At 38.6% G+C, this 72,089-nt stretch overlaps 1 protein-coding gene across 1 annotated transcript; it reads left to right on the top strand.

The window, feature by feature from the left end:
- The first annotated feature begins 16,850 nt into the window (after positions 1-16,850).
- Positions 16,851-57,393, top strand: LOC139742614 (cell cycle checkpoint protein RAD17-like). Its single transcript, XM_071653173.1, has 15 exons — positions 16,851-16,934; positions 19,040-19,267; positions 20,475-20,561; positions 21,435-21,594; positions 24,804-24,928; positions 25,684-25,862; positions 27,486-27,555; positions 30,999-31,110; positions 32,600-32,806; positions 33,840-33,922; positions 34,673-34,819; positions 51,011-51,169; positions 51,914-52,034; positions 52,672-52,726; positions 55,666-57,393. Exons 2-15 carry the CDS (start codon positions 19,043-19,045, stop codon positions 55,871-55,873), a joined length of 1,938 nt encoding a protein of 645 aa, XP_071509274.1. The 5' UTR covers positions 16,851-16,934; positions 19,040-19,042; the 3' UTR covers positions 55,874-57,393.
- The last annotated feature ends 14,696 nt before the right edge of the window (positions 57,394-72,089 follow it).

The raw sequence follows: 72,089 nt of genomic DNA, 5'->3' as shown, positions 1-72,089 counted from the left end.
CCATATCACTACACTCCTCTACCTGACTAGTACTTGAGGAAGAGTTTCTGCCACAGTTCCTAGATGATCTAGCAGTTTTCCTCTTGTTAGCATTCTTCATGTTCCTTATCTTTCCAAGCCTGTCCAGTTTACGTGACTTCAGCGCTCGCTTTGACCGTCGTTTGCTGGTCTTATCCTTCTTCCCATGAACCTCAAGTTCTCGGTACTTTGACACTGTCTCTGCAAGAGTTAACTCATGCTCCTCTTGTAGATGTCTGATGATAAGTTTCTGGCCTTTGTGAGTAAAGTCACAGCGATCACAAGCATAGGTCTTCATCTGCTCTCTTCGGCCCGACTTCCTGACTGTATAGGTCTGGCTCTTCTTATAGGGTATATCGCTCAGAGGAATCTTGAGATCCTGGAGTTTTGCTAGTATCTCTCCAAAGGGAAAATTATGCGCCTTTTGGAGATGTGTGATCATACTTTCCCTTTTTTTGCGAATATGGCCACATTGGTTGCAAGCATAGACTGATGGCACATGCTGTGCTGGACATTGCAATCGATGAATATCCCAGTCCCAGGTGTGCCTAAACCAGGCATGGCAGCTTTGGCACTCCAGCCCTTTGTCAGTTCTATCCTCAGCATTCTCTTGTGGGGTTGCCTCCTCCTCACTTAGAAGGTCTTGATCCCAGAGAGCATAGCCATTGTCATCACTGGCGTCATCATCCATAGCACCACTACCATCTCTTTTGGAAGTCCCAGGAGGGTTGATGGGATAGTCAACACTTGACTGTACAGTTACTTCTGGATTGTCATCTTTGTTCTCAATCTTAACATCAACTCCAGTAGATATCCTTTGCCTGCTGTCCTTACTGGCAGGAGCAAAACCTGGGGAGATTAACAAACAATAAACAACATACCATTCAAATATTCACAGAACACTGCCATTAAACTTCAAGACACTAAGACTGAGAACATTTATCATCACAGTGTACCTGGGGTAATGATAATCGTTTGCCCCATGAAGAAATCATAGGTGTGAAGTAGGAGGCTTAGCTCGCTGCTACTGATCTTTGTCAGGTACAATGAAATGGATGGTGCATGTAAGTTTTTTGCAGACCTAGTTGGGAGCCCACTGCCAACTGGGGCAGGTAGGTTAGCACACCATCCTGTGTCCACTGGTTGACAGTCTAGCTAATCAGTTTCTTTGCGAACGTTGGAGGTGGAATCTCATCAGATCTGCCTTAATGTTGATTGAATTTTGTTGTGTTGGTGAAGGTAAATACAGTACATCTATGATTCAGGGGAACCCAATGGGCATATCCCTGTTGATATTGCCTTTTCTCAGTCAAATCTGGATGGCTTCCCTCACTCTTTTGGTATACCAGTGTCATGCTGCATGTATGCAATTTAAGCCGGCTCAGTTTGGGTGCTGCTGACAGTGTAATCCCTTCATGCTGTGAGCAGCCCAAGAATTTGGGCGAGGAAGTGGGACAGATCACATGCAAATGATCCTAAGCATGACACTATGGGGTGGAGTGGAATGAACTGCTTGTGAATCCTGAGCAGACTATAGATTCTCTGTGGCTGATTCTGTTTTGAGATGCAATCTGCAGTACAGGTGCTGTTGTCTAAGCTTCCTTTCTTCTGTAGCCAAATCAAGGGGGCTGTGAGTTTTTTCGGGAGAGGGCATCTGGAATAATGTCATTCTGAATCTCCTGGTGTCCATTGAGAGGAATCTGTCATCTTCCCTATGTAGTTGCTGGCATTCAATACCACAGTTCTTTGGTCTTCGTCAGCAGGTGGCACTATGGTATCTCAGACATTCTTGAGGCATTCCCAGGCACTTTGAATATCCCTGGCGATGTTGGGTTTCAGAGGTTTGGCTACGTGTCAGGTCACAACTGATGACCTTCCTGATTGAGCCCTTGATTTCTGTGCCCAAGGTCCTAGTGCTGGATTCTTCTCTGGTAACAATCTCTGTCACAAGGATCCACTTCGAGGCAATCTTGAAACTCGTGCCCTTCTTGAGAAGTTTACGCAGTGGATAGGTCACATGAAAGCAGGCTGACCATTCAGTTCCTGGTGTCGACAGTTCATCTGAGCATAGTTACCCATTAAGCTCAAAAAGATCAAGAAACTTGCCCTGCTGTTTCTCCTTCGACTCCTGGAACATGTCTGGGTATATGACGTCATGTAGTCATAACTAGTATCTCTTTGCTGTCATGAGGTCACAGCATGTAGCAGCTTATCCTGACTGTCAACCAGCAAACACAGGTTAAAAGTTTGAAAACTAACTTCATTGAATAGAGAAAAACGTAGGACTTAGTCACTTTGAATTAATGAAATTAATTGACTTAGGCAAATAAATTGAGTAATTTCGACATGGACAACTAACAGTTCAAACTGATGGAAATGATGATGGGAGACAAGAGATGGATGATAGTGAATACAAAGGAGAAAAACAATAAATATTGTGGAGATGACATTACAGTACTGACCTGTGATTTTAGACTTGTTCTCTTCCACTGCTGGCTGTACTTGAATGCTTACAGCTCCCGTGTGGTACAGGAAATGAGAAACAGCCTTTTGGTCTATAATACGTAAAGATATCAAGAGAGAGTGACAGAAGCATGAATTAATTCATTTCTGTCAGATTAATAATGTTAAGGCTGAAACTTTGCAGCAGAAATCACTGTATTAATTCATCACTGATTTTACGACTCCGTGCAAAACCTTACATTACATGGCAATCATAAGCACTTTGCTTTTATACATGCTTTGCTGCAAAAAGTTCAGTGGGCACAAAGTTTGTACATATACTGCAACATAAGTCAACCTTGTAGACACTTGAAAAGCACACTACTTACACTGGCTAAAATATCAGTAAGACAAGCGTCACATTTGAGATGGTTCTAGAATGGAAATTTAATAAGACAGATGTTTTTAACTTCATGAAAGAAACTTCTCAAATATAGAAGCATGAAGGTAAGTAGGTTTTTGTTTGTGTGGGTGTATTTTTTTTTAGTGCTGCAGTTTCCTTTTTCAAGGATAACTTGTGTCTGTGAATATATGAATATGACTTCACGTTTTCTTTGTACAAAGTATGTAAAATTTTCCCTTGACTTTGCTAATTTTTGAACTTACATGAAATCAACTGAGGCAAGGTTGACAATATATTACACATACGTTGAACTTGCATTAATGCTTTTTACGAGTACTAAGCCATAAGACACAAAACACATTTAAGCAACATAATGCATTACCAATGATACCGTTATGTAAACCAATTTCAGCGTATCAGGGCAATTACCCCCAAGGGCAATACCCCCTAGGCTAAATACTGGTTAGTGTAAGGTTAGAGTAAGACTAGGGTTAGGGTTAGGTTTAGGATTAGGATTAGGGTTAGGGTCAGGTGAATAATTTGCTAGTATTACATTCAAGAAATGAAAAGGAAAGGGGGTGTTTCGATGGGGAAAGTACAAATCCAACATTCAGTAATATTGTTGATTTGAGGCAGCACTTGCACAAGAACCAGACTGAGACCAGATTTTTACCCAGGTAACTCCTCAATTGGTCAAATGATCACCAAATTGCAATTTTGTCTCCCCATAAAGTGCATTATGTTTTTGTTTTTTGTTTTGTTTTGTTTTGTGTTTTCCATCCAGGGATCCCTGGAATAACAGAAGGCAACAAGGTCACTCACCTTTGTCAGATGCATTGTGGGCCAACAAGCGTTCACCCACTGCCTTGCTCTCTGACATGAATAGTTCTGCAATGGAGTTGTGATCTGCAATCCTGAGAAGGAGCTCCCAGATATTGAGGGCTTCTGCATATGAAACAAAGTCATTTAAAAATAGTTAGTTCAGTTTTAATAAGCATGATTGTTGTTGTTGTTTTTTTTTATAACCACATACTGTTCATTGAAAGATCTTCTCCCGGTTGGTACTAGACCGATGGTATCTGCCTCTTCTTGTTGGGCTTCCTATGTAACATCGGTAGGTCCTGCATCATGTAATATGGTCAGTCCCCGAGTAAATGTCTACTTGGGGGGTTGACCATGTTACATGTCCCAACATTGAATATTCAAGAAGCCCAAAAAGAAGAGACAGGTATCACTGGTATAAGTTAGTATCGAATGTACAGTTAACAAGAAGCCTTGCTAAATCCAGAAAAGACCCACTATTAAAATTTAGAAATACATCAAACACCAATGTAGAGAATCACCTATAACAAACTAGAAATTAGACATAGCCCACAAAATGTAGTAACCCCCAATAATGTAGAAAAAATTCTAAAATATTATCCACAAATGTACAAACAGTACAACTGTTTTTAGCTTGTTAATGTAGGTATACCTACCTACCTGAAGTAGGCCTATCCCAAGTGTGTGGCAGCGTGCAGTGTGTGCACAGATTGGTGGCATGCATTGAACATGGTGTGCTGTATGCCTGTGTAATTGTGCATGCATGCATGTGTGTGTTTGTGATGGGGGGGGGGGGGGATTGTCATACATTTAAAAAGTGATGGTATTTTATGCAATTGGTATGAAGCAGATTGTATGCATGACAAACACAATAACATACTATAAAACGAGGAATTTTTGCGTGCACTTTAATTTCACGAGCGCCAAGATTCGCGAAATTAAAATGCCCGCGAAAGTCCATGTTTACACTATGTGCATTGAACGCCAGTGGCATTTCGCGAAAATTTCATGCCACGAAAAAGGCTGCCGGCTCCAATTCGCGAAAAATTCATGCCGCGAAGAACTTTTACAGTACCGGTACCCGGTATATGTTTCCAACTCTGTGGGCAAATTATTACTTTAACTCAAAAACATGTAATGAAAGTTATCTAAAACCAAAAATGTCTACATATTTGCAACACTCGCTAACGTTGACAACATAACATTAACAAGTATAGAAATAAAGACTTCGTGTATTGCTGCTTGCTTGCTTTTTTTTTGAGGGGGGGGGGGTGTTTCAATGCCCTCCCTTTTAAGTTAACTTTCATTGCATGTCTAACCCACTTTTCTTGCGATTAGAATCAAAATAGGGCCTACAATGTAGATGGTTCTACTTGAAAGATTTCAGACTAATGTTGAGGTGATCAATAGATCAGGATTTGCGACCGACCAATGCATCAAGGTTAGAGATTGACATTTTCATTTACACACTTTGAGTTTTAGGTAGGATTTAAGAGTTTCAGACTCCTTTTGTTAGACGACAGAGAAACTAGAGTTTCCACCAGGCAGCAATATTAAAACCCCATTGAACTTGGACCCTACATATTTTGTGGTTGAAAATTCCTTCATTATTTTTTTTAGCATGGTGACTAACATAATAACAAGACAAGAGATGGTTTTTCCTATCTATGGTTTCTTAGCCTGACCAGACATGTATTAGTGTTCAAACGTTGTAAACGACCATCACTATTGACGGCAAAATCACATAAAATGCCTTTTATTTTGTTTGATTTTAAGAGTAAGATAATTTTTACCTCTCACCTACGGCGTATTTTCCTGATGGTTGAGTTGAATTCGGCGTTTTGTTGGTATCCAGACCTTACTGTTGAATTTTTCGGAGTAGATTGTGCGGTGGCATCTTTTCCTTCGAGAGCTTCACAAAATCAACAATCTACCACACATGCGCAACCGGAAGTGGTTGCGTTTTACGTACGCCCGTGTGTTTTATGTGTTACGTACGTAAAGCTACAGCACTCGTATCCGCGTGTGCTGCGCCGGCAATGATTTGCCCTTTTTATGGGTCACCCCGACTAGCTCATCACTTCCGCCCCGACTGAAGCAATACGGACGTTTACAGACCCGACTTTAGCCACAGATTTCGGTGAGCTTTAGACGTAATTAAACAAAAAATTGCATACCGATTATTGAATGATTATCATAGATTCTAGATTACGGTGATTCCTCATATTTTAGTTTTCCACGATTAATAGAGATATTCATGAAGGAAACGTACACCCACCGCTGAAAAAATAACGTCTGTGAAGGAATAGACAGTGGCTGCGTGTTCTAGTAGTTAATGGTTTCTAAGAACATTAAGATTGTTGTTACTACAATGTAACTATGTTAGAATCTTAACTACGATCTAGAAACAACATCACACGATTTGTGCATTGTGGGCGATTCCTAATCCTACTTTAAAACAGAATATGGTTGATCGACTTTCTTTTACATTATCAGGGCGTATATTTGTGGGTTTAACGGGCCACTTACCAAGGGACAGAGTTATCGGTCTAACACTAACAGTTAGCTCGGCACCTTCTTGCCAGCAATTGGTGCTTGGTATGGTGCAGCTGCTGGTGATGGTGGAACGCAAGTAAATTTATGCACTCTACATCTCACTACACGCCGCTGCTCCAGCGGACACGACAGCATACGGTCCCGGACGAGCGCCCCGGGCGGCCGGGGCGGCGCGATGCATGAGCCGGTACCATCTACGGTACGTCGTCCGCCTGTTTAACATTTCATTTTTAGAGGTAGGGGTATCGTCAGGCATTTTACGTGAATACTCACCATCTCCCTGTTCCATTGGATTCGACATTACTTTTTCTTCTGTACAGCACCGAACTCCAGTAGAATCTACATTATTTCAGTAGCGTTGTGGTCTCCCATTTCCTGCCGTAGCTGTAATTGATGAGCAGCGAGTGTTTATATAGAAACTTGTGTACGTACAGTGCGCATCTCAGAGCGGCAGTGCCGTATATTAAGAGAGTCTGGCCAACTCGGTTTTCGGCTTATGTGTTTTAGAGCCTGCGATTGGTCAAAAGCTGGTCCCGTGACCTACAGGCGCCATGTCGTTACCAAAGTCAACCACGCGGGCGCGAGCAAAGCTCAAACGCAAAGCCCATTGTTCATTACGCGCAGCTACGCGCTAATTTTGTTTGCCTTTGGGAAATCCCCAATATCAGTCATGGTGCAGTGGGGGTAACGAATTGTCTATTTTATTGAAGTAGAAGGTATAAAATATATTTTTAAAGTTATTTTGATATCTTTGTGCGAAAAACTGAAGATTTGTCATGCCTAAATTCCTGCCCAGCGTGGCGTTGCTTGAACCGACCTGACTCAAGTGTAAGGATGCACCGCTTTCCGACAGATCCAAAACGAAGTAGAAAAAAAAGTGGGCAATCGGAGTGCGACGGTAAAAGTATATGATTTGTTTTCTTTGGATTCCTTGCGGTGTCTTTCAGACTACTAGTATCCAAGTTTTGATTTACATTTGTATGTCACCTCCATAACGTAGGTTCCTACGAAGTGTCGGCTGACGCATTTGTTTTGGTCGTCCGTCCGTCCTTCTGTCTGTCCTTCATTCCGTAATCAATTTTGTGGACACCGTTTGTAATGCCAACTTGACAGAAGATGCATGTGTGAATGCACGAAGTTTTGTCTTTTGAATAGCTTATAAACTTTTGTGTAAACACGCTCAAAGTGAAAGGTCAAAATCATGTACATAATGGTTAAATTCTTAAAACAATATTACTATTTCCCACATATATATGCAATTTTTGAAGGTGAGTACAAGTATTTCCAGACGAAACTTACTGCGGCGACTGTGATTCTCTTGTGATTTATTTATTCATTTATTTATTTATTTATTTATTCGGGGTCGGGGGTTATGGGAGGGGGGCAAAGGTCAAGAATCAATGTCAGGTAAAATGTTAAAATTCTAGTATCTATTGTTAAAATATTATTACCCAGTTCCTCCATACCCTGGAGATTACCCAATACAAAAACGTAAAACCAAACACGGTAGTTCCATGCCATCATTACTAAACAAGTAAGTGCCGGGAAAGATTTTGGCCATGATGGTCAAAGGTCAAGTGAAAATAGTAAAATGACAAGATTTTTCACATATTGTTAAAATAACCACTCCAAGTATCGCCATGAAAATATATAGATAGGTCAACTTACGAGTAAAAAATGATCAAATTCCTTAATACTTGCTCTCTTAAACAATAAAAGTCATCCATTCACACCTAGTTTAAGGAAAGCAAACACTCGACGCATTATATCTTTAGACAAACATGCCATTTTTTCTGTCAATATTATTATATGACACTGTCGTGTAACATTGTCAAAACGTACTCTAGATACCGTACGTCCCCCCAAAAAAATTACAACGGGACCCTCCACAATGATATCTTTAAAAATGGTAAATCACTCTAAATACAAATTCAGGGTATGAACTATAACACATCGCCCACATTTTACAGAAACCCCATTCGATTTGCTTCAGAGGTCAAAGAGAAATGAGGAATTTTGTAGAGCATGTCAGAAATCTCTTCCCTCCAAGTTCTGTCTATTGTATTCACACACAAGAGCATCGAAGTGCTAAACTTGGAAGAATCAGACTCATGGCACACTTTACAACAATCCACATTTCTCTGTGACCGCATAACCAAATTGAATGAGGTTTTCTGCAAAATAGAGCTAAGATATTGTATTTTAAGACTCTGAAGTAGCATTTAGACAGTTTAATCATATTGGGTGTTATCAATGCGAAAATCTGATTGTATTTTTTTTTTTTTTTTTGGGGGGGGGGGGGGGACATACTGCTCACCTGCTGTTATAGAGAACAATGTAATATGGCTGAGGTATACCGGGAGCCATTTCGTGGACAATTTCATTTGTTTTTTAATTTCTTTCATATCTATTAAATGGTCCTGATCGTAGTTTATATTTGGTACGGATGGATGTTACGGATATCCCTCATTATCATATGTCATCCAGGTATTTGTGCTTTTGTTCAATTACAGGTCTTTAAAAAAATATATTTCTAAACATATTTCTAAATTTGAGATCATTTTACATACCTTAATACGCACTTGCCGATGACGTTTCATGTTGTGCATTGTACATAGGCGTATTCCTTTTGAATTACATACTAGTAGGCCTTCATGTCAGTTTCATACATAACTATATGGTACTAAATAATATGGTAATTGATGGTTATTTGTGTGCAAAACAGTAATAACTGTGGAATTCGTCTATCGCCTGTGCACTGCTAGAATTGTAAATTTATTTATCATTTTGTTATACAATATTCTTGTTCCCTGGACAGCTTGCTATAGCATACAGTCTAGTGAAAGTTTACGACACGGCATACTGTGAATTCTTCTTTTATTTCTACAGCAAAAAAAAAAGAAATATCATATTATAGGCCTATATTTAAGAATTATATCCTTTAGACAGCTTCCCTATACCTTGGTGCCTGTGTCTACAATGGTCTATTTGAATGTGTAAAATGATAGACGATTGTTGGCTTTGTTCAACATGGATGGAATGAATTACTAGTAGAATATCCCTCCCCAAACCTACACCTTTTCTCTCTATATATATCTCCCTCTCTCTCTCTCTCTCTATGAAAAAAACAAAAGTCAGGCAACACAGTGCCTTGCGCCTTTGGGACGCCTGCACGCAAACCCCCAAGCGCACACGCTGAAGCCTTAGCGCACTGTACGCTGGGTAACGACATGGCGTCCAATTTATGAGTTGGCCAGACTCTCTTAATATACGGCACTGGACCGACAGGATGAACAGCGCCACCTATAGAGCAATAAATTGTATAGGGTGTCCTGATAATAGCATAGGAAGATATGAGAGATGGAAGAGAAGAGTTGCCATCTCCGGCAGGGTGTTACCCCATCAGTTGCCCCCCCCCCCCCCACCCCCCCCCCCCCCCGAAATGATCAGGATCTTTAATTGTGTTTGCATGGGTGTATTTTTGTGGGGAAAAAAATGAACGAAGTACAGTAAAAGTGTGTAACAGATCTTTCTACAATAAACCTGCGAGGATGTTGATTTAGTATCAATTAAAAAAAAATAACGTAATCGTCTATTAAGGTAGCGTAAGGGATTCGGAAAAAAACCAGATGCATCCATGAAAACAGCTATTGTATTTCACGATAAAATGTACTGTTCGGAGGAGAATAACACAAGCCACAAAACTGAGGTGAATCCCCGCGACATAAAACGTTTCAATCAGTAGAATTACATCATAGTTACAGAGAAAATTACAAATAGATCTTACTGCAAAACGTCAAAGCAGGAGGGTAGAATATCTAAAATAGAATAAGTAACTAGTGAATCGGGAAAGAGAAGAGGTAAAATTTATATCTTGTCCATTTTCTAGCTAAAAACTGGGAAAGCCTAATAAAAAAAGCACGAGGGCATTATCACTGCTCTAAAATTAATTCATTTATACATCGTTATTGTCCTCTGTTAAATTCATTTGTGTTTATGTCTCTCTTTTTTTTTGGGGGGGGGGATGAAGAATACTAATTCTTTTTTTTGGGGGGGGGGGAGGGGGAGCGGGGGCATGAAGAATAAAATTCAATTTTCTACTTGATAACAATGTCGCTCCCTGACACACTAGCCCCCCCCCCCCAGAATTATGTAGAAATACATATTTGATGACGTTCATAATTATGTAGATGGTCACCATCTTTCAATTGATAGATTACGAAATTACAATCGCCAGTATGTTATTTTTCCGTTCATGGAACACCCTGTACAGGTGATTGACATGTTGTATATGGCGCTGTTTATCCTGTCGGTCTCGTGGGCCTTCTTTGCCTACTGTCGGTCTCGTGGGCTTTCTTTGCTTAGTGTCGGTCTCGTGAGCCTTTTTAGCTTATTGCCGGTCTCGTGGGCCTTTTTTGCCTATTGTCGGTCTCGTGGGCTTTCTTTACTTAGTGTCGGTCTCATGAGCCTTTATTGCTTAGTGTCGGTCTCGTGGGCTATGTTTGCTTAGTGTCGGTCTCATGAGCCTTTTGTGCGTAGTGTCGAACTCATGGGCTGTATGACTCATGGACCTATTATTGATGTCGGTCTCGTGGACCGTATGACTCGTGGGTGTCGGTCTCGTGGGATGCCCCCCTTTTTTATGCCCCGCTTTTTATTACTCACGATCTGCCTTTATTACACATGGCCGGCGGAACCGGAGGGGGGGGGGCAGGGTGGCTCGCCCCCCCCTCCCTCCCCCCCCCCCCCCAAAAAAAAAAAAAAAAAAAAATCATTGATATTTATTTTTTGGTGGCCCGAAAGTAAAGTCTGGTGGCCCGAAAAAAATCAAGAAAAACATAAGAAAAACTAAATCGGTCCTACTAAACATAGAAAATTAAATATTAAGTATTACTGAAGTGATACAGTTACCCATGTCTAAACTAAATGAATAGAAAATTCATTCATCTTACCGTTATTCTGAGTTCTAAGATCTAGCAAATAGGCTTATAGATTATTATAAAACTTGATGCCTATTTAGGTGGTCAAAACTTACGTTTGAAATGAGAAAGTGGGAGCATTTGCAGACATTTGTAAACATCCAACATTTTGTTTTAGCATTGTAAAGAGCCGAAAGTTACCGTTATTCATTCTGATTGTAAAAGCTATCATCCAACATTTACTAGTATCTTAACACCTTACGGAGCCGAATGTTACCGTTAATAATTTTCAAATGTAAAAGCAAACAACCGACATTCATTTTAACATCTTACGGAGCTGAATGTTAGCCATATTCATTCCCGAACGTGAAAGCAAACATCCGCTATTTGTTTTACCATCTAACTGAGCCGATTGATACCGTTAATCATTTCCAAATGTAAAAGCAACAATCTGTTATTTATTTTAGCATCGTAAGCGACGGAGCAGAATATTACCGTTATTCATTTCCAAATTTAAAAGCAAACATCCGACATTTATTTTATTATCGTACGGAGCCGAATGTTACTGCTGGCCACTTCCGAAAGTGAAATGAATCATCTGACAATTATTTTAGCATCGTACGGAGCCGAATGTTACTGCTTTTTTCATTTTTGAACGTCAAAGCAGACATCAGACATTTACTTTACCATCAAACGCCGCTGAATGTTACTGTTCTTCATTTCGAAATGTATCAATCTGACATTTATTTTATCATCATATGGAGCAGAATGTTACTGCTATTCACTTCCAAATGTAAAAGCAATCATCTGGCATTTATTTTGGCATCTTCCGGAGCCGAATGTTACTGCTATTTACTTTCGACAGTAAAAGCAAACATCCGACATTTATTTAATCATCGTACGGAGTTGCATATTATTGATATTCATTTCCGAACGTCAAAGGGATCATTCGACATTTACTTTAGCATCTTCCGGAACTGAATGTTATTGCTATTTATTTTCGAACGTAAAAGCAAACATCCGGCATGTATTTTATCATCGTACGGAGTTGAATATTATTAACATTCATTTCCGAACGTCAAAGCAAACATTCGACATTTATTTCAGCATCTTCCGGAGCCGAATGTTATCCTTATTCATTTCCGAACGCAAAATCAAATATCTGACATTAATTTTAACACCGTACGGAGCTGAATTTTACCGTTATTCATTTCCAAAAGTATAAGCAAACATCCGACATTTATTCTAGTATCATACGGAGTCGAATATTACCGTTATTCATTTCCAAAATTAAAAGCAAAAATCTGACATTTATTGTAGCATCTTCGTTCCACGAAGCCGATTGTTACCGCTGTTCATTTCCAAAAGTGGTAAAGGCAAACATCCGACTTGTTTGGGTAAAATCTTAATTTCTGAAATTTTGGTGGCCCGACGTGCGTTTTTGGTGGCCCCGGGCCACCGGGCCACCCTTACTGTCGAGCCCTATGCGTAAGGTGTCATCACTTTGGGTCCCCCCACTTTTTTTAACCCGGAAGTACGTAAGTGGCACTGAAAATAAATACTTACTTAGAGATCTTGAAGTGTGAGCGCGGTATAAGGTTATGTTTTTCCACTGAAGATCGTTTTGTTGTTGTTGTTGTTGTTGTTGTTGTTGTTGTTGTTGTCGTTGTTGTTGCTGTTGCTTGTCAGCTGAAGAAACCCGGAAGTGGAAGGAAAGAGATGAGCTGAGGACCATTTTTTTTTTTTTTTTTTTTTTTGCTTGTTAGCTCATGAAACCCGGAAGTGGGCCCCCCACTTTTGAAATGCTCCGCCGGCCCTGTTACAGGCTACATTGATGTGGTGTACATGGTAATCAACGTTCACGGTAATCAACGTTCACGGTATGTAGTTAGATAAGCAAAGATAATAGAGCGTTACGCGGCGCTCTATATCTTTGACTCAACTCTGAAAGAGCCCAGCTAACTTTAGCTCTTGCTCTTAAAGGGATGATTAATAGTATTGGTAAAGATGAGGATTGGGCTTTTAACCTTTTGCGAAATAGGCCCTACCATGAAACCACTCATGAATAGAGCATACCATTCTACGAGGAATTCAAAGTAGAATTCAATGTAGAATTGATGGAAACTGAAATTGTAGATGACAAAGAACATTTTTCTCTGAAATATACATTCAAGTGACTATACGTGAAACTTTTCAATGAAGATTAGTCTATAGACAATGGAAGCAGTTACAACTAACAATTATTACTAAAGTAGGTCTAGGTAAAATCTAGTTTAGACTTGATTAGTCCTAGGCAAGCCTCAGCTGTGTCCTTGTGACAGTCCTTTCCACATTTATACCTGCCCCTCTGTTACGGTATACATTGTTTATTCCACACAGCACTTTAGAAGGGTGATTAGATAAATATTAGAAGGCCAGACAGCATAATCATGTTGGGCTATTGCTGTCTGAGAATCTAACTAATATAGTTGAGATAATAAGAACAAATTCATAACATGGCCTAACGTTAGATCAGTAGGCCTATACCAAGATGTTATCCGAAATTGACAGGTCCTTTCTGTCTGCAAGAACCTTCAGCTTATCAATTGGAAGTGTAAAGGCAGACTTAACCAGAGGAAGAAGAAGAAAGGGAATTCCGAGTGCGCAACTTTGTTACTTAAAATTCACGATTTACATTAAAATTTTCTCACTCTCTTTTCACACATTTTCAAGTGTATTTACATTACGCTTCTGAAGACAAACTTTGATAATTTTAGTGGAATTCATGATAGGCCCCGAAGTTGAGTAGAATCAGACGGCAAACACGGTAAAGTCTAAAATATTAAAATGATCGGAAATACAACCCCCTTTCTAGCTGACATATTGCCCAATTGTTGGGTGTCCAGACAGGTTTAAACATAAGAGGTAGATTAGACAATGTTAAACAACCATTTGAAAAAAAAATGTTAACATGCAAAATCTCTTCATTTTTTTTTTGCACATGGTTATATGTTAGACAATATCACAGAGAACAATAAAAATTGATGACGATTAGCACTAATGAATGCATAGTTTTGTTACTTAAATCTAAAGGCAAACAAAAAATGCGGCTTCATTTTTGTCCCTAGGTTTGGTGTAGCTATTGGTGCAGCCTAATGCACCGCACCTGCCAATTCTCAGATTTACTCATGATTCTTTTCAGAAAATTCCTTCTTTCTTGTCCTATAATTTCTAGTGGTCTCACACTTTCATATATCGGGGTAAGTACAGCTCACCTGGAAACTTTACCCGCTCAACGCTAGTTGGCGTACTCCTCGGCAGCGTTTTTGAGTGAGACGATGATAGGAATTGGTATGTACAATGTACACATATGTAACGTTTTACAGTGGTAACCATATCGGGGGGGTGTTTCACAAAGATTTAAGTTTGACTTAACTCATGCGTAAATCCCCAAACCCTGCGTAAATCCCTAAGTCCTGCGTAAATTTACGCAGGACTTTGAATCCTGTTTCACAAAGCTTAAGTCATGCGTAAGTCCCACCAAGTCCTGCGTAACTCTACGCATGGCCTGAAGCCATGCGTAAAGTCAGACTTAAATTCCAAAATGGGAAGTTCAAAAGCATAATCAACTCCTAATATTCATTAATTTCTTCCACTTTATCTTATCCGGAGTGAGATGGCAGTATTTTTAACAAACTAGAGAATCACTAGTTTCGTAGAGGGTCTACTCCTACACTATTCACTGAACAATGGTCCAAATGAAAAATAGTCATAAAAATAGATCCCTACCTACAAATGTACTGATAGTTTGAACTGTTTTTAAGTTAAACCAAAATTTTAGCTCATAAAGAGCTATATAATCTACATGTATCTGGACTTTGGAAATCAATTATATTTCTACCAATCCTTTCTTGCCTGTGTTATCTTCTTAGCTGCTTACCCATGAATATTAATGCATGCCTATCCATTATAAATATCATGCATTCACAACAAATTAGAAAAACCTAACAAATTAGTTAGACCTATACTTGTTAGAAATATTATACCTCTTGTAAACAGGACTGGGCTGTGTCTATCTACACTAACTGGTTAGACCGATAAACTTGTCTCTTGTTCGGTAGCCTAATTGTATCTGTACAGTCTGTAATACGGTCGACTGCATTAGCGACCATATAAATACAGTTAACAAGAGGCTACCCGAGAAGAGGCAGATTTATTGGTCTACCTCTACACATGACTGCCAATGAAATTAGCCAAGTTTCCATTTCTATGGTACCAGTTACATCTTAATGAATGCTTCTTTTTTTTTTCCTGGAAGCAAAAAACAAAACAAAATAAGACATGACAACCCCCCCCCCCCCCCAGCATTTTGTGTCAGTTAGAGGAAATGGTTAGCCAATAGACAGTCACCTCTGCCTCGCATCAAAGGCTACAGTAACGTATACACGGAAAACGTTAGAGGTCTAGTAGTTTCTATGCCTAATCTTGATTGATGCAGTTCTCAAACACATTCCAAAATCCGAAAACGCATAAATTCATCAATTACTTCCTAATTCAACTCAGGGCCCAGCAATTGGACTTTAAAATTCGACCAATTGATAGCCATTAGCCATGATTTATTATGGTTCTAACTAACCTTATACATGCAGTCTAGGGCAATCATGCACATTTGTTTTCTTCAAAATCATGAAGCCGATGTGGCACTGTGCCCTATCTTGATTAATAACACAGTGCACAGACTCTACACTAACTTAACTGTTAGGCATAGCCAGCCTCATAGTCATACTAATACTAGAACTGTTAAGAGTTTATATGTAGACATAACTATATACACAGCCCAGTTATTCGCACAGCGTATCAACAGCGTCTGGTCGGGCTAATGTAGACATTGTCTAATGACATGATATTACTAGTAATGAGCAGACTCTACAAATTACAATACAAGTACCGGTACAACACACACAGAGTTCATAATATTCAGTCCCTTCCTAACCATGCTAACCTTCGATGAATCATCTCTTGCTCAAATTAAATTTACATAATTTCAAGGACCTACCTAATGACTAACAGATTAAGCTACACTCACTTCTGTAGTTACGACCAACCCTACAAATGTAGCTAGTTGGAAAAGAAACCTTCTCTTCGTGTGCAACAAGAGGCTAGCCAGAGTCCTCTTCTACCAAGGTCCACAGTTACCAATTGTGCAATGTGAATGGCTTACGCTGTACAGAATGCAGAGATCATATCAGTGCCAGCTAGCTGCTGCGAGCTGCGCGAGCAACCCCATTCATCCTAACTTTCACACAGTCCAATATAAACATGTGGGACTGGATTTTAGAGGCCTCATGCACAAAACATCTCTTATATCAAAATAATCATCAAACGAGCGGCTATCTATGTACAAAAGAGAAATAATATGAGTCAGTAAATGAGCACTGTGAATAACGAATGATACAGTAATGTCATATGAATCGTAGTTGCAGAAAATCAAAGCAATTTCCCTTCCAGAAATTACTCAAAAATCATCAGCAGACAACAAATGGCTAATTTGCATATTTTTGGCTCGTACATTATTATTCAAATCGAATAAGTCAGTCTTAGCCTAAGATTGACTTTGTGAAACAGACTTAAAAAGTCGCACTTAGACTAAGATTGACTAGCGCTAAGTCTGACTTACTAAGTGCGACCTTTGTGAAACAGGCCCCTGTAGTCTATTTCCAAGGTGCCTACTGTGTCTAGTAAAGACCACAACGGCAACGCTGGAACATTTAGGTTAGAAACTTGCGTAACTCCTCGTAAGTGTATAAAGTACTCTATTTTTCACAACAAAAAATGTCAATTACCGCAATTACCCTCTCGCACACCAGTTATTTATTTTTCGTAAATGAAAGGGCGATTGCTAGACATGTTTTGAACTTGCCCTGCATGTTCAAATGCAATTGCAATGTGCTGTGTGTGACCGGAAACCACTGCCGCGCTACTTGTAATTTACTAGTAGTGTAGATAACGTTAAAGATAATAAAAAGTTTTGGTACAATAGTGTACCTCAAAAGTTTCCTTGAATTTCCTTGTTTCAGGTTTCAAGTCTGCACGTCAGGTCTAACGTTAGAAAGTCTAGATCTAACGTAATTTAAAGATGGCAGCCTTTAAAGATAGGACTTCTAATCCAGATCTACATGACCTAAGTAGCCTAACGTTAGTGTAAATTAGGCCATATTGTAAAGTGGGCGCTAAATTAGTGAAAGTGTAAATTTTAATGCCAATAAATCTAATGTTACAACAATATCTTCTAGAACTGTGTGTTAACGTTAAGTGTTAGTAAATTACAGTGGCCAACGTTTGTGTTGCGTTATGTTAATATTAACAGTTAACGTTAGGCCTATTATTACTATTATTATTATTATTATTAGGCCTAGAATCTATTATTATTTATTCGGCAATTCAACAAACAAAACAAGCAGTCATAGAAATATAATACAAACAGAAAATGGTATAGAAATTTCGAACGTTAGATCTAACGTTACATGATACAGAGACTCCAACCCAAAGCACCTTCTGATCTGGAGTGGAGATTCTCCCGCCTGAAACCCCTAGCAAACGGGAGACTCCAAGTTTATGTGTGCGAAGCGCGAAGTTCCTAGGGTTATAGATGCTCTCTGGTGCTATCTAAGGCTTATTTTTGCAACATACGATAGCAATAAGTAAGAAATCCTTTCCAACGGGAGACATTGAGCCAGGGCGGGAGAAATAAAATCTCAAATGGGAGAACGGGAGATTTTGCAATAATGGGTTTTCGGCGGGAGATCTCCTGTCGAAAACGGGAGAGTTGGAGTCTCTGCATGATAAATTGATATAATTATAACGTTAGTGTTAAAGAATGTGGTGCATGCTGCTGGTTGCCAGCAGGGGAGGAAAAGGCAAACTTTATAGCTGTTGGCGTTGGATTTGTCAATTTTGTCGTAACGTTAAAGGGATGTAGGCGCTGATGCATGATATAGAATTCTATTTATTGTTAGTGAACTAACAATACAGTAACATCCAATACAGGTCATTGGTGAGGATTGGGCTTTTCACTTTTTGTGAGACAGCACGTTGGGGCTGGTTGCAGTTAGGGCCTACCAAGAAACCACTAAACCGTTAATGACTTGTATAGTACAGAGCATATCATTCTAAGAAGAATTAGATTTCTAGAAGTTTATTTATTTTAATGAAAACCGGTTTTGGAATGGCTGAGACATCCAAAAACAAAGTAAAACAAAGCGATCGTAATAATTAAATCTAACGGTTAATGTTAGAAAAAGGTGCACTGGGACCCGCCTTTTCCTAAAATCCTAGGATCACTCTAGCTGTTTTGGTAATTGATATGATGGGTAGAATCTTTTCTAATTGATTTGTAACCCTCTTACTTTGTAGTTTACAGCCTGTATGTAGGTCTATGTGCTCTAGACATATCCATCTGTCCGGAGGAGTCTTTTATTTTTTTGACGTTATCGCTCTCCTCATCCGTAGAGGGGATTCTGTGAAGCCAGACGCAGTTTCTGTGGAACATATTCCCGACGACCAGATACAGACTGATCTTTCGGTCAAGTAGTGCTCTTGAAGGTCGGACATAGCAACTAGGCCTAGATCTAGTTATTTTCCTTTTTTTGTTGTTGCTCCGACAAAGAGACATTAAAAAGATTAATTTTGGTTTTTTTTTTCTCTCTAGAGCTGTTTTGAGAGAGAGAGAGAAAAAAAACCCGACATTCATTTTCAGTGGAGAATGTGTTTTTTTTGGGTTTTTTTTTTTTTTGCTTTGTTTTATAAATGTGTGCCAAATCAAAATATGTGGCAGTTACACCACCAGTTGATGGGCATGGCTTTAAGCATTGGTTTGGATTTTGTTTCTTTTTATCACCAGGAAATGCATCAATGGATAACATCCTCATTTGATGGTCTAGTTGATGAATCAACCACAAAGACCACATCAAACTCCAGAGGTAAGACGGGTAAGACATGGACCAACCAGGGTGCAGCAGGCCGGAAGAGACCCCGCAAAGAGGAAGAAAAGCTATCCCAGAGCTGGTCTCAGTGGAAGAAGCACCTTGAAGGGCAGACTTGGGCTGACCGACATTGTCCCCACACTCTGGTAAGATACTGTATACACCGAATATTTCGTGAGGTTTTTAATTTCGCGAGTCAGGTGCTATTGGCGAAATTAAAGACACGCCAAAATAATGACTCTGATCCTGGTATGATTGTGAGGCACACGTATACATTTCTCCATTCAATCGAGTACTCCACGAAGGTGAATTTAACCACTCGCGAAATAGTCGGGAAGTCCCGATTCGCGAAAATTTAGGCTTGCTAGATAAACAATGTATTGCGTATACAGTACATGTACGTGATGACTGGGGAGTGCAATTTCATGAATTCAACATTGGAAAATCAATCAAACTGACCTAGTGACATGGTGTTATGAGCAAGGAGCAATGGCAATCTAGGGGTGTTCATGTCCACATTTCTTTCATGTAATTGTGTGTGTGCAGTGGCGGATCCAGGGGGGCACACCGGGCACACACCCCGCCCCCCTTTATTTTTTGTTAAAACAAAGAAATAAAAAGAAATAACGTGGGGGGCGCGTGCATCCCCCCCCCCTTTAATTTTGTAAAGGCACCTCCTCTTTAAGGAATCCCTGGATCCGCCCCTGGTGTGTGTGTGTGTTTGCGTGTGTTTGCAAGAGATGGTCAGAAAAAAGGAAACACATGATAAGCTACGTGTTTGTATTAAAGATGTTAATTTCTCCATAGATAACTGAATCACTGAGAAGTTTTCAATACCCCTCTCATTTTCACTTTCTATTGTGATTAAGATCAGAAGTTGTTCTAAAAGTCCATCTTTGCCTTGAAATCTGAATTGGAAAATTGGGGAAGGGATGAAAATAACCCATAAAAGATTTAGATTAAATAAAAAAATAATGTGCTTGAGCTGTATGAATATCAATTTCAGTAATACTGTGCTAGATCAACATGAATATCAATTTCGTTAAAGGTACATTATTGTGTCAGATAAATTTCCATAGCACAGCTGCTCACAGATAAGTACCGAATGTACTCTCTACTCTATGTTGGTAAAAGTCCCCAAATCTACATACAGTACTCAGAAAGTGCAGTTTTAATCTAAGAAAGCCAAAGCAGTTTGCAAAATTTGTAGCTCATATTTTGCTTGCATGTACACATTGTCATATGTGCTGAAATTGTATGCCCTGATACTAAGTGATAGGCCAATCTTTTTTCCAGTGACTATTGTAAAAACACGTTGTCAATAGCAAATCAGATTGTATGTGTCTTTTGCAGGCAGACCTTGCTGTACACAAGAAGAAAATTCAAGAAGTTGAAGATTGGCTGTGCTTCCACATGAAACAGAATAGACAGCCTGTATCTGTAAGTCACCTTCATTTAATGCAACATTACTGCAATTCTATCTTGCTTTCTTTTCTTTTTCTTTTTCTTTTTGTGTGTGTCAGTATGTGTGTACATTTCTGTAGTGTGTGTGGGCCTCACAGGTGAGATACAAGAGAGGTAGGAGGAAGTTAGACGTGGCTGATTATACAAAAAGAATTCAAGAATTTAGCAAATAGTAAACATAATGCCAGTCATGTGTTTGCACATTGATTTCATGCTACATGCGCCCAGCTCAGTGGTTGCCCAGCATATGTGAGTTTAAAGCATGGGTATAAATCAATTTCTGATATCAGTATACATTTTCTAAACTTCGTAATGTGTTGTATGGTTGACCTGTATGATATATTATGTAGTACCCAGGCAAGTTTATTGCATTGAGGTGATGCATGTCACGATCAAGGGTATTAACAATCAAATGCAAAATGCTCTGTTATGGCATGGTGCACCATATGCATTTGACATTGATGTTAATCACAGAAGTTCACTGTGAAAGTCACCATTCCATTTACCATTCCCTGTGAATCACTTCACTAAAACACAGGAGAATGCAGAGTCAAATTAGCAGCTCACTTGACAGAAATGTGACTTATATTTGTAGAAGGAGGTGCACACCAATGTTTTCATAAGATTTATTGCAATGTTGGGAATTGATAGGTTGCATTAAATATTGGCCCTGCTCTTTCCCATTTAGTGTTTAGTGTGCAACACTTGCTGTGTGTTTGAAGCTGCTGATTAAGATTACTTGATCATGGGCCTGTATCAAATCTCAGCAGATTGGAAACCCCATGATCTTTTATTGTATGGATATCTATGTAATGTGAGAGTTGTTTGGCATGTTGTCTATTTACAAAGCGTTCCCAGGCCCCACTGCTGCTTCTTACTGGCCAAGCAGGTGTAGGTAAGACAGCTACAATTCGAGTTCTAGCAGACAAATTAGGACTGGAGTTGCAGGAATGGTCCAACCCTGTATCCTCAGCCTTTCAGACAGACACACCATTTGACTACAAAGCAGGTGAGTAGAAGCCATTACACCTAGAAAATGAGCGTTGGTAGTGCAACATTTGTATGGCCTTACAGCTGTGAAACACTTCGGCAGGAAAAGGCATCAAAAACATCATTTAATTCCCATAATGCACTTGGGAATGATAGCATGACATGTGAAGTCTGTTCGATAGCTCACACTATGTTTATAGCTTGATAATTATTGATCTTCATCAACTATCAAGAGCCACTACTTCAGAATGAATGATAAACATACTAATACACTGAATGCCCAGATGTTAAAATGATAATTAATGATATCAAACATGTCTGCTGAATCTAGATGCTGTTAGATGTACATGTAAATACAGGGTTCAACACTAAAATTTTTCTCCAGTGGCCCATTTTGGGTCACTGAAATTATTAAATTTGAAATGTTTTATGCCCGAAAAAGAAATGTAGTGGTGCTATATCAAAGGAAACAAAGCAATGTATTTTCAATCTTAGTTGCTCTATCAGGCCACCAAAAGGTATGCTCTTTGAAAGTTTAGTGGTCTAACATCAATTTTTAGTTGCCCTGAGCAACCGGGCCACTGTTAACTTGAACCCTTGATATATAAATGCTATGTATAATATATTCAAAATACAATTGTGGTCAAGCTGCACTTCACACACACATTCCGTTCATGTACAATATCAAGATATTTCGGTTTTATAGTGACTTTGTCTACAGCCACTATGTCTATTTTCCAATTGGTCTACTGGCATATCGTCTATTACCGATTCGTCTAATACCCATTTGGTCTACAACTCGTTTTGTCCAGTACCCATATTGTCTAATAGTCACTTTGCCCACTACCCGTACTGTCTAATACCCAACTTGTCTAAGGAGCATTTCGTCTACAAAACAATTGATCTAATAGCCAAATCGTCTACACTCACAATGTCTATTTGCCATGTCGTGTAATATCTATTTTGTCTACTACTAGTTAGTCTACTCCCACCTCGTCTACAAGTCATTTAGTCTACATTCACTTTGTCTAGTTATCATATCGTCCAACCCTTAGTTTGTCCATACCCAATATGGTCTATACCCATCTGGTCTACTCCCAACTCGTCTACTCCCAATTGGTCTACTCCCAACTGGTCTACTACCAACTGGTCTACTCCCAACTGGTCTACTCCCAATTGGTCTACTCCCAATTGGTCTACTCCCAACTGGTCTACTCCCAACTGGTCTACTCCCAATTGGTCTACTCCCAATTGGTCTACTCCCAACTGGTCTACTCCCAACTGGTCTACTCCCAATTGGTCTACTCCCAATTGGTCTACTCCCAATTGGTCTACTCCCAATTGGTCTACTCCCAACTTGTCTACTCCTAATTGGTCTATACTCGTCTATACCTAAGTGGTGTACTCCCAACTGATATAGTTTTACTCTCAACAATTTACCCAAACTGATCATTTCCATCTGGTCATGCTAATAATGAATACCAGTATACCACTTTGTCTAGTGTCCAGTCCGACTCACTGTCATGAACTATTCATATTAAACCCTGCCCTTGATTAGCACAAAAATCAATATTAGACTATTCTAGTTGTTAATTATTCCGCACATGCTGAATATAAAGACATACTAATTAATGGTGAAAAATGACTATCCAGTCTACATTCTGGCCGTAAAATAACTAAATAATGATAAACTAGCTCAGTTACAATCCTCCATCACAAACGAATTGTCAGTCATACGAAAATTTCGACCGACCACCCCAGTCCACCCGTACCTCCGTGCACATGCATGCAGCGATCTTGGCGGGATCCCGAATGAGGAATTATCGAGTACGAGTGTAATTTGATTTTCATTGCGTTTGGTACGCTAGTGAAGGTACTAACGATCCGCGCGATGTGGGCGTTTTTCGTGCATTTAACCGTTTACATACATCAGTACGTGGCAGACAGAATAAAGAATACTGATAATGTACTTCTAAAGTGTTCCTTTTCATTTGTACCATTCTTATGATTGTGTATCAAAGTTGAATGGATGGAGTGTTGAAGTTTGGACATATAAATGCTTATTTAGGGTTCCTCGCGAAACGTGTATTGAGTACATTGCAGGCAAGTAAATTATTCATCTTAGTAGTAGCTATATATTGTGCATGAATCATATTTTTGTGTATATGTTTCAACCTTTTTTGTGCATTTAACCGTTTACATACATCAGTACGTGGCAGACAGAATAAAGAATACTGATAATGTACTTCTAAAGTGTTCCTTTTCATTTTTACCATACTTATGATTGTGTATCAAAGTTGAATGGATGGAGTGTTGAAGTTTGGACATATAAATGCTGCATGATTGCTTCTGATATAAATTACACATCCACCACAAAAATAACACAGCAAGTTTTTCACACTGTGACATTATCTTTTTTTCCTAAAAAATTGTCATAATTAGAACATAAAAATTTAAACCAAATGGGGCACCAAGAGTGTTCAACCTATTTCACTGGGAAAAAAGAAACTGGATGAAGTAGACTTAAATAACAAAAAAAAATAAAATAAAACTATAACTAGTATTAGACCAGTTGGGAGTAGACTAGTTGGCAGTAGACAAGTTGGCAGTAGATGAGTTGGCAGTAGACGAGTTGGGTGTAGACCAGTTGGGTGTAGACTAGTTGGGAGTAGACGAGTTGGGAGTAGACCAATTGGGAGTAGACGAGTTGGGAGTAGACCAATTGGGAGTAGACCAATTGGGAGTAGACCAGTTGGCAGTAGACCACTTGGGAGTAGACTGACTGGTTATTAGACTAATTGACTATTAGACAATGAGTTGTAGACCAATTGGCTATTAGACAAAATGAGCTGTAGACTATTTTATTCATAGACCTTATGATTAATAGACGAAATGGTCAATAGACATAATGGGTGTTAGACGAAATGTGACTTAGACAAATTGAACATTAGATAAAATGGCTAGTAGACGAAATGACAATTAGACTAATTGGCATATAGACAAAATGGTTGGTAGACGAGTTGGTAGTAGATGAAGTGAGTTTAGACGAGATGGCATTAGACTAGGTGGACAGTGGACAGGGTGGTTGTAAACGAGGTGCCAATTTACCGATATTTCCCCATGTGATAATCATGCTAAGATTTCAAGTTGTGAATTACCTTGTTATTCTCTTTCAGTGTGTGATTGGAATGATGGTAACATGCTCTCTAATCTTGTACATTTCCAAAGAATCATATGTCAGGACTGATTCACAAGTGACTCAGTTTCAAGACTTTCTGAAGCGAGCCAACAGATACCCAGCTCTTCAGTTAGAGGATGGGGAGCTGAGAACCAAGAAAGTTGTCCTTGTTGAGGTGAGTTGATTGGTAACTTCATCCTATGTTACAAGAAATATGCATCACATTTTCTACAGTCTATTTTGAAGATTTCTCTGATTGCATGGTTGCTGTGTTTAATGCCATGAGATGTATGCCAAAGTCCGCTAGCAAAACTTCTATGTTGCATTTCAATTCATCAGAGATGCAGTAACACACTTGAACACTACAGGTAGATATATGTGCAACAGTGGAACAATTTACTCACACGTTTATTGATGGAAAATGTGCAAAATGTTAGAAATCAATGAAAGCTCATAACCCACCCCCACCCCCAAGAGGATGTTTTTAAAGGAAACTTCACATAAATGGCAACAGGGTATCGTGACATACTGGTTAGAGTTTGCAGGCACAAACCCTTGTGGGTCAAAAGGAGTCTGCGCCAAGACTACTACATGCACCACCCTAGCACTGTCCCATAGGCCCTGTGTTGCGGTCTGACTGCGGTCTGACGTGATGAAAGATTATGGACATTTGAGTGAGATGACAATGACCAGTTTATCTCAAGGCTTGAGTTTTATTGCAGAATGACAAGTGGATGAACTATGTAAAATGTGAGAGATGTATGCATGATCTACTTCTGACAAAGAAGTAAATTTTGATATAAAAGTAATTTGCAAATTTCTTGTTCCTGTATTTCCTCTTGCATTTCAAAACTGATACATATGAAGAAGTGAAATAACTGTATTTACAGTCACTCATGATTCAGTAAGCTTTATTTTCTTGCAACACAGGATATTCCGAATGCCTTCTATCGTGATCCGTCCAGCCTCCATGCAGTCTTGACAAGGTTTAGCTACACCGGACGCTGCCCTCTGGTGTTCATTGTCAGCGACAGCCATGGCGGAAAGTCAAATGCACTTTCACTGTTTCCAGCAGATGTACAATCAAATCTGAGGGTGCATAATATCAGGTGAAAGGAATAGTAATCTGACTGTTTGCCAGGTATTCACCATGAGGAATTTACATCTAAGATAGGGTACACAATCAGATTTATAGTGTGGCACATTGATGAATCAATTGTGGTTTGTCACATAACAAGTTTATTTACTAGTAGAGGGCAATTTAAATGTAATGCATAGTTAAGCACCACAATTTTATTCTGTCATGCTTTTTATGCCTCCGCCAACGAAGTGCCCGGATGCATTATGTTTTCGGGTCGTCCGTCCGTCCGTCCGTACGTCCGTCCGTACGTCCGTACGTCTGTCCCGTTTTGTTTTTGTTGATATCTCAAGAACCGTGAGGTGGTTTTGCATCAAACTTGGTATGAGGGTATATCCTGGGGGGATAATACTTTGTTTGGATTTTAGGGTCACGGGGTCAAAGGTCACAGGTTATTTTGTGAAAAAAAGGTTGAAATTTCATGTTTTTCTCCATATCTCGCAAATGGTTCAAGGTATGTTCGTGGAACTTAGTATATATGCATGTACTGATGGGCAGTGATTATCTAGGGAAGTTGGGGGTCATGGGTCAAAGGTCAAGGTCAACTCCTCATAATATCACTACTTTCCTTATATTTATGCAATGCCTGAAGGATTTTTTTTTAACTTGATGTATGCATTTTAACCCAATATATATTCTGTGGGAAGTTTCTTGCCAAAAGGTCAAAGGTCAAAAGGTCAAGTGAAAGTGCTAAATTGCACTTCCTCCTCCATATCTCAAAAGTAACTCAAGGTATTATGAAACTTATATATTTATGCATGTTCTACCTAACAGTGATTCTCTTTGGAACTGTAGGGTCAAAGGTCAAAGGTCAGGTTTAGATAATACTATTTTACCATTTGATACTGAAATTATACTTTTTCTCAATACCTTGAAAATTACTCAATGCATAAACTTATAAAAGGGTCAAAAGTCAAGTGAAAATCATCAGTTCCCCCAAATACCTGCACGTTTTAATCATTGATCCAATTGAACCTAGTTCTAGGAAAGTGAACATTCAGCACATTTGTGGCAAACCTGTCATTTTAATATTTTGCCAATTGTGTGAAACTGTCATTACACATTGTCAAGACATTGTACTATAGACCTATTAGGAGAACCATGCATTATGGCGGAGGCATACACCAGTCGCCGTAGCGACATTTCTAGTTTATAAATGTTATTCTTCAGTTCTTGAGTGAAATTCTGCAGTATTTAATAATTTTTGTGTATCATATGCATATCCAGGCAATTACCCCCCCCCCCCCCCCCCCCCCCCCCCCCCCCCCCCCCCCCCCCCGGCTAAATACTGGTTAGTGGTAAGGTTAGGGTAAAGATTAGGGTTAGGTTTAGGGTTAGGAGTTTGGGTTAGGATTAGGTTCAGGATTTGGATTAGGATTAGAGCCAGGGGAAGGGTCCAGGGTAATTGCCCTAGACCCATCATATGAAATGATTAATTTTCTTTTTCTTCCCATGGCTGATTTCCATCCAGTTTTGATATGCATGAATGACATTTTGAAAAAAATATTTTACTTATATATGATATGCAGTTTGTATTCTTTTGAAAAATTGTCTGGATCAACTTTTACCATTCCTTTATCTTTGTGTCTAACAGTTTCAATCCTATTGCACCAACAATGATGACAAAAACTCTGACAAAGGTAGCTTCAGCAGAAGCCAGCAGGGTAAGTATTTTTTTCTGCCTAATACGACTGAGATTGACAACCCTTTTCCTCCAGCTCACAGTATTCCAGTTGTAAGTCTGTAATCATGCCTCCGCCACGAAGTGGTGCCGGAGGCATTATGTTTTCGGGTTGTCCGTCCGTCCGTACGTCCGTCCGCATTCATTTACGCGATAACTTAAGTAATATTGACTGGAATTTTACCAAACTTGGTCCAAGTATAAAGTATGATGGGGCAATTATTTGATTAGATTTTGGGTGAGATCGGCCAAAGGTCAAGGTCAAATCATGAAATTGTATCTGTTTACGTGATAACTCAAGATTGGATCAAGCAAATTTCACCAAACTTTGTCCAAAGATGATGTATGGTGGGACAATTACTTGATTAATTTTTAGTGAAATCGGACAGAGGTGAAAGGTCAAAGATCAAGGTCAAATCCTAAAATTTATCTTTTTACGTGATAACTCAAGACTGGATGAAGCAGCTTTCACCAAACTTGGTCCAAGGATGATGTATGATACGGCAATTAGTTGAGTAGATTTTAGTGACATTGGCAAGAGGTCAAAGGTCAAAATGTCAAGGTCAAATGCTAAAAATGTTGCTGTTTCCCCATATCCATGCAATGCCCAAAGGTATTTTCTTGAAACTTAGTGTAGACATGTACTACTGCATAAAGATTCTCCAGAGAGAGTTTCATGTCATAAGGTCAAAGGTCAAAAGGTCAAAGATTAGGTGGAAATGTTACAATTTTACTTTTCTCACAAATGGTTCGATGAATCTTCATGGAACTTGGTACATACACATGTACTGACTGGCAGGGATAATCTAGGGAATTTAGGGGTCATGGGTCAATAGTCAGGGGTCAAAGGTCAAGGTCAACTCGTCAAAATTTTACTATTTCCCTCATATACTAGTATATGCAATGCTTGCATTGTTATTTTTAAAACTTAATATACATGTATTACCTAATGGAGATTCTCTTGGAAATTTCCTGCCAGAAGGTGAAGGGTCAAGGCCAGGTTTAAATGAAAAAAAAAGATCTATTTTATACTGTAATTACACTCTTTCTTTATACCTTGAAAATTACTCAGTGCATAAACTTATGAAAGGGTCAGTCAGAAGTCCAGTAAAAATCCTCAATTCCCCAAATACATGTACCTGCACTCTTTAATAAACAATTATAGCAAATGTAGTTCAAGGAAAGTGAACATTCAAGATATTTCTGACAAACCTGTCATTTCAATATTTTGCCAGTTATGTGAAACTGTTATCTCACATTGTGAAGACGTTGTACTATACACCTATTGGGAGAATCATGCATTATGGCGGAGGCATCAGTCGCCATAGCGACATTTCTAGTTTTAGTGCTATTTTTTGTCGAGCCCACCGGATGTGTGGGGAGACTAAGAGATCGCCTGCGGCGTCCGTCCGTCGTCCATCCGTGACGCTACAAAAACTTGAATAACTCTCTACCGAAGACTTTAATTTCTATGAAACTTGGAGGGAAGAGTGGTTATACAAAGTTACACATTTTACCAAACATGAAGGGTACCTCAAGGTCAAGGTCACAGGCAGAGGTCAATGAACTTTAGGGCCCAACGTTAAGTTTTTACAGCGCGTTTCGATTATGGCTCATAACTTTTGATGTATATGTCCGTTTGTGACCAAACTTGGATGGTAGATGTCCTTTGGGGAGTTGAAGGTCACCACAAGGTCAAAGGTCACAGACAGGGGTCAACGAACTTTTAGGGCCCAATGTTAAGTCTTTAAGGCGCATTTTGATTATGACTCAAAACTTTTGATCCCTTTGTCTGTTTGTGCCCAAACTTGGATGGTAGATGTCCCCTGGGATTTGAATGTCATCACAAGGTCAAAGGTCACAGACAGGGGTCAACAAACTTTTAGGGCCCAATGTTAAGTTTTTACGGCGCATTTTGATTATGGCTCATAACTTTTGATCCCTTTGTCCGTTTGTGACTAAACTTGGATGGTAAATGTCCCTTACAGAGTTGAAGGTCACCACAAGGTCAAAGGTCATAGGCGGGTCAATGAACTTCCAGGAGTTAGAAAAATATTAATTTCTTCTACGCGAATGAGCGAGACACATTTGGCACTTGCCTTGTTCTTTAACACAAAAAGTAGGTCAGAAGTGATGAAATTAAGGTGTACTTTGGTGATTTCGATTTTAATATCAGCTTGCCTGCCACATTTAATGTGCACACTACAGATGATTGAATGCAACAATCAAGACATAGCTCATCCGAGCCAAGACTCAAGTGAGCTATTGCGATCATTCATCGTCATCGTGTATGTTGCATGTTGTCCGTCATGTATAAACTGTTTACATCTTCATCTTTTTTGCTTTTTTTTTTTGGAGAACCTAATGACAAATTTTCTCAAACTTGGAAGGTAACATCCCTGGGGTGATACAATCTCAATAATTAAAATGGGCACAATGCCCCTCCTGTGGGCCCCAGAGGTCCCCAAAGACCCTGAATTTAGGAATCTTTTGAAATTTATCTTCTCTAAAACCAGGAAGTGATAGGGTTGAGCTAGTGCTAGGAGTAAGTAAATTGGTGACTGTCCCACTCGAAGCCATGTTGGGGGACCAAATTAGGGGCCAGTTTTCACATTTTCATCTTATTCACCAGCTTTTCAGGTATTAGTGCTATGGTGATAGAATGTACATTTGTACAAATGGGCTTCATGCCCAACTGGGGGGCAAGACCCTCTACACTCATATGTTTTATTATAGTGGAGAAAGATGCATCTTGCACTAGCAACTACAGTATAACTCAGACAGTGGAACAGATGAACGTATTGCGTGTAGATGAATTCACACCATGTGATATCTATTGTAGAACCATGCAGTGGTTTCAACTGTTATACCAAAGTTTTTGGTTCCTGCCCAGAGAATATCAAATTAATGGTAATTGTGTTGAGTATATAAATAAAACTCTTAGCATTTCCATGTATTCTTACTTTGGAATTGCCACAATCTCCATTTTAGCTCGAAATTGGTTTCATTTTTGTTTGTTTATGTCTTTAGTTAACTGCTTGTGTGTGCGTTAATAAAGTAATTACCTTACCTCTTACATCCACATTGCCAATATATACCAAGCTGTGTATAAGTCTTGTAATAATGTTACAAAAATCATATTGTTGTTTTGTTTTATTTTTATTTTTTATTTTTTATTTTTTGTTAGGGTGAGGCATAGTATTGTAAAGCAGGCAGTATTCTAAAGATAAAACCAATGTCACCTTCTATCTCCTGATTATGAAAGTATCACTCTGAATTTGAACTGTGGTAAGTACAGATAAGATAATATTAAAGGGAATGATTATTTCAGATCCTCACCCTTACCATATAAATCATTAGAGATGTTTATAATATCTCTTTCATTGATTATATATCCTGTACATTCCACATGTCGCTTCCTGGCAGGCCAGACACAAGTTTTGTGTTCCTGCCAAGTCAACCATTGAAGCTCTGGCTGTGGCTAGCTCTGGTGACATCCGGGCAGCAATCAATGCCCTACAGTTTGCCAGTCTCAAAGGTGAGACACACACCAACAATATACTGTGCATTATACCAATAGTATAATGCATGATACACAGGGTTTTTGTAAGAATTATCCACCTGAGAGTAACTTCACACAGTCAAAAACATGCGAGATGAAGCCAGGTGTTTTGGACTTTTTAAGAATTAAAGAGGGTGGATAATTTTACCAATGCTCAACCAAGTAACGTGCTTTGATTGTTCTATAAAATGGTGACATGATTTAAATTCCATGGCAACTATTTTTGCAAGATTCCCAGGCCTTCGTCAATTCCAAACCAAACATGCAAACAATTATGATGCATTTATAGCACACAGACAAAGCAACTGAGCTCAAATGAGCTGTCATTAGTACCAGTCACTAGTGTACTGATGCCCAGTGAAAAGTAAAGTTGGGTATTTAGGAAAAATAAGGACTTATCATTTGATAGCTCACAGCCAACAAGTTGATTAGAATCCATATCACCTTTTTATACTACATCATTGTCAGTTTTGTTATGAGTGCTGTCCTGTGAAGAAAAATGCTGAAAAACAAATATAGTTGCCACTGAAACAAAAGTAGCATACACACTGTCACACTGCCCTTTTTGAGGACCTCCCAAAAACAAAAACAATTTCTAATGATATTCAGAGCCTGAGAAGCCCTTGCTGTATATCAGTTGATGCATGGAGTATAGTACCCTGCTTATTGAGAGTTCTACAAAGATGAACACAAGTATATGAAGTCACATACAAAACTTAGATTTTACTTCTTTGTAACTGGAATTTCATCAAAACTGTGTTCGTTATAACGGGAGTGCACTGTAAATCTTAGCTCGCACCCTGCAAGTAGTAAATATGATATCAGGAAAAGTTAATGTCCCATTTGAAAAAAAGACCCCAATCATTATCATCATCATTTCAGTCTTTCAAAGTTATCAAAGGAACACATGCTGGTCTGGCATCATTGTCAGCTATTGTCAATTGTGTGAGGCATAGTGAACTGTAGTCACTTGTACAGATAATGTTACAGTTGAAAATGAGGAGATTCTTTACCCAAAATGGTAATCAGTTATAAAAATAGGAATATAACCAAAGAACAGCAATATAACCAAAGAACAGCAAGTAAAACTGATTTTCTGCTCTTTGTCTTTCTTTTCAGCCAGGATATATATCAGACAAATTCTGTAGGTATAACCTTCCTGCTTTGTATTCCACTGTCTATAGAGTTGAAGATGGTGTTTGTTTACATAATTTTTTTTTTAACTAAAGTCAGAATAAATGATGTGGCTAGACATAGAGGATAAGGCATGTTTCATTTCTAAGGGACAGATGTAGAAATTCTGGATTAAAGTCATCTAAAAAAAAAACTAGTGGAGGAGACAACTGATTCATGATCCATGCATTGATAGTCAATGAACTTAGTTGGCAAAATGATTGACGTGGTTCAAGATTGACTGTTAATCTCTAATATTCTAACAGTAGTAAGAAATGTTGTGTTTCAATAGGGATTGAAAGCACTGAGAGGAGGTTGACAGAGAAACCATGCAGCAATTCAGCCCTGTCATCCTCATCATCACATGACAGTCAGTGGCAGGAGAGAAGGATGCAACTAAAGGGAACTGAAAAAGAGGAGAAAGGACCAGTTGCAATTGGTGGAAAGGATACATCGCTGTTTCTTTTCAGAGCCCTTGGGAAGATATTCTATTGTAAAAGTAGGTATTGCACATTATCATGCAAGTGTGCTATTTTGCTAACTGTAGAGTGACTAACACCATCTGACACTTTGTTGATAAGGGTCAGTCAGGAATGTAGATCTGCTCAGCTCATATTAGCAGTCATGGTTTTGAATTGTGTGTTGGAAAGTTGTTTATCTTTTGACTATTTTTACTGTTCAGTCCTCATAATCAGCAGTAGTGCTGCATCTACATATCAGGGTACCAACTTCTGTCGTAATATATGTGTACATAGCATAGTTGCCTGAAAGGATAACTTGATGTTTTAGAAATGGATAACTTGATGTTTTAGAAATGCCTCTCCTAGGAACACATATGAAAGAAAACAACAAACATACTAACAAACAGAAATATTAAAATTATCTGCTGTACACAAGCTGTTGGTCTGAGTTGTCAACATTGTTGTGACCATGCATCATCACTCCCTTTTAATACATTTGCAAGTATGATAACCCTCAATTTTGATAAGAAGTTGCTGTCATAGTTTTGGAACCCATCAAAGTAGGCTCAAAATTCTTAATTGTTACTTGTTTTGGTGTTGTAACAAAAGATGCATATAATCAAAGTTGGTCAGTGATTACAGCATTTCATTATTATTATTATTTTTTTTTTTTAGCTCAGTGTATCTTTCATTGGCAGTTAGCATACATATACAAACGTATGTTCATATATTTACTAGTATGAATATATAATAACATTCTAATGACCTATTTTGGTGAAATATTAACAGACATGAAAATCACTGTGTTAGAGTTAAGGTTGCAGGTTGGCAAGGTCATGTATCAAAGGTGTGATGGAGAATTTGACAAAGATTTTCCAGCTTCAGTGAGAAAATTCAATGCAGCCAGAGGAAAAGATTGATGTGAAAAAAGACAGATCAAGGCAAAGCTGTTGCTCTGTCAAGTATACACTGCATTTTGTTACCATAATCAAAATAGCTATCTTATTACACTGTGGTAAATGTACTGCATTACGAGATGACAGTCCCACCATGCCACTTCTTGTCAAACAGGAGAGCCAAAGACAGCCAAGGATCCATTGCTTCCCCCTCATCTTAGTCATCATGACAGAGACAGACTCATTGTCAACCCAGAGGTCAGTCTTGACTTTCCTATGAGTAACCAAAGATCATTGGAATCTCTGCATTCTGATAAAAGTACATGAAGATTTCCACTACTAGTTTCCTGTGTCTCCCTTTCAAGTATGTCTGAAGTTTGTAAGATGCAGCAATATTCCAATTTAGAATTAAATGACTGCAAATGTACAAAGTTGATTATTTCAGGTAGAACAAATGCATTCCAAAATTACACCTTCTTATAGTACCCTACAAAAAAGGAAGTGTCATATCAAATGTTTTAAGTTTGGATGAAAGCTATTGAAATAGCTTGCAGTAAATGTGGAAATTTATGTAAGTCTAGTGTTTAGTGGCTGTAAAAATGCTCATCACGAATACATGAATTTCTTTTAGGTACAAAAATGAGCAGGGAACAATTCTTTTTAACATAGTTATCATGGATTGATTATGGATCAGCTTAGATTGATTTTTCATTTTTTAAGTGCAATTTCATAATGTGTTCAAGTTGACTTGAATGAGTAGAGTAAAATCAGACAAACAGGATGATAATGGTGTCATTAAAATTGACTTGAAAGGAGAAAGTTATAGAATCTTTTACTTGTGTTCACCAAATATTGGTTTTAGTGTTAATAATTGTTATTAATTGCTTATCAAACTTTTTTTACAGTGAGAAGACTTGGATCATGTCTATTATTCTACGTCATAGGGATTTATTCAAAGACTATAATGTAAGTACAGCTGACAAAATATATCTTGAATTTTTTTACTAGGAGCTGTTTGAAAGGACTCACATGTCCAACGAAAACTTCATCCTGTACCTACATCAGAACTACCTAGACTTCTACACAGACCTTGACAGTGTGGTTGAGGGGAGTAGACATCTCAGTGATACAGATTTCCTGACATGTGAATGGACAGTAAGTGTCATACATGTGGTTGTAGCCTTACGCATGAGGACAAGCTCTTTTGTTGTTGTTTTTTTCTCCTTCTTCTTCTTCTTTTTTTGGGGTGGGGGGACTCCAGACTTGTAATGACAAGTCAAAGTTGGCATTTACACGTTTTCCCTCAGAGCCCACTCTATATCTCTTCTCTTCTCTCTTTCTTTATCTGTATTCTATCATGTACCATCATCATGAATAGAGCTGTTCATGAATTCACTGAATGGAGAAGTTGATGACATACGGTTTACAAACCCGCTTGGGCAATGTACTTTTTGTCGAGCCCACCGGAGGTGAGGGGAGACTAAAGGGCCGTTCACATTGGAGCGGTTTTGCGGCAGCGGCAGCGGCGGCGGTTTGCCGCTAAACTCTGCCGCAGCGGCACGCTGTGCACACTGGGGCGGTTTGCCGCGCGTAATATGCAAATTAGATTGTTGCCCTTGGGCACCTGCAGTTTACTGGTAATCAATTACATAATTATCATGCACATGTATACCGTGAATACTTAGTACATTCCCCATGGATCTGAGAATTTACAAAATCACTTTTCCAAAACGAAACAAACAATAAAGGAAATCAAGGATGCGTAACATGCAAGAAGACTATTGGACAATCAGTACTGGAATCTCAGCTTTTCAACTTTTTGCTTAAAAAAAAAGAACACTTTCAACACAGACTGTTCAATGAAACTGCAAAATAGTCTTGTGTTACTGATGCACGCAGAAATTATTGCATCGGACCCAGTGGCGTATCTAGGGGAAACGGCGCCCGGGGCAAGCGCGAAAATTGCGGCCCTAATTTCTGAAAAAGTGTTCAACCCCAACCCCATCCCGGTAGGGACTTTAAACAAAGTCTACATGACATGCTCTTTTTCAAGCACTTAAAAGGGGTCTTTTGAGGGTGATTTAAATGTAGCGAATTTTGATAAATTTTGGCGAGCGAGCGCAGCGAGCGAGCCGAAAATTTTTGTATTTCAGCTTACAAAACATGGAATTCTTGCCATTTTTTGCTTATCAAATCTTACAATTCTAATCAAGATATAGTGACGGCCTTATAGATAACGATTTATACCAACAAACTGAGGACTTTAAAAAAATACTCTAAATTAGTGCGCGCGAGTGAGCCGAAATTTGTATATTTCTGCGTCATCATCACGTTTTGTTCTTATCTCTCTTATATATATATATATATATATATATATATATATTGGCGAGCGAGCGCAGCGAGCGAGCCGAAAATTTTTGTATTTCAGCTTACAAAACATGTAATTCTTGTCATTTTTTGCTTATTAAATCTAATCAAGATATAGTGACGGCCTTATAGATAACGATTTATACCAACAAACTGAGGACTTTAAAAAACCCTCTAAATTAGTGCGCGCGAGTGAGCCGAAATTTGTATATTTCCGCGTCATCATCACGTTTTGTTCTTATCTCTCTTATATATATATATATATATATATATATATATATATAAATTTTGGCGAGCGAGCCGAAAATTTTTGTATTTCAGCTTACAAAACATGGAATTCTTGTCATTTTTTGCTTATTAAATCTTACAATTCTAATCTGGATATAGTGACGACCTTATAGATAACGATTTATACCAACAAACTGAAGCCAAAATTTGTATATTTCCGCGTCATCATTACGTTTTGTTCTTATCTTTTTTGATTTGTTTTTTTTTGCGCCCCCCCCCCCCCCCCGTATGTTCGAAACCGTTGGCGTCCTCTTTTCATCCAATCGGCGATCGCCTTCAGAACGAAAGAAATTGCAGCCGCTGCTCAGTGAAACATCTTGCCTGCTAAATATCAAATGACATGTGTGAACACAATAGCCATTGTCATTTTGTCCGCGTCATCGTCACGTTTTGTTCTTATCTTCTTCTTCCTTTTTTTTTTTTGATAAATTTTGGCGAGTGAGCGCAGCGAGCGAGCAGAAAATTTTTATATTTCAGCTTACTAAACATGGAACTCTTGTCATTTTTTGCTCATTAAATCTTACAATTCTAATCAAGATATAGTGACGGCCTTATAGATAACGATTTATACCACCAAACTGAGGACTTGAAAAAATACTCTAATAGTACGAGCGAGTGAGCCGAAATTTGTATATTTCCGCGTCATCATTGCGTTTTGTTCTTATCTTGTTTGATTTGGGGTTTTTTTGGGCCCCCCCCCCCCCCCCCCCCGTACGTTTTAAACCGTTGGCGCCTTTTGATCCAATTGGCGATCGCTTCAGAACGAAAGAAATTGCAGCCGCTGCTCAGTGAAACATTTTGCCTGCTAAATATTAAATGACATGTGTGAACACAATAGACATTGACATTTTGTCCGCGTCATCAAGTTTTGTTCTTACCTTCTTTTTTATATATATTTGGCGAGCGAGCGCAGCGAGCGCGCCGAAAATTTTTGTATTTCAGCTTACGGAACATAGAAATTCTTGTGTGAACACAATAAACATTGTCATTTTGTCCGCGTCATCATCATGTTTTGTTTTTATCTGGTTTGATTTGGTTTTCTGCCCCCCCCCACCATTCTCCCTCCCCCCCCCCCCCCCCCCCCCCTCCGGGCGAGTTTTTTTTTTTCTTCTTCTTCTTCTTTTTCTTTTCTTCTTCTTCTTCTTCTTCCTTTTTTTTCTTTTTTCCCCTTCTTTTCTTCGCTTTTTTTTTCGTTTTTTGCGCCCCCAAGGAGTGGCGCCCGGGGCACGTGCCCCCCTTGCCCCCCCCCTAGATACGCCACTGATCGGACCACTGCCATATATACTGAGAAGGCGGTACATAAACTGTGTACATCCAACACCTCAATATCTCAAATATGATCTGCGAATGTCACATTTTCCTTGTTCTTGTTTTATTGTTTGTTTGTTTTTTTTGTTTGTTTTTTCTTTTTACAAAATTAGTCAGCAGAAAAATGACTAGTAACTGTATTTCTTTTTTCTGGTGTCAGTAAAGTAGTCAACTGTATGAAAGATGAGCTCTTAAAAAAAAACCAGCAACATACTTCTTTACTTGTCATTCCAATCTTTTACAATAGAATAGTATACCGGTATTATGAAATATATATATATATATATATATATATATATATATATATTTTTTTTTTTTTTTTTTTTTTTTTTTTAGATCATCATGATTGTGTCATTCATTTTCATGTGCATGTTTGTGTAATGACTTTTGTACTTCATAACTCACTTTTCCTACTGCGCCTTGAGCACGTTAGTCATGTGGAATTGGCACATTAAATGTATACTGTATTATTATTATCATCATTATTACCGATGAACTCTATACGGATGAAATGTTAATGTTTGATTTGATTTATGTCAGTTCATGCTCTTTTTGGAAGTGTAGTTACAAAGGTGAGGGGATGATTTAGAGAATATGCCTACCATTCACTCTCCTACTCAAACCTACTAGATCTACGTATGTAGAGTATAATGTAATCCACAAACGGCCCATAATAAACTCACCCACATACTGTACTCCCAGCTATGGAAAAACAAGAGCATTTTCACTCTCCGCAACATGTGTTTTATATTATGCATGGGAAGAAATTAATGAGAGTTTTGCATCCTCTGAGAAAAAACAAACAAACAAAAACAAAAACTACACACACACACACACACACACACACACACACACACACGATGTCAGTTTGGATGTCAAATTCATACATCTGCATTACACCATCAAATCTACGCTTTCAGAAATCTGGATAGCATTTTAACAGACAGTCTATTTCCAAGTGAACCACACAACTGTTGGGTAAAGTGATTACCAAAAGCCAACTGAGGTCGGTTTTATCTTAAGCAAGTTTTGAGTAATTACACTAAATCTTTTCTTCGAAATTTAACCACCGAATGAAAACATTAGTTAACAGGAATTTTAACCAACTTATGTCGGTAAATGACAAACGTCACTCGAAATACACATCAAACAATGTACACACACTAATACAAACCACACATGTCAAATTTAGCACTTGAGACACTAATTCAGGACAATTGTTCCAACATGCAATCTCATTTGACGTGATCTAATATGGCAGTCTGTTGCAGAAATAAAGTACAGTGTATACATATACTGTTAACACTTGCGAAGGGAAGTAATATAACACATTCACATGTAAAATGAAAATTCACAAGATCTGACACTGAATGAGCAACTTTGTAAATCTGAATGGACAGACATGAGTTGTCAAAACAATACAGTAATGGTAGTATGGTACTGGATTTTATGAATGATTGAAGTACATGTATGATAATTAACACCAATGTAATTTGTATCTTGGACCAATTTTCTATAAGCATATTATTCTCATCTATTACATATGAAAAAAGAAGAAGATTTAATTCAGTGCAAATTCCTAGCAGAAATGCATACTTAACAACATAAAACAAATCAGTTGTTTACATTTCACTTTCAAACCTCATAAGGACCAATCTTTCTAAGTATAATAAGAAACAAAAAGTACTTGTATTACATGTACATGGGTCTAGGGCAATTACCAACTGGGCAATTACTCCGGACCCTTCCCGTGGTTCTAATCCTAATCCTGAACCTAATCCTAACCCTAACCCAAACTCCTAACCCTTGACCTAATCCTAACCCTAATCTTTACTCTAACCTTACCACTAACCAGTATTTAGCCAGGGGGTAATTGCCCTCTGGGGCAATTGCTCGGATACGCATGTACATAGAGAATAGGATTGAGATAAAAGAGCAGTACAGAGTTCATCAAATGAAGTGAGCAAGAAAGAGCGGATACATAGGGGTGGATGAGGCTTGAGATTTACAATGATATGGACATGTATTGAAGTTACAAACACAAACACAAGAAAATCAGGATAAGCAAAGAAATACAACAAAAATGGGCACCTAGGTGCTTACATGGTTCAATTTAGCTAGTCAGATAACAAAATCAAGTAGCAAACAGAATAGCAACATATTACGCATATCCAATGCAATGACCTGCTATGAGTTGTCTGACATCAAATACTAACTAAATGCAAGGAAGGTACAAACTGAGTATTCAAGATTATACATGTAATGAAAATAATATTCGATGCCATGTCAACATTCATAGATTTGGGTTTCAAGATAAACTTGAAGCTTTCAAAAATCTGTAGTAACATGCTTCAGGTACACTATAAAGTGCTTGGTCTACTGCTAATCATTTTACTCATTGCCATGCAGCATAATGCAATATTACATCCATACTCCAAAGTCAAATACACACATGTGACAGGTACTATGTAGGTACATAGTGAAAAGGTGGAATTTCATCACATTTTTGAATAGTATGTTGACTACTGGCCTACCTGGGAGCAATGCAAAGAATTCTTGTGTTGTGGACCTGTACATGTATTATGCTATCACATTTCTCCTGAGTCGAGTTCTAACTGCGAAGTGATACACACTAGCCTGCCTTGTATGATAATCATGAAGAACTTGATCACTTCTTACGAACATAGATGAAATTGCGTGGGGTACATCTTCACTACTCAAGTGATACATGAATGACGCCAGTTGAAGACAATTATATCTTGTGTTTTCAAATTACCATTCACATTATAAAGACTGAAAGTAGTTTGATCCACAATATCCTGGTTAGATTTTCTATAGATTTTTTTTTTCATTACCATGGCAACACATTAATTACATACATTTACCTGTAATAGTGGCCACATATGCCAAGTTCTAGGTCAACTCCTGAAAAAGCAAGAGAGTTGTTGTAACTTGGGTTGGAACCAGGTGCAAGCATGGTTAGCAACAATACTGTTGACAGATATTTAGGCCAGGTGAGGTCTATGGTAGTCTCCATGGCAATGTCACAGTTTGGTGAGCTCACTCTATACATCCCTTGTCAACTTGTACACACTATGTGTGGGCGTGGTGTGTAATAATGGAATTAGCAGCTTTTCACATATTCGATACTTGTCTACATTATCATAAGTAAAACTAACTCCTTGAAAAGTGAATACATGTACATGTTTCAAAGAAGCATTAACCACTAATAGTATCAATATAAAGGTACCTTATGGTACAGGTGTATAGTCAAAATACAACAATATCCAAATGGCAAATGGCTTGTGAAATAACATGGTCACTGTTATGAGGAGATCACAATGAATGGGTCAATGCCTATTTCCCTATAACATTGTATGTACTTCTCAAGCAAATGCTGTTTTATTATGCAGACTTGATACGGGAAGGGTGGAGATGATAAATAAATGGTTGCATTATGGTTGACTCGGCAAATTTAGAAAATAAGGGATGGATGCCAAAGTTTCAAATCCTCCTTGTTTGTACAGGAGTCCCTTTTAAAATGGTCTCACTGCCATGCAATGTGGCCAGTAGTTGCGATTTAGAACGAAGATCAACTTGAAGACAAGATCAGCTGCACCCACAATGCCTTGAGGACTATGCCCTGTGCTCCACAACTGCAGATACATGTACCTGAAGAGGGTATAATTTGCTTTCTCCAATAAGAAGGATGAAGGGCTGTGACTGTGGATGTTCTGTGTCGACCACATATGAGTAGTTAAAACAGTCCTTCCTGGAAGAACGAAAAAGGCAGGCATATATGGAAACAGTGTAAAAAAATTGAAGACATATTGATGTGCACTATTTTCTTATGCCTTTATACACATGATATTTCCAGTAATTTTGTACCATATATTTACTAGCAACTCCAGCAAACTAGGAGCAAGAGTGACCAAGATCAGAAGGTCATTCTTTAAAGCTGAAGATCTACTATGCACATGCAGGAGTGACTCAAACATGATATCTGGAAACAGGGGACAAAATTGTTTCAGAAGGGAATGGGGAGGTAGTACAGGCCTATAAGAAAGCTACAGATCACAACAGAACAATTCACACAATTCTGGCTTTCATGGTGCTATTTGTTTGCTTGTTTGTTTTTTCCCATGTCTAGCTTAATTACAAACCAGAACTGTCTTTGCAAAGAAGTGTAACTTCGTCTTAAGTCAATTTTTTTTTGGACCAACCCCCCCCCCCAAAAAAAAAAATAAAATAAAATAAAAGTGACAGACAATTTTACATTCAAAGTTATATTTGACATGCATTTTCGTGTCCTCCGAAACTGATTAAATTGGTATGGGCCAATTACTAGACCTAGGCACCTATGGTACACTATAATATACACTATTAAAATGATTGATTGGTGCATGCTGCATATTGTCATACCTGTCAAATGTATGGGATGTTGCCATATACATTATAAAGAAAGAGAAGAATCTACATACATGTACATTTCCTTGAATGAAGGGGCAGGGTAAAGATTAAAAGATGTGCCTTCACAGAAATTTCACTCTTAATTTAAGTTAACTCTTTAGTTCTAGGTGACATACAAAATAATGTACCTGTGTTGTCATTAGAATTATCAGGTACGGTACAATACATGTACCACCACTTCCAAAATAAAGTTGTTGTTTTTTCCTCCCACAGGAGTAAGGTCAAGTTCTGAACAATGGTTATGGTATAAATGTACCTAGAATGTCAATCTTTTGCATAATGCACTTTCAGTAAATCCTGAAAGCTGAAACTCACAGCTTTCCAGTCAATGAGTGAGCTTGCATCAAAGCCTGGTCAGGGATGCAGCCTCCTTTGCATGGTCTTTCTGCATTCGCTGAATAGGAGGGAAGCAGATTCAATCACTGTTTACCTGAGGGTAAATAATATTCATACAAGTGAGGTGTTATACAAATGATGTGTTATACATGTACAATGCATTATAACGTTATTTCCTTACATGAATGGGGGAACTTTTTACTCAGCACAAAGAAAATGTAATATAAACAGGTCTCTTTTAAAAAGCACCTTAGCCCTTCACTCCCATAACCAACACCACAGCAGGAATTGATTGCCTGAACTTTTGATATCTGTTTTTTGCTCTTAAATTGCTCATTTTGCAGTACAGTGTAAGTGCTACTAAAATGCCAAGTGCTTCATGAAACTATTCATGAAAATAGACATTTGGTATTGCTACCAACATGAATTAACGCACTGAATTACCTGCAGAACACAATACAGAGAGTCATCTTTCCTACCGAGGAACACAAAGGACTGGCACAGCCTCCCAGAAGTAATGGCTGCTTCAACCCTTGATACAATATGTCAAGGGTCAGCAATTAACCAACCACTGCATCACTAGCATTTAAATTGTATGAATGAGGGTACCACCTATCGGCACCCTATGAATTTGCAGCTCATTTATTCCAAAAGTATAAAACAAATTCACCAAAGTTTTTCCTCAAATAAGCTGTAAATACTGCAGTTTCAAATCTTGTGACCGTTCTGTTGATTCCAAATCTCTGTTGTAAAATTATGCAATTTTAGTACGTGCGATGCATTTTCTTCGCGTGGCTGAAAAAGGGTACCTCATGATCTGCACCCCTTCCCTCCGTAGGTAATACATGTGAATTTCATAGTCATGTGTTGTTACTGTGTGGATGTGTAATTGAAATATGTTTAGTTTGTTTTGTTGGCTTGATTTTCATTTCTTTGTTACTGTTTTCATAGCTATAAAATGGCACTTAATCCCATGCATACCTTTTTGTTCTACAAACAGCCATGATACGCAGGGTGTCGATGTACCCTGCCGATAGCTGGTACCCTTACCATACATTGAAGAAACCGTCCAAGTCTATTGATTGTGGGAAATGTGGGCATCTTTGGAAAGGCAAGACAAGATAATGCACATGCTTACCAGCTACAGTACAGTTACAGTTAAAGTGATTTTAAAACATTACCCTTAACTTGGTCAGACTCAGCCTGAGACTCATGAGAGGATTTGATTCACTTTCTAACAAGACAAATCAGTCCTACTTCACTGCCTGTCTGATGATGCGAGACTGAACGCAAGTAAATTCCAGAGCTACCAAGTCTCACGCATTCTGCGTGAGACTCAAGCATTTCGGGGCAATCTCACGATCTCACGCATGGCACCGATTTTTCTCACGCATCGGGCGAAGTCTGCAACTTGGGCCTATAATAATGAGTATAGCTCAAAAGATGAAAGTGATAGTTGCAAATGAAGGTATATTTCCCTTTTGTCTTTCAAAATAAGTAAAAAATAGTCACCTAAGTATGCACCTGATCGCACCATTAAGAGCTAAAATTGAAAAAGCTCCCTACCGTGGGAGGCCACAGGGGGGAAAACCCCTCCTACCCTCGCTCGCCCACACATTCGCATGCCGAGATGCCGAGTCATGAAAATCTCACTCATAAAATTTTTTTGAACTTGGCATCCCTGAAATTCAAGTACCGTAGATTGTCTTTGTCATACCAATGCCAATGGACAAAGTTGTGGTTATGTGTATGCATTTATACCAGTGCGGTTGCAGTATGGCAGCACAAAAACACCTTAGTAAATAGTACATGACCTAGATCTAGGCCTGTATAGAGGCAGAGTCAATGCCCAGAACATACCTTAAGGGCTTAATGCACATTAGGTCTAGAAACTTTAGACTAGAGTCTAGAACTGTGTCTAACGTTAACAATAACAGTATCAGGCCTAGAGGCTAGGTGTTTCTGTTGTTTTTATTTGAATTTATTTTGACCATTTTTTCCCCGTATTAGCTCTAATTAACGCCAAATTTTTACTTATGAATTACTTTCTAATTCAAAAAAATTTTCCCTCTAGGCAGGGCCTACATTATTTTAATTTTATCAACAGTTGTTAGAAATAATTCAAAAATACTCTATGATATCAAATATATCTCACGTTAGAGTGTCTAGTCTACTAGCGTAATAAGAAGCATATTGTAACGTTGAATATGTTGTATACACCTGCCTACGTAACTTTTTTTTTTTTTTAATGAGGATGTTATTGTTAGTTAGGGCCAGGCCCTACCGCCTGCCTACCAGTATACAATCGACCATATTGTGGTCCATTTATCATATGAGAAGCCCTTCCCATCTATGGACCCATACATTACTGGTCATTAGTAGGTGTGGGACTAGTCGGATAGTAGGAGTGCTCCTACTGGACCTAGTAGTTCTAGATCTACTCTAGACTTCAAGGCTTCAGTACCACGTTGGCAGAATACTCTAGACATAGATACGCGTATATGGGACTGTGATATTGATAGACTGCTCTCTTTCGCTGGCGAGTCTGCGTCTATGGCAAAATACGTGGAAAGTTACAATCTGCAATGAAGCCTCTGCAAGAGAGTGACCGCTGTCAAGGGTCGAAACAAATGGCAAAACCTTGAGAAAACCAAATGAGCAACTTACCATTTAGCCCGATTTCATCACCAATGGTCTCCAATTCGATATTTTCCTTAGGAGTGTTTTTGTGAACATAACTGAGTTTATTGTACAAAAGTTGTCTTTTCTGGACGTCTTCGTTCCGCTCTTCGACCGACGTGTTGCACCTTCGCGAGACTCTTTTTCAAGCTAAAGTTTATGACCCCACCCACATAATAACGTCACGAACTGTACTCTATTATGATTGGTCAATAGCAACCTCGCCGCAGCGGCAGACTAGAAAAATCGCTCTGCGGAGCGATTCGAGAAAACCGCTTGCGGTTGCCGCTCTGAAAAATCACCGCTACCGCTCCAGTGTGAACGGTTGTACATGAACAACACGCGAGGGATTTTTGCGGCACGCCGCCGCCGCTGCCGCTGCCGCAAAACCGCTCCAATGTGAACGGCCCTTAAGGGATCGCCTGCGGCGTCTGTCCGTCCGTCCGTCCGTCCGTCTGTCCGTCGTCTGTCCGTAACGCTACAAAAACTTTAATAACTCTTTACTCTGGGCTTCAATTGCAATCAAACTTTGAGGGAAGAGGGGTCATACAAAGTTTCACATTTTGCCATACTGTAAAACATGATATATTCGCGGCACGAAATTTTCGCGAATTGGAGCCGACGGCCTTTTTCGCGGCAAGAAATTTCGCGTGCATTTTAATTTCGCGAATCTTGGCGCTCGCGAAATTCGTGAAATTAAAATGCACGCGAACATTTCTCGTTTTGCAGTATACTGTAAAACATGATATATTCGCGGCATGAAATTTTCGCGAATTGGAGCTGACAGCCCTTTTCGTGGCATGAAATTTTTGCGAATTGCCACTGGTGTTCAATGCATGTAGTGTGGGCAAAAACTTTCGCGTGCATTTTAATTTCGCGAATTTTGGCGCTCGCGAAATTCGCGAAATTAAAATGCACGCGAAAATTTCTCGTTTTACAGTATGAAGGTCACCTATTGGTCAAAGCTCACAGGCAGGGGTCAATGAACTTTTAAAGCCCAATGTTAAGTTTTTATGGCGCATTTCTATTACAGTGGAAACTCGATATAACGAGATGGTCGGGACCGAGTCATTTTCCTCGTTATAGCCGATATCTCGTTATATCAGTAGGCATAAAAGAAGGCATAAAATAATGACATTAATTTGCACATGTGGGACTACCCATCATATTTCAATCAATACTGAAAACTTGGTATTGTGTGTGAGGGAATTACTCACCTTTATGGGTAAGAAGATGTTTTTGCCAAGGAAATCCAATATCAATGTGTGATCAAGAATGTGTTTCTCATTAATTGTAGATGTTTGAATTTGTGAATTTATACAGCTTGCGATTGTATCAAGATCGTCTGTGGATTGGTATGTGGTTATCGTATGGGTGTGTGTTGTGTGGAAAGCTTGAATATGGTCTGCACAATGCTGTGTGTGTTTGTGACACATTCTGTATGTACATTATGACTGCGTGTGTGTGAAGACGGGGAATTCCCTAAGTAGAAGGCCAATCACAGCATCAGATTGCCTCACACCTGCTAAACGTCATGATGATGTCATGTATACATATGGCCGTCCCACCACATTTTCTGCATGTATCAGTGTGCGTGCACACACACACACTTCACACGTACAACATGCAGTGCTAGCTGGAGTGCATTGAAGAAAATGATTATGTGTGTACAAGACAGTTTTTGGCGCATCAAGCTTTACAATCTCAGAAGATGATAGCACAGGCGAAGTAAAGCTTTACCGAAGGCATTTTGCTTTACCTCGCTATAGCAGGTTTGATTTACTATGTTTTTCTTTGTTTGGAAGTCACAAAATTTATCTCGTTATAGCAGTTATTTCGTTATAGCCGATCTCGCTATAAGAGTAGCATTTTACATAGACTTGTGTGGAAGGAAATTTGGGACCGAGAAAATTTCCTCGTTATAACCGATATCTCGTTATAGCAGTGTTCGTTATACCGAGTTTCCCCTGTATGGGTCACAACTTTTGATCCATAGGTCTGTTTGTGACCAAACTTGGATGGTAGATGTCCCTTGGGGAGTGGATGATCACCACAAGGTCAAAGGTCACAAGCAGGGGTCAACAAACTTTTAGAGCCCAATGTTAAGTTTTTATGGCGCGTTTCTTTTATGGGTCATAACTTTTGATCCATAGGTCCGTTTGTGACCAAACTTGGATGGTAGATGTCCCTTGAGGAGTGGATGGTCACCACAAGGTCAATGGTCACAAGCATGGGTCAACAAACTTTTAGAGCCTAATGTTAAGTTTTTATGGCGCGTTTCTATTATGAGTCATAACTTTTGATCCATAGGTCCGTTTGTGACCAAACTTGGATGGTAGTTGTCCCTTGGTGAGTGGATGGTCACCACAAGGTCAAAGGTCACAGGCAGGGGTCAACGAACTTTAAGGGCCCAATGTTAAATTTTTATGGCACTTTTTTTTTTGCCATAAATTTTTACCCTTTTATATCTCTTTTTTTATATCTGTTATATCCCATTTGCGTACAATTTCTTGTACGTGAATGGGCGAGACACATAATGGCACTTGCCGTGTTTTGCATTGTGTTTCACTGTATCAAGGGTGAAGTTTAGTGTACTAGTAGTGGAGTGGAGTAGATAGGAATGTGGCCTACAAAGTGGTTCAAATGGTGAAGGTGGCCTCCATGTGGCCTTCAGGACAATGCCCATAGGGCCAAGACGGTCATTGTCTTTCACAAATAAAGATATTTTACTGCCAAATCATACTGTATTTAGGTACATGTATGGTGACACAGCAGTGATGGTCCTATTGGCTTTAAAAGGTACAGCAAGTCTGGATGGGGGATTACCAGGTATTCAAATTGATAATAATGATTGCCACTTGTATAGTGCACATGTCTGCCTTTTGATGCTCATGGTGATATGATACAGACAATTAACTACGCATAGCATGATACACAGGAAGAGAGGAGCAATTAAACAAGATTTAGAAATACAAGGAAGGCATAGCTTATTAAAGACTGAATTAGTATTTTTTTCAGTTCTGATTTTAATTCATCTGTTGTGGAAATTTGACGAAGATTCTTGTGAATACCTTTCCAAAGTGTTAGACCTATAACAGATTATGCTTGTTTTGCCCATGAGTGTTTGACTTTTGGTGCAAGAAATATAAAGTGCATCTGTCGAAGAGTCTAGATTTCAGGGTTTTTTGCATGATGTGATGGAGTTACTCTTTAAATAAGGGGAAGGCCAGAAGATAGCATGTTACATCAGCGAGTTGATTTCAAGGGAGATTCCTTTGTCTACTGAGAGTCAATGAAGAGACCTTAGAACTGGCAATTATTTTTAGTGAGTGTTTAAAGGCAAGTTGCAGAATTCTGAATTCACAGGAGTTTATGTACTTCTTTCCTGGAATAGATACAGAACAGTGAATGAGTGAAATATAGACGAGAGAAAATAAAAGCATATATAACAAGTTTGGTTGTATTCACAGGACAGTACTTTTGGATGAATCCTAACTTTGCACAACTGATACCTAACAAACATCCTGTTGTACGAACAGGATGTGATTCTGAAAAGACATTACAGGATCGTGGTAATTTCTAGTGTTCAATATTTGTTTTCAGCCAAGTAGCAAGAATTAATTTCTTTTTTAAATCTTTTGATTTAGGACTATTTGATGTCAATCACAGTTTAAGTTCATCTAAACATTACTCAAAATTATCTATTCCTGGTGGAATCGAAGGTTTGGTAGAAACATGAATTTGAATGTCATCTGTGAGACAGTAGTTGTAAATACAATGCATCTTCAAGAGTTTTCCAATCAGGTGTAAGTATGTGAAAAAGAGAAGTGGCCCACCAACATAACCCTTGGGTGTACCAAGCTTAACTCCAGATTGCTCTGCAGTGAAATCACCAATCTTCACACATTTACCGGTACGCGTAGTACGGTCTGCCAGATATGATATAAACTAGTTTAGGAAAAATCCACCCACACCCATTGATCTCAGGCTGCATTTATCAAATTTCCCAAAAGTGTTTCAATACCCATGTTGGCAAACGCAATTTGGATTGTGTTTTTCAAGTTGTTGCATTTATCAACTCTGTCATGAGTCACTTAGAAAGCCTTGTCACTGTGCATCTCCACTGTGCAGTTTGACTTCTAGGAGCCAAGATGTGTAGTTGGCAGTGGTTGGCATGGGTAGGTCCAAGCTATGAACGTGTTTCAAAACAACTTTGCAGTTATCAACTCTACAGAAACATGTTTCTGGCTCAAACACATTTTCTATTGCACTTTTTGGCATTTCAGAAATGTGTTTCTAACCCCATAATCAAAACAGCTTTGCTTTTATCAACTGCCCAAAACTCCTTGAAAGTTGTTTGGAAACCTTAGTTCTGTGCCAGAAGTGAGTTGATAAATGCACCCTACGTGGCTTTATCATGATCTTGAGAGCAGTAGTATCAAAGGGTGATGGCATACTATCCTCTTCAAGTTCTTTGTGTGTCCCCGCTTTGCAGCTGGAAGTAGTGCCTCAATGCAATGCCACAATAATCTCAAGCACTTATATCATAATGAATGTAACATTTCAAAAGCAACAACAACAACAAACACCTGATCAAGTAGTGCACCATTTAGGGAAAAGATGACAATTGTCCATAAGAGTCCCATGGGTGGTCCCATTTGGCCTCATCCCTGTGAGGATAGGTTAAAGGTACTGTACAGTACTGGTTGAGGTGGGGATTCATGTTTTGAACATTCCTAAGTGAGATAATGAGAAACCTCTTATGAAATATGAAAGCGCATGTAATTTTAAGAAGGATTTAACGTTTATTTGATGAAAATTGGTTTTCAAATGGCTGAGATATTTAAAAAAGTGATAATAATAAAAGGCGACAGGCATCTTTGTCTAACCTTGTTTTTGGATATCTCGGCCATTTCAAAACCGATTTTCATCAAATACTGTAAAAGTGGTTTCTTTCGCGGTGGTTTTATTTTCGCGCTTTGAAGTTGAACCGCGAATTTAACATCACGCGAAATTTTTTTGAACTCGCCGCTTGTTACAACGCCATTGCGCACATGCACACACCATTCCGCGCATTGAGTGTATTGATGGTCAACACACACACAGCGATACCGCTCAATGTAGGTATAGACGGGATTTCAGGTAATCCTGCATTTAATTTTAATTTCTATTTAATAAATAAAATAATAATTGGATTACAGTTTGGGTTTTCATGTGCAAAATAAAACAGTTTTTGCCGACTGTGAATTCACAGATTTTGCCGACCGTGAATTTAAACACACGCAAAAAAGTCGGCACCGATGGAAACCGCGAAAGTATGTATCTGTACGCGAAAGAAACCACTTTTACAGTAAACTTTTGATACCCCTTAGAATTGCATGCTCTTTGACATCTCATAGAGTGGTTTCTGAATATCTCGCAAAACTTTAAAAGCTAAATTCTCACCTCAACCAGAACTGAACACACCCTTTAACCCTTTGTCTATCGTCTGCAAAGATTAATTTGATCAGATTTAGGCAGATATCATCCGTGGTGGTTTGGCATGCATATTTAAATATTCAGTGGTGTAGGTTATGTTCATATAGAAGTTTGTAAGTTCTGATGTTTATTGTATTGTATTCTATCGCATATCATTCAGTGAGTATACAGTGTATGTAATGCAATGCTATCATTGATGACAGGGATGTTAGTGACATGGCATTAGATGAATTCATCTCAAAGAAGAGGTTGAATATGATGGGTGTCTAATAAAGTCTTAAATTAGGAAATAGACATGCCAGGTTTTTATGTGGGCAATGTGGTTCTCAGTTTGGAAGTCTAGCACACTCATGTGAGCAGTCATGCTGCTTGAAAAACAAAGAAACAAACAAACTACTGTTCAATGTTCATTTTTTCAAGCATCGGACAACTATGAGGCAATACAGTGCATCTGTGGCAGTGCGAAGTCTCATCCACTACAACTCCAGTCGTAGATGGTGTAATAAGGATGGTGGGGGTGGAGGTGGCCATGGCTGGAAACCCCTCCACAAACCAGAATGGTTTGCTGTTTCTAGAAAGGTATGTCCATCGTGCTGGAATGCATAATTTTGTGAACTTACAGTTATAAACTTTATGTGAATGGGGCAAGATCATTAGCAAAAGTCTGCGTAATATAAAGGGAGATGGTAGTATTGTGTGAAAACTATGCTCCATGTATGCCTATGGATAGCGTTGGAATTGTCTTTATAAAATCTTGAATAAATGTTTTCAACCAGTGTCTGATTGTCTGAGTTGTGTGACATCACTTCCTAGTGGTTTGTTTACATTTGATATGTTGATATATGTCTTGAATCTTCTGCTGTGGAGTTCCCCATCTAAATGATGTTAAGTCACGCTCAAACTTTTGGAGTCTTCCAGTGATTTCTTCACAGAAGTGGCATTTGATTTATAAGATAAATCTGTTCCTATGGTGAGGAATTGAAGTCTTTAAACATGGATCACTGGTTTTTTGTATCGCAGTGTCTGGCAGAAATCCAAAAATGTGGCACTCATTTAAAGTGCCTACAGACAGGGAACGATTCTAGCTAGCGGCAAGGCTCGTATGAATGTGAAAGGATATTGTAACATCTATCGCAAGATTACCTCGAGATTTAGGCCATTGGTACAGCTCTCTTACATGCTATATATGTCAGTACCAGGAGACATATTTAAATATTACCAAGTATCCATAAAGGAGCCTCAATTCTGATCATTGAATTTGGAAATTCCAAGAAAGTTGTGATTGAAAAAGATACATCATAACACCCCTTTCTTTCTTTTCAGTATCAAGAAAGATGTGCTGTAGCCAGAAATTTGTTTGTGGGTCATAGTTGGACACCACATGATCTTCAAACACAGCTACTGCCATATTTGGCTCTGACGAACACTCCACTAAAGAATCCTGGTAAGTTACATTCTTCAGTCAAAGAAATAATGCAAATCCACATCAAAAGTAAATTCTACTTAAAGTGAATTTTAGCATTCTGAAGGGACTCTCTAAATAGTTTTTCATAATGACTTATTATGCATTTACCTTTAAGGCTTGGTTCATCATGTGAACATGGGATTGTCTTTAATAACAGCAAAATCAATACACCCACTTAAGCACATAAGAAAGGAACCACCCAAAACACTCTGCTTCTCCAGCAACCCTCAAAGCTACCAATCAACTACAGTGGTATAGTATTTTGTGAAACTGACTAAAAGGACACCTTTTCAGTTTGTGTGAGCATTTTTTTATTGTCACATACATATCAGGTACATTATTCTTGAATCAAAGCAAAATTTCACAATATTTTCCCCCCTCTGTTAGTACTGCAAGGTTTTGTGTGGACATCATGTAAACACAAAGAAGACAAAACTTACTGTCTTTTTGAAAGAGATGCATTACAGACCTCGAAGCTGAATGTCCTTCAGCATGTCAGTTGATCTTAAAAGTTTCAAAGTTAACTTCAGAACTATGCATATGAACCATATAAATCACTCAAAAAAATAAAAGATATCGCAGTTATGCTGCTTTGTATGTTTTTTGTCTCATATAGGTCAGATATCCTTTCTACAGGAAGTGACAAGATTTTCAAACTCTGTGCATGAAAGGTGTGTATTAAGCTTGTCAATTACCAGTAATCTTTCTGTGGGAAATGTGTGCAGGGGCGCATGTGTGTGTGTGTGTGTGTGTGTGTGTGTGGTTGTTGTATTGGTCTTCAATTGGGATATCCAAGTGCTTTTACCTTTTAATTATGCCTCCGCCACGAAGTGGTGCCGGAGGCATTATGTTTTCGGGTTGTCCGTCGTCTGTCCGTCTGTACAGTCTGTACATTTTAAAGGAATTGCACTGGCTGCCCATTCGCCAAAGAATTGATTTCAAGATACTGATGCTGGTTTAAAGCTCTGAATGGTCAGGCCCCTGGTTATATCAGTGAATTATTGAACTTTAAATCTCAGACTCATAGCCATAATCTCCGCAGTACAAATGAAAGATTGATATTGCAGATACCCCAAATCAAAACAAAAGTTACCTTAGGTGACCGATCATTTTCTTGTGCAGCCCCTAGGTTGTGGAATAGATTACCATTAGACATTCGGAAATGTCAGACTTTAAATAGTTTTAAATCAAAAGTGAAAACTTTTTTGTTTTAGCATGGGCTTGTTTCTTCTTGTACTTCCCATGCAGCATTGTGCAACATAGGAATTTAAGAGCTCTTGAAGCGCAGTAGAATATATAGACATAGTTTCTGCGCTTAATAAATGATTTATTATTATTATAATTATTATTATTACAAACTGTATGTCTGTACGTCCGTACGTCTGTATGTACGTACATCCGTCCGCATTCGTTTTATACGCGATAACTTGAGTAATATTGATTGGAATTTTACCAAACGTGTACCAAACCAAGTATAAAGTATGATGGGGCAATTACTTGATTAGATTTTGGGTGAAATCGGCCAAAGGTCAAGGTCAAATCATGAAATTATATTTGTTTACGTGATAACTCAAGACTGAATCGAGCAAATTTCACCAAACTTTGTCCGAGGATGATGTATGATGGGACAACTACTTGATTAGTTTTTTAGGGAAATCCGACAGAGGTCAAAGGTCAAAGATCAAGGTCAAATCTTAAAATTTATATGTTTACGTGATAAATCAAAACTGGATGAAGCAGCTTTCACCAAACTTGGTCCAAGGATGATGTATGATGGGACAATTAGTTGAGTAGATTTTAATGACATAAGCAACAGGTCAAAGGTCAAAAGGTCAAGGTCAAATGCTAAAAATGTTGCTATTTCCCCCATATCTATGCAATGCCCAAAGATATTTTCTTGAAACTTAGTGTAGACATGTACTACTGCGTAAAGATTATCCAGAGAGAGTTTCATGTCATAAGGTCAAAGGTCAAAAGGTCAAAGGTTAGGTGAAAATGTTACAATTTCACTTTTCTTAGCAAATGGTTCAATGTATTTTCATGGAACTTGGTACATACGCATGTACTGATTGGCAGGGATTATCTAGGGAACTTAGGGGTCATGGGTCAATAGTCCGGGGTCAAAGGTCAAGGTCAACTCCTCAAAATTTTGCTATTTCCCTCGTATACTAGTATATGCAGTGCTTGCATTATTAGTTTTAAAACTTGATTATATACATATATTACCTAATGGAGATTATCTGGGAAATTTCCAGCCAGAAGGTCAAAGGTCAAAGGTAAAGGGTCAAAGGCCAGGTTTAAATGCAAAAAAAAAAAAAATCTATTTTGTACTGTAATTACACTCTTTCTTCATGGTCTTAAGAATTACTCAATGCATAAACTTATAAAAAGGTCGGTCAGAAGTCAAGTAAAAATATGTGTACCTGCACTCTTAGGCAATTATAGCAAACCCAGTTCAAGGAAAGTGAACATTAAAAATATTTCTGACAAACCTGTCATTTCAATATTTGCCAGCTATGTGAAACTGTCATCACACATTGTGAAGACATTGTACTATACACCTATTGGGAGAATCATGCATTATGGCGGAGGCATCAGTCGCCATAGCGACATTTCATTTATGATGCACCTCAATATTGGGATACCTCTGCATCCAAAGTGTAGGAGAGAAGGGATCGTGGAATACCTACTTTGCCCTTCCCAGGGTGGATATTAATAGGCAGTAATTTACATGAAACAATGATGACAAAAACTTACATGAGTAAATATTTTTGTCCAGGTTTAACTTCAGCCAGAAATGTCAAGTTATAGGACATGGTAAAAATAGATTTACAAAAATTGCATGAATAATGATAGTGATAGTCAGAGGACAGAGAGGTCACCATTCTTTTGCAAAGAGGAAAAAGTATGTACAATTCTAGCCAATAAATAGTTGGCTTCAAATTACAGAGGTGAAAGATGAAAGGTCACAGTCAGTTGTCACTAAAATTTACTTGGCCTTAATTGCTTGAGACACAAATGCCTGAAAGTTGACTGCATGGCGTAGTCATCACCATTCTTTTTTAGGATTTTCTTATGTCTTTTGATAATACATGAAAGGCAAACAAGACACGATCTGACAATGGTAACTAAAGCGTTCACTGTTTGCAATATTTGTGAAATGTTATAATCTGTATTAGAGATGCCAAACAATGTTATGCCTTGTTACCACAGTGAAACGATACATGATATATCAAAGGATAAATAGAAATATTTGTTCAACAGTGTGTCTACAGTAGTACGCTGCTTGTGGCATCAGCCATGTGACTTGCTGTGTTATTCACATGAAATTGTGTCTTTGCTTTATGCCACAATTTTTGAACAAGTGTGTGTCTTTATTTAGAAAAGAATAGATTTGCACATCAGTTTCAGGATGTTTTGTGGTGTGGATATATCTGTCAGTGTGTAGCTCTGAAGCATGTTCTTGATAGATGTGGTTACGTCTATTAGTCACTCTAACCCTTTCTCGCTACTCATTCTGTTGTCATATGCGTATCCCTCGATCATCAACCTTATATAGTGACTTGCACATGTTCATCTGTTGCATATCATGATACGATTGTATGTGAAGGAAGTGGCTTCAGAGGCTGGATGAAAGGGATCTGGATGACACCAGTGTAGAGGATGACTTCAGCAGCTCACAGCCCACGGTGTCCTCATCGCAGAGTACCAGACACAAGCTGATATTAAGCAACCAGAACACAGATGCCCTGGATGACTCTGCAACCAATGAGGACAGTGATGATGAGGTCATTATCGAGGACTATGACGATGACTGAAAGCATATAATTTGATCAACTTTGTGACAAGAAACATGTTCACTCCCTGTTCTATGAGGGGAGCCTCCAGATTTTGTGTGAAAACTTTAAAACATGACATTGTTTGTGTTTCACAACATGTACATGGAGTGAGTGGTTTGAATAGAGATTGGGTTTTTTTAGTCCCGTCCCATACATTCATTTCAGCATGCGAGAAAATAGTTGTCATGTGGGCAAGGCAGCTCACCAGAAAATCTTTGCAATACCCAAATTAAAGTGATGATGTCTGTTCGATACACTATTTGTCTTCCATTTTTGTTAGGCACATTAGTGTGAGCCTAGTGAAGTGTTCTTATTTTGTTTGTGTTAATTTTTGGCACAGAACAAATGTTTACAGCTTTTGGCCGTGAGAGCAATTAGCATGATAAGTGCTTAGGCACTAGAGAATACATGTTCAATAACTTTCTTTGGGAGGTTTCATTGGTATTTGTTATGCACAAGTGAATTTTTCATTTGTGTATAGAAATTACTTATTATTTTATGCCTTATTTGTGACATAGGGGTGTCTGTGATATCAGGAAGTTCAGCTATCTTTAATACAACAACATTCAAATGATGATGTTAGCATAAGCTCCGGCAACACTGTTCCGTGTCTGAGTCTTTCTTAATGCAGAACATTAAAGAAGAGTTGCATGTAAAACATGATTCAAGCAATATGCTAGATTCTCCTCTTGATGCTCTCTTTTAGATCACAATACTTAGTTAATTTTGAATGTCCATTTGAAAGCTGCAGGGTGTTTTACCAAAGCATATGGGAGATCTCCATGATATGGACACCATTTACTCGGTTCCTTGGTACATGTGATTTTCGAAGAGTATTGTAACATCATGACTCTTTTGTGAAATGCCACCAAACTTGGTACAAATGAAAGCTGTTTAGGGCATATTGCTGCTGTAAACAAGGGATTTATCGACAAAGATTCAGTTCAGATAAATTAATCAAAGAGTATTTTATATTGTTTTCCATCATAATTGTTGCGACAAGCTTTTTCAGAGAATTTCACTGCAGTGATTATAATCTGCAGTCAAATCTTAGATACAGACTGTGAGTCCATGCTTTAAAATCATTTAAGAAAAATGTGATGAAAATTGACAAGACTATATTTCAGATGAAAGGAATTCTCACTGATTTGGATGAGTGCATCAAGATGGACGAAAAAACGACAGATGTTTATCTGCTGATATAATTGATCCCTTGTTAGAGCAATTATTCCTCTCTGGGATGTATGGTTTGATACAGTGAAGACAAGGTACAAAAAAAAAAATCTGCCGCAATGTGTTTGTTGTTGTTGGTGTTGTTCAGAACATATAAGTGTAATATGTTCTGCCACACTGAGTAGGGAACACAGCAATATTATTGCTGGGTTCCCTGCTCAGTGTGGCAAATTTGTTAAACCAAACTTGTGACTGAGATGCCATGGTGTTTTAAGGAAGACAACTTACAAATTTCATGACAGTAAAAAAGGAAGAAAAAATTAATACTGATCTAATATGTTTGCTACTCTCAGTTCCTTGTATTCTGCTAGTCATCAGTCATGAATGGTGTGTATGTATAATTTCTTTGGTATAGACTTTAGAAGTTGGTTTTGAGGTCTAAAAACAGTTATATGGCCAAGAAGTAGTAGAATTTTTGAAGAGTTTTCATCTGTCAAAAGAACAGAATGCATTTTCTGTGCATTCTGTTCTTTAGATAGGTATTCTTGGTGCAATTTTAGTGTAATTAATTTAGGCCACTGTCCAATGTTGTACACTTTCAGGACTTATGACTAAATTTCACCTACCATGTGTCACAGAGATGTGTGAGGCTTTTAGCTCCAAAAAGTTGTGAAGATTGTGAATTTCACTTTGTGTTGCTGTAGCCCAATTAAAAGGGAATTCCAGTGCAGTTGAAAATTAGTCTGAATAGAAGGAGTAAAATTTTCTCAGCATAACAATGAATATTTGATCAAAATTGGATAAAAAAGTAAGGAAGTTATGACATTTTGAAGTTTTGCTAATTGTTCAGGAAATAGTTCATGAACAGTCAATATGAATCTACAAATAATGAAGTGATGAAGTCAATCCCTCACAACTTGCCATATAGTTTGTACATAAAATTTTGAAACTTTCTGTTCTTCATTCAAATGCAATTATATCCTAGTCTCAGATCCTGATTTATCTAACAGCTTATTATTCTTAAGTTATTCAACCAGGAATAGCATGATGTTTTACACTTTATAACAGAAACGCTGATTTTCCTTCTTTTTTGTGTGTGCACAGTCAACTAAAAAAGTGAGGTTATGACATCATCAGCTCACTCATTTGCATATTCATATCAACCGTACAAGAACCGTTCTGCAGAAAATAGCAGAACTTCACAATATCATAACTCTCCTAATTTTTATCCGATTTTGATCACATTTTCACTGTTGAACTCGTAAGGTTTACTCTTTCTTTTCAGCCTACTAGTAACTTATGATCTGGACTGGAATTGTATGACAGGAGAGGAGTATTTCAAGGTTATGTCTTTGATTAAGAGGTTTTGCATTGCATAAGTCATTAATGTCTGCACCGTGGAGGACAAGAGGCAGAGTATGTTTCCTTATTCCCCTCCCCCTCTTCTTTTTATGCCTCCGCCACGAAGTGGTACCGGAGGCATTATGTTTTCAGGTTGTCCGTCCGTACGTCCGTCCGTCCGCTTTCGTTTATGCGATAACTTCAGTAATGTTTACTGGAATTTTACCAAACTTGGTCCAAGTATGAAGTATGATGGGGCAATTATTTAATTAGATTTTGGGTGAAATCGGATAAATGTCAAGGTCAAATCATGAAATTGTATCCGTTTACACGATAACTCAAGACTGGATGGAGCAAATTTCACCAAACTTTGTTGGAGGATGATGTATGATGGGACAATTAATTGATTAGTTTTTCAGTGAAATCCGACAGAGGTCAAAGGTCAAAGATCAAGGTCAAATCTTAAATTTTATCTGTTTACGTGATAACTCAAAACTGGATGAAGCAGCTTTCACCAAACTTGGTCCAAGGATGGTGCATGATGGGGCAATTAGTTGAGTAGATTTTAATGACATAAGCAAGAGGTCAAAGGTCAAAAGGTCAAGGTCAAATGCTAAAAATGTTGCTATTTCCCCCATATCTATGCAATGCCCGAAGGTATTTTCTTGAAACTTAGTGTAGACATGTACTACTGCAAAAAGATTCTCCAGAGAGAGTTTCATGTCATAAGGTCAAAGGTTAAAAGGTCAAAGGTTAGGTGAAAATGTTACAATTTCACTTTTCTCGCAAATGGTTCAATGTATTTTCATGGAACTTGGTACATACGCATGTACTGATTGGCAGGGATTATCTAGAGATAAGGGGTCATGGTTCAATAGTCAGGGGGATCAAAGGTCAAGGTCAACTCCTAAAAATTTTACTATTTCCCTCATATACATGTACTAGTATATGCAATGCTTGCATTATTAGTCTTAAAAATTAATATATTCATGTATTACCTAATGGAGATTCTCTGGGAAATTTCCAGCCAGAAGGTCAAAGGTCAAAGGTTAAGGGTCAAAGACCAGGTTTAAATGAAAAAAAAAAAATCTGTTTTGTACTCTAATTACACTCTTTCTTCATACCTTGAGAATTACTCAATGCATGAACTTATGAAAGGGTCGGTCAGAAGTCAAGTAAAAATCCTCAATTCCCTCAAATTATGTACCTACACTCTTAGACAATTATAGCAAACCCAATTCAAGGAAAGTGAACATTCAAGATATTTCTGACAAACCTGTCATTTCAGTATTTTGCCAGTTATGTGAAACTGTCATCACACATTGTGAAGACATTGTACTATACACCTATTTGGAGAATCATGCACTATGGCGGAGGCATCATTCGCCAAAGCGACATTTCTTGTTTTTTGTTTATGTTCATTTGATGGTATTTCTTCTTGCCTTGCCTTGCCATTGATATTTCTGAGACCATGTGACAAAAATGCAAAGAGGAATAGGTCAAGGTTTCATGATTGTTATCACAAAGCAGATGAAAGTTTCTGAGAGCTGTAGGTTTACAATCTTGATTGTTTATGTATTCATCTTGGATAAAAGGTGAGGCATCCAAAGAATAAGAAGAACAAGGTGAAAACAGTTATGTCAATCTAAAACTTCAAAATGTACCATGTATTGAAGGCCATAAAATAACATTCAAAATGTGTATGTCCATTTGGTCAAAGTAATGTAACTTGAATATCACTGAAGGCAACAAATAGACCAGTTCTTTAATGCACAGGTAAGATGCCACAAGCTTAGCTTGTAGAATGGTGATAGTGTTTGTAATCATCTCCAAATGAAAGAAAGGAAATATCCATCAACTCAACACCCCAAGGTTAATCTTTCATCTTGAAATCTTTATTCAGCAGTCAGATGCACACACTACCATTCTTATGCTGTTTTTGTTATGATATGTGTATTACTGCTTGAATCCAAGATATTCCGCCAGCTCGAAATGACTGTCATTTCACAGTATACAAATGACGCACAGGTCTGAGTGCGTCAGTCGGAATTGTGTGCATAAGATAACTATGGAATGCTTAACCCACGATGCGAAGCAAAGTGGGTTTAGGCTTAATTCCATAGTTACCATAGTTACCGCATGAACACTATTCCGACTGACGCACGAAAAGACGTGTTCGTCATCTTTGTTATAGAATGGGGACAATTTTCCTGCCAAAAATCCATTTTTTGATCTTGTTACCCAATGGCAAACTTACTGGATGCATTTCATTTTGGCTTGCCATAGACTAAAGCCCGAAAATCATGCATCCAGTACTTCAAAACCATGGTTTTTCAGCCAATAGGCATCTAATACTAAGTGCGCGATAACATGTTTACCACTGTGAGGCAGCGTGTGGCCAGTAGAAAATCCACCCATAGCTCAGACCAATGAGATTGCAGGATTCTCACTACCCATTCTACAATTCTTGAAATGAAATACACGTATGGCACATTTGAAGTGTACAACGTATATTTGGCATCCAATGTAATATTGCAAAGTTGAACCTTTATACATAATACATGTACGTACCTGAGTGTTACAGATACAAGCTGTGTAAAGAGAATGATTGCACAAATTGTCAGAGGGGGTAATTATGTAGGACGCCACAAAATAATGTCAAGTTTTACACTTCCAAGGTGCCACATATGCTATCTTACTCAATTTCAGTGATGTCAAAGTACTGTACTTATAGCCCACACTTGGCAAGATGGAGAAGAATAAGAAGGTCTCTCAATATGATGCCTTGGTGTACAAACGTGTTGTGAATTGGCAGTGGTGGCATATTTTTGAGAGGAAGCTGATTCAAGTGTGATGATTAGTGGCATCTGTGACTAGTGTGGAAGCACGATTCATTTATCGTGCTTGAAGTGCACTTCAATTTGGTGGGATAATGTTCAGCACAATGTGATCTAGACCTACTGTCCCTCACTTTGTGAGAGAGAAAAGCATGTGATTAGTTGAACACAGAACTATGTAGGCACCCATCTTTTACAGGCTTATGTATAAACTGATATCAATGATATGGTCGCCAAGAATTGCCTATTTTTTTTCATAAGTGCTCTTCATTTTTGTTGTTTCTGTGAACCTAACCGGCTGTGCTTTGTAGAATGTTGATAAAGTACATCGAACTGATGACAATTATCTAAACAGTGCTCTTTATTCAAATGTGGAAATCAATGTTTAGCCTGAAAGCACAGCAGAGTACAATGTCATTTTAAAGCATCTTATTCTGCTTTCTCAGTGTGCAAGATGTAGACCCACAAAGTGGTTCTGTTGGTAGTGTATCTGCCTTGCAATCAAATTGCTTGTATTTGAGTCCCAGAGAGTCTTGGTGAGCAGTGTTGTGTGCTATCATGCCTTCCAAGAGGCAAAACATTCTGTCCCTTGGATAAGACATAAAATGGAGGTCCCGTGAGTGGAAGAGTCACAATCTATACATGCAAAGGATTACACATATTTATTCATTCAGGTTGCCAACCCAGTGCAGTGGTAAACCCATCACACACACTGGAAAATTAGTGGGAGATGCCAACCAACCCAGGTGACAAGCAATAGTCTGCTAATGGCATCAACCAAGCACATGGTGCCACACAAGAAGAAGTGTGCAAGATGTTTAAGTGTGTCAAGTAGAAATGCCTTGTTACATGCTGTCACATGTAAAAGAAAAATCCAGCCTTTATTGCATGGCACGGTATTCCCAAGAAAGATGTGTCAAAGTAACTTTGTCCTGAAGTATGAGAAGTGAAATGTCACACTTGCAAAGAAGTACTGTATCATTAAAAATCTTGTCACAAGAAAGTGGCTGTGTTCAGAAATATATTTTTCCGCTAAATCAGTTCAGTCGTGTGATCATTTATCCCTTACCCCATAGTGATCTTATGGACTGAAATGTGAACAATGATGTGGAATGGATCCTTACACCACAAAATGAAGAAATTTAGATTTGCAAACGGTTTTCACAGTTGTGTGTAAAGATGTGAGCAAATACATGTAAGTCCCTATGCATACACTGTAATTACATACAGGTACTTTGTACTTTAAATATACATTGTACACATACATCATACTTCAACAAGTACATCAGCTTTGAAGGTGACAGTTTGTCTGTTGAAGGGAAAGTTCTCTTTCTGAGTAGAATGATAGTAATTAATAAAAGTGAATAAATGAAAGCAAACTGCTGTTCTCCAAGGACAACCCCCATTCATGATCAATGGAATGTGAATGGTCTGTATGGAGCGGAGTGAATGCTTTGTAGATGCAAGTGGGATATCATGTGACCAGGGTAATATTACGCTGCAAAGCAATTTAATCACCACAGTGCTATAGAAACATGCCATATACATGTAGGCCTACAGTGTGTCTCTAAAAAAAGTAAACCTAACTTCAACAGCAAATTTTCAGAAAACTATAAAATATTTGCACATTATTTTTTCATGGTTAGATAGTCCAATAAGTCCTCTATCCAATGATACCATGTAGGTTATGTAACTCTCATGCATGACTGAGCATGATTCAACTGAGTAAATGGGTGTGAAATCTTCACTGTGGCAAGTTATTTCTTGCTATTGTCATGCATTCAGGGCATATTTGAAGTTAACTTTTTGTCACATGTTAGGCCTATGATTACATAACAACTTCAGCAAAGGTTGTTCCTGACACAGGCACACTTCACATGCTTTCCAAACATGGTACAGTTGACAATTGAGCAGAGAGTATTCCTGGTAACTCGATACCAGGAAACAAGAAGTTTCGTGGAAGTTCAAGAGGCTTTTCGGGTGCAGTTCCCCGACAGGCAGCCTCAAACAAAAAGAGCCATCTGGTACAATGTGAGAAGGTATGCTGATCGCGGAACTTGCCACAGTGATGATTTCACACCCATTCACTAAGTTGAATCATGCTCAGTCATGCATGAGAGTTACATAATCTACGTGGTATCATTGGACAGAAGACTTATTGGACTATCTAACCATGAAAAAATAATGTGTAAATATTTTATAGTTTTCTGACAATTTGCCATTGAAGTTGGGTTTACTTTTTTTAGAGACACACTGTATATTAGCGACAATATACATCTTAATCTACAAGATTATGAATTAATGCAAATTAAGACCAAGATCTATTTTAGCCTGTAAAGCACTAATGTACAAGCATTGAGTCTACTATTGGGTTTGTATATCAGTTTTAAAGGTCCAGTTTACCTTTGGGAGCAGTGATTTCAAAAATGTTGAAGATACTGTATCACATTTGATGCATAGGTCTGATGTAGGTCTGTTGTATCACAAAACATCGTACCATATAAAATTTTTGCAACAAAGCCTAAGATATGAGGAGATGTCAGCATTTTTTTCAAACCATGACTGTATATGGTTTAGTCTGGAAGCATTCTTATTATAACTATTGTTCACATTTTGTGTATTTAACAATACTTAACATCGATTATATGGATTGAAATTTTTACAGTGGTTGTTTCCCTAACTCACATTTTAGAACTACTTTAAAGCACTAATGTTGGGTTTTTGTTTCATCTGCAAGTGGTAAATTATGCCTTTAATATACATGTATTCAACAATTGCACATCATAAAAACTTCCAAAAGTACTTTCAATTCTTTGTTTTTGGAAATTCTTATGTACTTCAGTTTCTTTGTTTTTTACTCTTCTTTTTTTTTATTGGAAATTGACACTGACCATTTTTCTACCGTTATTAGCCAAAAATTATTAAATCAAAGAAATTAATAGTAAAAGTGGGTTTTTATGAGTTTCACAACAGAGCACTGTTTTCCATAGGAAATTACACAAAATCAAAAATTGTGCCCCTTGTGGGGGTGACATGCCGATACAAAAATGGGCGTGGCTTCATAAAGGTGGGTGCGGACATGGCAAATTTGGTCTCAAAAGTTGCGCGAGACTTGAAAGAAAGAAATCAAGAAGCCTCATGACGAGGTCTTGTACAATTATATGTATTCCACAAAACGTTGAGGGAGGCAGATTCCGCCCATGGTTCCCTCTCCCCTCCCCCGCCTTTTCAGGGTTAATACCCAATTTTGCATCAGTTGTATTATTATTATTATTATCATTATTATTATTATTATTATTATTATTATTATTATTATTATTATTATCATTATTATCATTATTATTATTATTATCATTAGTCAATAGATCCAGTGTCTCTCGTGACTATTTTTAGGGCTACTTTCATACATGTATTTAAAATCTTCGTCTCAGTAGAATCAGTGTTTCATACAAAAATAGAATCGTAGAGCTAGAAATGGGGAGAGCCTATCAAAATTAGCACGATGTCATTACGAAAGACCTAAACTTGAAGCGATACATCGTTCTCGTTATTTTCCCTCTTTTCCCTTTTATGATACGCACTTGAAGTTGACATATAGATGGCGCTTTTCATCCTGTCGGTCTCGTGGGCCTTCTTTGCATTATTTGACTAGTGTCGGTCTCGTGACCCTTCTTTGCCTAGTGCCAGTCTCTTTATCATCTTTTGCGTAGTGTCGGTTTCATGGGCTGTGTGTGCGTATAGTGTCGGTCTCGCAGGGGCGTCACCAGCTTGTTTTCAAGGGGGGTGCGTTTTGACACTAAATGTAACGAGATTTTTTGGACAGACATTTAGAATATAGGAAGCTCTCAATCCCTAGACTTTTACTGTTTTTTTGAGGGAAACCAAGCGGGGAAAGGGCACCGGCGTAGCTAGGATTTCATCTTGGGGGGGGGGGGGGGGGGGGATGTTAGTATGCGAGGGAGCGAGCAAGGGGGGGGGGGGAGGGTGTGGAAGCGCCTGTTTCCCCCCCCCCCCCCTCCTCCCACGGTGAGAACTTTTTGCATTTTGATGTTGTAAATGGTGCAATTTGATGCAGGCTTTTCGCGTGTTTTTATCGACTTGAAATAGTCCCACTTGTTTAAGGTAGCCGACATTTTGATGGAAATTGTTGTTGAACAATGTGCCTATAAACTATATCATTTCAATAAACTTCTTGTATTGATTCTTACACTGATGTCATGAACGTGACCGAGCCCGAGCAAGCGGAGCGAGCGAGGGGGGAGGGTGTGGGAGGGGGTCAAACCCCTTCCAGGGTTAGAACTGAAATTGCATTTTGATGTTGTAAATGGTGCAATTTGATGCATGTTTTGCTTGTTTTATCGACTTGAAACAGTCCCGCTTGTTTAAGGTAGCAGTATATTTTGATGTAGATTATTATTGAACAATTTGCCTATAAGATAGTATCATCCAAATAAACTTCATGGGCGTCACCAGGGGGGGGGGGGTGTGCTGAGTGCGAACGCACCCCCCTTCAGAACCTAAAAGAAAAAAAAAATCGCTTCAGTCTGCGAGCGACCTCAACGCCGGACGCTAAATAATTGTTCTTTTTTTATTTTTCTTCTTATTTGTTTTTATTTTGCACCAGGAGTAAAAAAAAACGAAAAAAAAACAACAAAAAACAAAACAAAACAAAAAACAAACAAACAAAAAAAAAACAACAAAAACAATCGCAATTGCTATACGTAAATCACGTGTTTACTATCTGTCGCCCGTACTATATACGTAAGGTATATTTCATTCATTGTGCAACGGATTATCAATTCAGAAAATGCAAAAGCTCCGTCGCATGGGAGGGAGATACCCCGCCCACACCCTCCCCCGTTATAGGTCTCCAATCAGTGGCGTAACTGGGAGGGGGGGGGGGGGGGAGCACGTGCCCCCCTCCCAATCCGCTGGTTACAAAAAAAAAAAATCAAAATGGTAATTCAAGGGTTGGTAAGCTGCTTTTGAAATTGACATGAAAGGGTGAGCAAGAATTTTTTTTCTCTAAGATTTCTTTTAACCATAATTAAAGAGGCATCAATAGTGTGAAACATTGTTCGAAAAGCCCGGAGCCGACAAAAGATTGTGATTCAGCGTGATTCCTGGTTGGCATTCTGAATGATAAGCAGGATGGAGCAGTGTACTCAGAACATCCGAACGGCAAAGAGTCGCTGCAATGTTGCGCAATGTGATGTAGAATGTACACCTCTGTACCTTACACTTCGTTATATCAAAGCTAGATCACTGAGTGTTGCTTTGCATACTATAGTCTATATTAAAATGCCTTGCATTGCCAATAATAAGACTTGACCTGGGCTATTTCCCAACTTTTCCATGCATAAAACACACACACACACACAAACACAAACAATTAGGGGATGCTCTAAAAAGTGCAGATATATGGACATCCTTCCCCCGCTTGGTCACTTCGACGCCCCTTCTCTGGTCATAGGGTACATGCAGGTAATATGAGACTGCAGGTAATATGGCACGCGTGACTTAAAAACCCTTATTACTCCACCTGAACCACTTCCAAAATGCATATAGCGCCATCTATAGTTTTATATCATCACTGTGCTTAGTTCTTGATGATTTTCCTGCTCGCTGACTGAAAGTTTGGTGAGAATATCACCAAATACTGAAAAGATATGTAAAAATTACAGTATTTTTTAGCCTTGATATAAGATTTGACATTTCACCAATTACACTGGTGTAAGTAAAGTTATTGTGTGTGAAATCGATTCTTTGCATTTTACGTGAGCTCATTGATTGGTTTAACCAAAGAAAGTGTGTTTTGGTCTATGTACTGTACTAATGGCTTCAAAGGGGACCAACAAGACCCAACAATCTGCAGGTAATATGGGACGTCAATATGGCGGACAGGTTTTATTGACATCTTTGATTTCAAGTGACTTGCCTAATTAGATAGAAGCCAACATCAAAATACCTCATTTTCTTCTCTGACAGTTTTTTATATTCAAAGTATATAAAAAATGTATCACAAAGTACAACACACAGCTATATGAACATGTATGTAAATGCCTTGCATTGCCAATAATAAGACTTGACCTGGGCTATTTCCCAACTTTTCCATGCATAAAACACACACACACACACAAACACAAACAATTAGGGGATGCTCTAAAAAGTGCAGATATATGGACATCCTTCCCCCGCTTGGTCACTTCGACGCCCCTTCTCTGGTCATAGGCCTACCTCCCCCAATCATGAACATAAACCGACATCCTTGACTACCAGTGGCGCACCGCCCCCCCCCCTTAATTTCCAAAGCGAAAAAAAAAACATAGCTACCAACGGCATTTTTTGGACTGTAAAATGTCAAAATTTTCACTCTCGCTCGCTCCGCTCGCTCGTATTTAATCGCTGATGTTGCTGCCAGTATTAAATTGCCAGCAGGCGCGCCCCCTCCTTAATTTCCAAAGCGAAAAGGAATAGCTACAAACGGCAGTTTTTAGACTGTAAAATGTCAAAATGTTCAAGCTCGCTCGCATTTTAATCAATTCAATTCAATTCAATTCAATTCAATTCAATTCAATTCAATTCAATTCAGTTCAATTCAATTCAAACTTTATTTCATTTTTCGAAAAGAACAAACATTTCACTTTCTTTGGTAACTTAGAATAAGGTTGCATAATCAAAACAAAGTAAATTGAGAAAACATAATTGTGGAATCTTGGGGTAAACAAAAACATTGTAAGGAAAATTGATTGACTGAAGTGATACAGACGATATGATCGTTATGCCATTCTCCTGATGTTGCTGCCAGTAACTGCCAGCAGTTGCGCCCGGTGCGGCCCCCCCCCCCTTGATTTCGAAAACGAAAAATATAGCTACAAACGGCAGTTTTTGGACTGTTAAACGTGTCAAAATTTTCAAGCTCACTCGTTCCGCTCGCTCGCATTTAATTGTTATGCCATTCTCCTGATGTTACTGCCAGTATACCAATTGCCAGCAGTTGCGCCCTGTGCGCCCCCCTTAATTTCCAAAGCGAAGAAATATAGCTACAAACGGAAGTTTTTTTTTTACTGTAAAATGTCAAATTTTTCAAGGTCGCTCGCTCCGCTCGCTCGCATTTGAATCGTTATCCCATTCTCCTGATGTTGTTGCCAGTAATTGCCAGCAGTTGCGCCCGGTGCGCCCTGTCTAATTTCCAAAGCGAAAAAATATAGCTACAAACGGTAATTTGTTGACTGTAAAATGTCAACATTTTCAAGCTCGCTCGCATTTAATCGCCTTGCCATTCTCCTGATGTTACTGCCAGTAATTGCCAGCAGTTGCGCCCGGTGCGCCCCCCTTATTTTCAAAGCGAAAAGATGTAGCTAAAAACGGAATTTTTTTAACTGTGAAATGCAAAAATTTTCGAGCTCGCTCGCTTCGCTCGCTCGCATTTAATCGTTGTGCCATTCTCCTGACGTTGCTGCCAGTAATTGCCAGCAGTTGCGCCCGGTGCGCCACCCCCCCCCCCTTTAATCTCCAAAGCGAAAAGATAGAGCTAAAAACGGCAGTTTTTGGACTGTAATATGTCAAAATTTTCAAGCTCGCTCGCTCCGCTCGCTCGCATTTAATCGTTATGCCATTATCCTCATGTTGCTGCCAGTAATTGCCAGTAGTTGTGCCCTGTGCGCCCCCTTCATTTCCAAAGCAAAAAAAATATAGCTACAAACCGCAGTTTGGGATTGTGATATATCAAAATTTTCAAGCTCGCTCGCATCTAATTGTTATGCAATTCTCCCTTTTTTTTTCTTTTTACAAAAAGTCCCTCCGTGGGAGGGGTATCCCCCTCCTACACCCTCGCCGAGGATCTCACACCGTCACACAATGTACCCCCGTAATAGTCCTTCATAGTATTTTTATTTTCACTATGCTCTGTAAACGCGACTTTTACACTCTTGTTTTTACAAAAAGTGGGCCTACCGTGGGAAGGGGTATCCACCTCCCACACCCTCCGCACTGAAGGAGCGGAATGGATCATCGCCGAGGGTCTCACAGACTCACACCGTCACATAATGTACCCCCGTATAGTCCTTCATAGCGAAAGATTCGTGTATGTATACAATCACATGTAAATGTACATGATGACACAGGAGCCAATAAATCAAATAAAACAAAAAATCACAGCTTACATTTACAGTCAAAACGCACCCCCCTTGAAAAAAAGCTGGTGACGCCCCTGTGCATGTCGTATGTACAACAGTATTCCCCGTTGCCTAGAGACATTTAGCTGAATGACATGACTTACCCTCTAATAACGACAGCTTCATCTTAAGACCTGGTTCAAAGACCTGGTCAAGCATCAAATCTTAAGTGGAAATGCAGATTGCTTCATGAACTTCTTCTAGATATCTTGCACAGTTGATTGCAATAAAGATGAAATAACGTTACAAAATGAAAATTAAAAAAAAAATATTTTCAGAACTTGCATGTCTTTATTTTCAGAGTGCCCAAATTGAAATGTGACATCCATCTCATTTTGTATGCAGAGTATATAAGATGAAATATGTCAATAAGTGCAGAGTGTACAGACCCCAGGGGGTGTGCTATCACAGTGCCTACCCAGTCAGCACTGTCACAGCACATCCCCTGGGGTCTGTGCACTCTGCACTTTTGACGTATTTATCTTATATACTCTGACATACAAAATGAAATGTAAAATAAAATTCATTTATTCAACCTTGTAATTTCAGGAGTGTTGTGAAGGTGTAAAGTGTGAAATGTGACATCCACTTCACTTTGTCTACATCACAGTATACAAAATGATTTCAAATAAAGTGTGTGTTGGTGTGACTGCGTGACGTGTCCCATATCATGTACACAAGACTATACAAAACGATATAAAAAAATATCAATTTCTTAAGACACAAACAGTCGACCGGACAAGACACAGTATCATGTGCAACATCCAGGGGGTGGAGTTTAAACAAGATACACTCTTGTTTACAACCCATCCAATAGGTGTGGCGCATATTGATACTGTGTCTTGTCTGGTCGAGTGTTTGTGTCTTTTAAGAAATTAATATTTTTTATATCGCTTTATAGTGCAGTAGTTGAGCCAGAGTGTGCCACACCCGGGAGGGGTTGGGGTGCAGAGCCAGAGTGTGTTTTTTTTTTCCATTCCAGACCCACAAAAGAATCATGAAAGGTGCGCTGTATGGCTGAGAAATCTCGGTACAACGAAGCCGAACATAAAAACAAAAGCATTGTCGATATCGTGTTGTAGGGCTATGGCTATGCGAGGACCATTTGAGAAGCACGTTTTGACCTGGTCAGGCAGGCTGTGGCCCTCGGTTATACAGGTACCTACCGAGAAAACTCCTGAAGCCAGATGCAATCCCGACCATATATTTGCTCATACTAGGTGTTTCAAAAAACATTTCCCACTTTTGATTCTTGATAATTCAAAAAACTATCAGATAACACTGTCATTGATATTAGTGATAGCTGAATAGTGTACAGTTTGGTTGAAGGTGGTTTAAATATGAAAGCATAAATAAGTTTCATGAAATCCATGATTAATTTCACAGTTAGGTTCCAGACTTTGCTCTATTTTCAACCCTCTGTATAAAATTTCACTGTGCACAGGGGTCAATGGGTGTGTATGGGAGTGTGTGGTTAACACCCTGACAACGGTCCTGAACAATGGCCAGGGTTTGAATGCTTTATTATTCATTCATGAGAAATTCCACTATCACAGCTAGTCTTTATTCAGCCTCTGGCAGTACTTAGTATCTGTGTAAAGTCAAACGCCTGTCGATACTGTCGTTGAGTCGCGTCAGTGCTCTCCCTACTTCTGAAAAACAAAATTACAATGAATACCTTCTGTTCTATCGTAAACGTGGTGACAGGAAGTAAAGAAAATCAATTAGAGTTTATATACACTTGTGTATATGGAGCTTTAAATAAATCTACTCTGAAACAAATCGCCCCAATGATAAATGCTGCTGAACTCTTTACCAAAAATGATCTCGTTTTATCGACAAAGCGAAAAATTTGTCAGACTATTTAATTAGTAGACAGTTGTATTAAAATGAGGAACTTTAGATCATTTATGCTTATTTATATCCAAGATTTAGTGATATGTGAAGCAAAATTTGAAAATGATTGCCAGCTGGACTGAAATGTGGTGTTTGTAAGCACTTTACCGTGCATGAATTCAGACTAGCAGTGCCCAGGGCAATCCACATGAATTATTGATTAAGCATTCATGTGACAGGGAGCGCCAGACTGACGCCTAGTCAACAGGTGGTTCAGGCATGTCCATTGTTCAGGGCCATTGTCAGCACACACTCACACACACATTATTGGTTCCTGTGCGAAGTTCAATTTTTGTACAGAGGGTTAAAATTTGACCAAAATCTGAAACCTTACTTCAAAATCAATCTTAGATTTAATGAAACTGATTTATGTTTACACGTGCAAATTACCTTCAACCAAATTGTACACTATCCAGCTATTACTCATATCAATGACAATTTTATTGAATGAATAGTTTTTGAAATATTTATGATCAAAAGTGGGAAATGTTTTTTGAAACACCTAGTAGGAGTTATAAAACAGAAACACCTCGAGCATCGACTTCAAAGAGAACCGAGGAAAGGAAGCGTAGAGAGGTAAGGAAAGTGGGTAGCTATGTTTCATTTAAGGTTGGGGCTGCAGCCGGGGTTGGACTGCAGCACAGTGCCACTGAGCTAGCTGCTGCCAGTGCCGACCGGACATGCACGGCAAAGTGGAGCGAAATCATACTGTATTCCTATGTGGCCCCCTGTTTTTACCCTGCCCGGTAGAAGTCATACTCGTTTGATATC

Source organism: Diadema antillarum, unplaced genomic scaffold, assembly GCF_040938485.1.
Source record: "Diadema antillarum isolate AM-2024a unplaced genomic scaffold, OU_Dant_1.0 scf00000003, whole genome shotgun sequence".
NCBI lineage: Eukaryota > Metazoa > Echinodermata > Echinoidea > Diadematoida > Diadematidae > Diadema > Diadema antillarum.
The sequence above is the reverse complement of the archived record's forward strand: the minus strand, read 5'-3'. Positions and strand labels throughout refer to the sequence as shown.

Excerpts from the sequence above, each read along its gene's own strand:
- LOC139742614 (XM_071653173.1), top strand. The coding sequence starts at position 19,043 with ATGCATCAATGGATAACATCCTCATTTGATGGTCTAGTTGATGAATCA. Across the intron at positions 34,820-51,010 it reads TCCTGACATGTGAATGGACA|CATCGGACAACTATGAGGCA; the intron begins GTAAGTGTCATA and ends CATTTTTTCAAG. Across the intron at positions 52,727-55,665 it reads TCAAACTCTGTGCATGAAAG|GAAGTGGCTTCAGAGGCTGG; the intron begins GTGTGTATTAAG and ends TTGTATGTGAAG.